Raw genomic sequence first — 72,089 nt, 5'->3', positions numbered from 1 at the left:
TTGTGAAAATTGGAAAAGATATCCCCTCTGGGCAGATGTAGCACATAGCTTAGCAAGGGTTGGAGACGCTGGGTTGTTCAGCTCTGACTGGGCCAGTGCCCTTGGGAAAGCACAACGTCCATGGCAGTATGCAGTGACCCTGACAATGGCTGCCATGGACAGCTGCCTTCCCACTGTTGGAAGAGTGGCCTTGGACTGCTGCATAGAGTTGGCCTTGGACTGGTCACTCTTGCCAGGGTCCTTCTCCTGCAATGCCTAGGGGAGAACCTGGAGTCAGACGGGTTTTGTCTGATTACCGATTGGATTAGGGCTCTTTGATCAGAAATCTGCCCCTCTTTTCCAGCCAAAAGAAGTCTCCAATTCCCTGCTCTTTCCATTTCTTAATTCTCCCTGGGATTAGTCACCCGGTCAGTGTTAAAGGAAGCCGAGAATCTGGCCATCTCTCCCAGCACCCTCCCCATTTACAGGAAGCTAAATGGCAGCAACTGTCCAGTCCTTACTGGCTGTTTCCTTTGAGACAGTGGCCAGAGGGAGGGGTGCAGCCGAGGCAGGAAGGAAGAATAATGTTGTTGTTTAACACTGCCTGGCTCAGCAGATGAAAGCCTCCAGGCCTTTGGCTGGAGATAGCACAGAAAGGCATGGGCAGAGCCAAACTTCAATCCTTCCTCATCAGTGTTTACACCAGGGAGTCCAGGGCACTGCCCTGCTGGCAGCCTGGGTGCTAGCAGCTTTTTGCTCATGGCCTGATTTGAGAGAGATTCCACATTCTGGAATGGGTGGAGGGAAGAAAGAACATGTCCTGTTCACTTGGAGGGAATGGAGGCCTCTAGAGTGACCAGATGTGCAGGTCACTTGGCTTCAGGGTGATGCACCCTCCTACACTCAGGACCACATGTGCCAGGAGAATCTCAAAGATGGAGCTAGAGGAGGTCTTACATTGGGATCTGGTTCATCTTTCTGACTTGAGCTAGGAAGAATAGAATCAGCTCATTTTACAGATAAAACAACCAAAGCCTGGCCTTACCTTAGGTTATATAGCTACAAAGTAAGAGACTGGAGGAGGAAAGAGGATAGGGTAGAAACATAGTCTCTGGTCCCCTTCTGGGGACACGGTGCTGGCCAACTCAGACCAGCATAAGCAACACCGTAGAATTAGTGTTCGTCCGTTTGCCCTCTCCCTGCTCCACCAACCCACACACATAGCATCACCTCTTTTTCAGGCGTTGCCTATCATCCAAAACTTAACTGTGTGGTGTTGACTATTTAAGGGATGCCATTCCCGCAGGAACGGCAGGGAGACTTTATGGAGGAGAACTTGATTCAGGCTTTAAGTCTCAGTAAGTTAAAATCTCAGGACTTGAAGAATTGGAGAGGAGACAATTGGATATTCCAGGAAGCAACTTTTTAGAAAGCATTTCTTATATGCTAGTCATTGGCGAAGCACGCTGCATACATTATCTCATTTAATCTTTACAGCAACCCTATGGGGTAGGAATTAATTGTTCTAGGCTCATGGATGAGGCTTGGGAGGTGAAATACCTTGTTCAACATCACTAGCTGATTGATCAAGTATAATTGGATTCGAACCAGCAGTTGTCTCCTGTTTTTAACCTCTGCACTTCTTTCTTATGGTAGAAAAGGAGAGACAAAAGGGTATTCTGAGAAGAAATGGGGAATGGAGTTGGGTTGGCAGAATGTGTGCAATGTATATACATTTTCCATGGTCAGACACGGCTTAGGTGCTCAGTACACCCTTGGCCATCTGCTGATCCAATTCTTAGCCATTATATTGGTGATAAGGAAAACCTGCTGTATCACTGTATGTGGTATCACCAGAATTCAATTTCGTAGGATACAGGATAAGATCATTGTTAGGCTAATGAGATGACATGGAGGAGCCCAATCATCACCAGTCCTGTTAGAACCCAATTCCTGTCATTATAGGTGAAGCAGTTTCACTGTTATTGTTTACTTGACCATGTATTTTGTTAATCTATGTGCTCCCTCAGGGTGGGAATCACTAGTGCTTAGCTCAGGTAAGCCAAGCTTTTTCCAATTATATCTGTCCTCTCCACTGACTCTCAATGAAGCTAATTAAATCAAATTTATTTTGACTTAATACATTTAATATTTATGATACATATTATCTTGGATAGAGTAATAAAGAAGGTAGACAGATTCAAGGCCTCCATTGCCTTGTTCCCAAATGCTTGAACTCTTTTTAAGAATCTAAAAGCAATAATTTAAATTTATATTCTGGGACCAAAATAAGAACTTTACAGGGACTTTTTTTTTTTTTTAATTCAATAGGTTCAGAAACACTATTTTTATGCAATGCACAAATAGGAGAACTTCAACCTCTGAAATGCCCTGAGACTTCTTGTAAAGTTTGCTTTAAACCATATACTTAAAGTCTTGTGATTTTTAAATGTGAAAAAAGAGACATTAAGCAATTATTTAAAGATAAATGATGAAAAGTTCAGGAATCCAAGCTGGATGGACCTGTTTTTCAGAGCCACCTTTTCCACTAATTGTGTGACTTTGGGTGAGCTGGCCAACCTTTCAAAGCCTTGGTTTCATCGTCTGTAAAAAGGAAGAAAAATAGAACTCACCACAGGTGGCTGCATTGTGAAACTTAATTAAGAATATACATGTAAAATTCCTGACACTAGTAAGTGTTCCATAAATGCTGAGTGAGGAGGAAATAATGCCTCAATTATTTCCATCCAAAGTCTATTTGTGTCTCCAAGGAAGGAGTAGGTGCAAAGAGGGATGGGTGCAGGAAGTGTTGTGGTGTTTGCTGTGAGACAACAGCATGAAGAGGCGGCTTCAGCAGGTCCCATGAGTCAGTGGGAAAATTGCCCAGGTATTGCTATGCCTGGAGGAAATTCACTGCCCCACAGCCCCCAACATAGAGAAAGGTGGATCCTCAAATTTTCTTTGAAGGGCAGTTTGCTTCATTTCTTAGTGCAGAAATCTGTTCTGTGAAACATTACACCACCTTTCTAAAAACTCCAAAAATAGTGGTCAGTAAAAAGCATCTTTTTCTTTCCCTTGGATTTTATTTTCATACCTCTTATGCAAGCCAAATCTGTAAAGTGTCCTGATGCCTGGAAGAGCTGATATTAGTAACTCTCTGCATATTCCCTGTTCCTAAGTGGTAACTCTGAAAAGACATTGCCCTTGGAGACAATCATGGGATATTGGGCCACGGTACAACAGTAACGATGCATGTTGATTGAGTGTGAAGGGTCCAGCGATTGCTATAGCTAGTCAGGGTTGTTGGGGACAGCTGGACTTAGCATTGGCTCTTCACGTGTTACATATCATGTTGTGGGAGATATCAGGGGGATCTGGGTGGCCAAGGTGACCCAGATGAAGTGCTAGAAATTTTCCACACAATAGACAAGGGATGGCAGGCTCTTAGCCCACCAGTGTCTTCTGTATGATACTCATTCACCTCACTGATTTTTCTTTATTCCTGGTTGGTGAAATAGATATGTCTCAATAATATAGTACAATTTTACAATTTTCAAAGAACATGGTAAAACTTAATCATGTAGAATCTCAGAAGAGCAACATCAAAAATCTAGAGCCATGGATTGGAAACCTCTGGGCTGGACAGTTTGTAGTTAGTTAACTTGGGCACAATGGCCAATTTAATATGTCCATTTGACTAGGCCATGAAGTGCCCAGATATTTGGTTAGACATTCTTCTATGAGGGTGAGATTAACATTTGAATTGGTAGACTGAGTAAAGCAGGCTGCCCTCCCTGGGTGGGTAGCCTTCATTAGTTGAAGGTCTGAATATAACACACAGTCTGACTCTCCTGAATAAGAGGGAACATTATCCATCTGACTGCTTGAGCTAAAGCATGGAGCTACCGCCACTGGTTCTCCTGGTTCTCAGGCCTGCAGACTCAGACTGGAAGTTACGCATCATCTCTGGGTCTCCAGCTTGCTGAGTGCAGATCTTGGGACTTCTCAGCCTCCATAATCACATGAGCCAGTTTCCTATAATAAATCTTTTTTATCTATCTATCTATCTATCTATCTATCTATCTATCTGTCTATCTATCTATGTGTCCAACCAACCATCCATCTATCCATCTCTCTCTTTCTCTTTTACCTATTGATTCTCTTTCTCTGAAGAACCATGACTAATACACTCAGTAAATTAAACATGCTTTTATCTGGCCATGTTGCTATGCTCAGGCATTTGACAGGCATTTAAGTTTGCTTTCCCACAGTTAAGTATCTGTACTGTTATCCCTGGCCTCCTGCCTAACTATGAGTAGGTGTGTAAGGGAATCAGGAAAAAGAATGTGGATTTATCATGACAAATTTGTATCCTCTCCAAAATTCTCTAAATTTATGTGGATTTGTTTAAAAGTTTTCATTAAAAAGTTTTATATGTGACAAATTACAAATGAGGTTTCCAGCTTATAAAGTAAAAGTATGAGCATGTGATCAAACCCTGTGAATAAGAGCTAACGGAATGTAGGAAAGTTGCACTAAGCTTGAGAATAATCGACATTCTGCTTTTAGGTCTAAAAATTAAAACTAAGTTAAATAAAATAAAATCTTTTACAAGAAGTTAAAATAACTTACATGAGGTGCTGTTATATGCTGGAGACAGAATAAATTTAGCAAAAGATACAAATTTTAATGTATGATAGCACCATGATGGTTTATCAAGAGAAGCAGGAAAAACAAAAGTAGAACCCTGATCTCTGAAAAGTGACATAATGGGTACATTGGCTTTCCCACCACATGTTCTTTTGTGCCAATTATGAGAACAGAAGACCAGCAGATGTAGCATATTGTAAAGTTTTAATTAACTTCTTAAGTTATTATGGTTTGTCTCTTCTTTGTTGTTTTTATTGAACATAGGCAGGCAACAGGCATTGGAAATGTTTATTGTAAGGTCTAATACTATTCTCAAATTTTTTTGCATTTGTACTGTTTACTATACAAAATTGTCAGCTCCCTATATCCTGGGACTTGGTATACTTCTTTACTGTGTCTGACACAGTACTTACCTTAGTTCTGGGATCATCTACTAAAACAGGCACTGAGGCACTATAAAGAATTAGCTGGCATCTTCAGTAAGTGTAATCCAAAGTAGACCATGAGTGATAGCGATCCTGAAGGAAGAGTATAGATTAAAACCAAGGAAAGTAATATCTCGCATTTGTACAACATGGTTTTTCCATAGAGTGCAAAGTCCTTATTATCGCTTACTTTTCCAGGTGTCTTGCTAAGAATACTGTATTGCTTCCTTGGTAGTATCCCATTGTATGGTTATATCTGAATTTGTTTGTTCCTTCACCTGTTCATGAACATTGGATTGCTTTTAGATTTTGTTACAAATAAATCTATGAATATTACATGCAACTCTTTTTTTTTTTTTTTTGAGACAGGGTCTCACTCTGTTACCCAGGCTGGAGTGCAGTGGTATGATCATGGATCACTGCAACCTTGACCTCCTGGGCTCAAGCAATCCTTCTGCCTCAGCCTCCTAAACAGATAGGACTACAGGCATGTGCCACCACATTTGGCTAATGTTTAATTTTTTAGGAGATGGGATATAATCATGTTGCTCAGGCTGGTCTCAGATTCCTGGCCTCAAGTTATCCTCCCATCTCAGCCTCCCAAAGTGCTGGGATTACAGGTTTCAGCCACCATGTCTGGCCCATACAACAATTTTTGTTGGTCTATTACCTTCATTTCCCTTGGGTAAATATCTATAAGTGGGATTGCTGGGTCAAATTGTAAGTGCATATTTAATCTTATAACTAAAAGTAACAATTGTCATTAACAATGAACAATTGTTAAATTAATGATTGTCCAACTATTTTCTAAAGTGATTGTACAATTTTACATATCTACAGTTTTATGAGTGTTATAGTTGTTCAGCGCCCTTGCCAATACTTTATATGTTGGAAAGCAGGAGACTATGCCACATGATCAATCATCTATTAAATTAAGTATACCTACGCATACATATATGTATGTATACATATAAATGGTGATCTAAGAAAATTTTTGACAGTTGATGACACAAGGATAGCGTTATACTTTAGAGAAGTTAGACTCTAAATTTATTAGTCGCTAGTGCATGTTGCTTCTGAGAAAAATATTCTCTAATTTTGTTCATCTCATTTTCCTCCCTTATTAATAATCAGTATCAATGCTTACTCAAGCATTGAACACATATTTCACAGGAAAGGTTTGGGCCTTATTCCTCATCATTCACAGTACCCTGCCCCCACCATGCTGTTGCAGGCAGAAGGGCTGCCAAGGTGAGGAAGGGGAGAAAAAGAAAGGGGTTACCGGAGATAGATTGACAACTGTGCATGGCCTGACCCTACTTGCATTTCATCTGTGTGCAGGGAAATAGAAACGGCCTACAAATAGACATTATACCCCAGTACCATAAAGAAGGAGCAGAAACAATAATAAGTAACCAGGACAGAAAAATCATTGCAAAAATGAGCGTACTTTATGTGTCTCTCTGCATTCTCCCTTTTTATTCCTCTCTTTCTTTATGAAATAAATATATTTCTTTTTAAAGATATATCTTTCATCCATTTGCCCTTTCATGGTAAACTTGCAATAGAATCTTATCCTGGGTGAAAATATTTTCTAACATCAGGTTCAATTTCATTTTATATTTTAATGATACGTGAAGGCATACAATCACACCTCACAAGCCTTGGGATATAACTGAGGAATCTTCTTCTGTGTTTTTTAATACATTTAAAAATATTTTAATATTACTCCTGCCTAGTTGTTAGATTCATTCCTTGATAATGGGCTTAGTCATAATCCCGAAAGACACAGCCCTGAACACCATATTTCTGAAGGTTGAAATCCTGAAGGATCAAAATCCTAAAAATGTAATTCTGGGAAAAATGATTTAAAAGATATTTTATTTTCATTTTTAAAAGGTGGTTCATTTGAGAAACATTATAAAAACACAACAGAACACTTCATAGCCCACTTTCCACAATAAAATAGACAATAAAACACACATGTTTTTCACCTAAAGCAATGGCAACAAAAGCCAAAATTGACATATGGGATCTAATTAAACTAAAGACCTTCTGCACAACAAAAGAAACTATCATCAGAGTGAACAGGCAACTTACAGAATAGGTGAAAATTTTTGCAACCTATCTGTCTGACAAAGGACTAATATCCAGCATCTACAAAGAACTTAAACAAATTTACAAGAAAAAACAACCCCATCAAAAAGTGGGTGAAGGATATGAACAGACACTTCTCAAAAGAAGACATTTATGTGGCCAACAAACATATGAAAAAAAGCTCATCATCACTGGTCATTAGAGAAATGCAAATCAAAACCACAATGAGATACCATCTCACTCCAGTTAGAATGGCGATCATTAAAAAGCCAGGAAACAACAAATGCTGGAGAGGATGTGGAGAAATAGGAACACTTTTACGCTGTTGGTGGGAACGTAAATTAGTTCAACCATTGTGGAAGACAGTCCGGCGATTCCTCAAGGATCTAGAACCAGAAATACCATTTGACCCAGCAATCTCATTACTGGGTATATACCCAAAGGATTATAAATCATTCTACAATAAAGACACATGCACATGTGTGTTTATTGCAGCACTGTTCACAATAGCAAAGACTTGGAACCAACCCAAATGCCCATCAATGATAGACTAGATTAAGAAAATGTGGCACATATACACCATGGAATACTATGCAGCCATAAAAAAGAATGAATTCATGTCCTTTCCAGGGACATGGAAGAAGCTGGAAACCATCATTCTCAGCAAACTAACACAGGAACAGAAAACCAAACGCCGCATGTTCTCACTCATAAGTGGGATCTGAACAATGAGAACATATGGACACAGGGAGGGGGACATCACACACTGGGGCCTGTCAGGAGGTGTGGGGTTAGCGGAGGGATAGCATTAGGAGAAATACCTAATGTAGATGACGGGTTGATGGGTGCAGCAAACCACCATGGCATGTGTATACCTATGTAACAAACCTGCACATTCTGCACATGTATCCCAGAACTTATATTATAATAAAAAACTGTTTTTGCAAGTCCACTTAGGCATACTAGGAACAATTGCATGGGTATAAGTTATGAGCAGACGACTGTATTCATAAATAGGTCAAAAAGTGAAATGTAGAAATCATGTATCACTATGGCTGGTAATTGTGTACACTCAGCTTTATAACTGCAATAATCTGAAATGCTGTGATGGACAACCCACGTCTTTTGAGAAGAACAATAGAAACCTGTGATCACTCGTCACCACATATGCAGTCACTCAAAGAGCCGAACCCTTGAGCAGTTTTCTCTTTTACAAAAGCAGATGCACTAAAAGGACATTTCTTCATTTACTAAGGGAGTTTCAATATTTTTACATATACACACAATGCTTACACATGAAGTCAAATGTACTTTCATGGAGTCAAGTTTATAAAAAACGCATAGAATGAATTAGAACTCTCTAAAAGTCTTTACACAATTTATACCTCCAGTATTGGAAATGAGGCAAAGATGAAATACATAGCACAGCAAATTGTGAAAAATAATGCTGTCAATTTAAAATAGTTGGGAATCAAAAATTTAAAAAGAAAAAAGAAAAGAAAACTCAAAAGAAAATTTACCATATAAAAAAGCAATTACAGGGATAGACTATGCACAATTGCGCATAGGCAGTTCATAAGAGCTGGCCAGCTTTCACTATCATTAGCTCTATTTTCAAGTCTTGCATCGAGATGAATAGCAGCTTTTTCTTCCTTTTAGGGTATGATTCTCCTTGGAGAATATGTTCACTTTCATTTTCTATATGGTGCTTGCTCTTTTTGAAATAATTCTGTGATTCAACATACAACAACATAAGCATTCCCTATTGTTTTCCCGTCTTCTGTACCACACTTCTACGTTGCTTTGCGCATGCAAAGTCCATTCCACATGCACTTTACAGACTACAAATATGGTGGGAACTATACTGCTGATCGAACCCCAACACTGTTGTATAAGTGTCTTCCTATACTACCAGGCACATAATTATTTTTAAACTAGTCAGTAACTTTGCTGGCTTCTTCAGGGAAATGCGACTTTAATTCATTAAAAGCTCCTGGAATTTCATCAGCTGAAAGGAATGCCAGTGCAGACAAATAATGCATTATGTTTTTGAGATGAGTATCGCTCTGTCGCCCAGGCTGGAGTGCAGTTGTGCAATCTCAGCTCACTGCAACCTCTGCCTCCTGGGTTCAAGTGATTCTCCTGCCTCAGTCTCCCGAGTAGCTGGGATTACAGGCGCATGCCACCACGCCCAGCTAATTTTTGTATTTTTAGTAGAGATGGAGTTTCACCATGTTGGCCAGGCTGGTCTCAAACTCCTGACCTCAGGTGATCACCCACCTCAGCCTCCCAAAGTGCTGGGATTACAGGCGTGAGCCACCGCACCCAGCCAAAATAATGCATTTTTAAAAGGAAGCTTTCACCATTGCCTTATCACATGGCCAATCCAGTCATCTGAATTGCCCTCCAAATGCAAATAAAGACAAAAACAAGGTAATAATAGTTCTGCCTGACATAATGCAACTAACATGATGCAACAACCCTGCTTACAGCTGAAAACTCCTTCATACCTTCCCCAGAATTCAGCTTTCAGGGTTTCAACATTTGGGATTTATTGTGATTTTCAAGATTTTAGACTAGAGATTTTGATCTTTTGGTATTTCAACCCAAATTATGGTTGAAATTACAGATTATCATGTTCAAAATTGTGTCTTTCAGAATTACGATCAGCACTGCTTAATTATTTTATTTTATTTGATCATGTAGAAAATCAAGCCATATTCTTCTTTAGAGGAACTCAAAAGACATTAATTATCCCCAAATTTACCTATACACTTAACATAATCTCAATAAATATATCAATAGGTTTTTGTGGTGTGTGGGGAGGGGGAAAGTCAAGCTTATTCTAAAGTTTATGTGAACAAATTAACAAGCAGAAATAGAAAAATTCTGAAAAGGAAGAATAATGAGGAATACTTAGTATATTAGATATAAATATATGATGAAGTCACAATAAAGAGTATTAAGCTGTTCTTGAGTAGACACAGACAAATGAAATGAATACAAAATCTATGAATTGACCCAAAGTCACATAGGAATTTAGTATTTAATAAAGGTAGCATCTCAAATCAATGAGGAAAAGATATGTTATTCAGTCCATGGTGTGAAACAAATCGGTAGGTCAATGCAAAACAATGTTACCAGCACAAGTTAATTGCTACAGATTGTTTAGACTGTGTATTTCAAGAAAAAGATAGCTACTTTGCAAATGGAAGTAAAATTAAAAAACAAAAGTCCATAAATTCTGGGACTTATTAGAGAGAAGATGTAACTAATTCCTATCTCTAACTAATAAAATATAAAACTGAGATGATCTTGGTTTGGATATAAAACCAATTATATCCAAGCCTAATAACAAGAAGTGAGTCACGGATATGGCCGTCAAATCTTTTTCCTTCAACATTAGGAATGAGTAAGGTGGCTCTAAGTCTTTCAGGTGGATAAAATTACTCCAGAAAAGAAACCAAAGGTGTGGCTCTGCCACTGACGCCTGATAGACTCAAGGTACTGCCTGGAAAAGAATGTGAGGCGTATATGATGGCACATGCAGCTGATTGGAATGAAACAAATGAAGCGACAACTATGTTTTAAGAGCACTGTACTGACAAGAGAGCCACTAGCTGTAGTAAAAGGGATTGTAAATTTCTTGCTTGAAGCCCGAAACTCATTCAGCATATTAACTGCCATTCACATTTATCACACGTTTCTCTTTTTTAAATTTTTATTTGTTTATTTTTGAGACGAAGTCTCACTCTGTTGCCCAGGCTGTAGTGCAGTGTTGCAATCTCGACTCATTGCAACCTCCGCCTCCCAGGTTCAGGCGATTCTCCTGCCTCAGCCTCCTGAGTAGCTAGCATTACAGGCATGCACTACCATGCCTGGCTAATTTTTGTATTTGTAGTGAAGATGGGGTTTCGCCATGTTGGCAAGGCTGGTCTCCAACTCCAGACCTCAAGTGATCTACCTACCTTGTCCTCCCAAAGTTTTGGGATTACAGGCGTGAGCCACCATGCCCAGCACAAATGTTTCTTATATAGGTCATGCCCATATGGTTTCCAAGAACAATTTCTTTGCTGCTCATTGGCCAGACAAGAAGCAAATGTCATATATTGTCAAATTACTCTTATGGCAGCTTTACCCCACTCTTAGTACCAATTTCTGTATTAGTCTGCTTAAGCTAGATTACAATATAGTAACAACCTCAAAATTTCAATTTCTCAAAACAAAAAAGTTCATGTCTTGCATATATAACATATTTTGAACAAATACAATTCACTGCACCTATTGATGGACTTTTAGATTACTTCAATCTTAACATATTAGAAATAATTCTGCATTGTATACATATCATTTTGCACATACGAAAGTACGTGTGTAGGTTGTATTTCTAGAAATAGAATTGCTAAGTCAAGTGATATGTAAATGTAAACATTTGGTACAGATTTACTGACTTATATTCCCGCTAGCTGTATATGACACTGCCTATTTCCTCCTACCTGCAGCAATATTGTCATTAACGCTTTTGATCTTTTACCTGAGAGGTAAAAATAATATCCCATCATTGCTTTGGTCTTCATTTTTCAAGTTATCCTAGATGTTTCCTTGCTTTTTATAGACTTTAGAACTATTTGTATGCTTTTTTTGGTGGATTTATTTATATCCTTTTGTCTATTTATCTGGTTGATTGTCTTTTTTCATTGATTCCAAAGAACTATTTGCATATTAGGAAAAATTTATTAAATAAATTGAAAATACCTGTTTTTTTCCAGATCATTATTTCTATTTGGATGCTGTTTATTGTATTGCTGACCATGCAGAATCTTTTCTCCTTTTTATGTAAAGACACCAAAACAATAACATTTTTTTTCTTTTTGCGATATCTGGGTTTTGTTCTTACTTTAGGAATACCTTTGCCATTAAACCAACACATTATTTAAAGAATGTATCAGCAACAACTGTTTTCTCCTACTATCTTTATAGTTTCATATTTTGTGTTTATATTTTAAATCCAGATAAAATTAACTTTGGTGTAAACTGTGAGAGAAGGATATGCATTTATACAATTTCTAACTGGTAAAGTGGATGCTTTTGTAGGTGAAGATTGGTTAGTTGTGGAACAAGGGTAGTTTACTGAATATGCTTTTGTAATTTTGAGTTTTCCACCTTGTTCATGTAAAATTTACCAACATTTTATTAAAAGAAGCTGTTATGCGGAGACATTATTGACTGTTATGTAAAAACATTAAGAAAGCAGCTCCAATTGAATGTGACCCTGCAGGAATACAAACCAATGTTGTCAGATCTTCTCATTTTCCAAAAGAACCTGAAATTTGGATTTTCATGTGAAATCCCCTGATGTTTAAATGTCGGCAACTAATTCAGAGTTACAAAAACAAAGCATGGTCCAAACAAAACACATCTGCTGGCCAGATGGGGCCCACAGGGTGCCAGTTTGAGACCTGTGTTTTAAACACTTTTTCTTATCCTCAAATATTCATGTAAGTGCCTCTCCTATAGCCTTCTGTGGCACAGTGTGTTCAGCCCCTATCGTAACATATTTTAACTGATTGTTGCTGGCCTACCTTCTCCATTATAGATGCTTGAAGAGTGTATTTAAAGATTTTGAAGTCCGGGGGCTTAACACAGTGTCTTGCACCTAGTAGACATTTAATATAAATGCTTGTCAAATGAATAAATAGATGAATGAATGAATGAACTCTGCTCCAAGCAGAATCTATGTCCTGAAAAACTGGACAAGGCAACTCAGGTCACAGAGGTTACCTGGTTTGGACTGCTTCTTCTCCTGCCCCCTCCGTTAAGTCCCTCAGTCACCTTCATGGTAAATTAAGTGATTGTACCCCATAGTGATTTTGTAAACAGGTGGCCTCTACAACATTGTGAATCTTGGCCACTAGATGTCTCTCTTTGCCTAAAGGACATTTGGAAGTGCTGGAGTCAATGTGGGGTTTGCTGAAACAACAAGTAAGTGAAAAAGAATGTCCTAATCTCAGGTCACATTTTCAGACGTTTGTCCTCATGAGGAAGTTGAGCATGGCCACGACACCAGAGAAAAAGTGCCCAGGGACAGAATCAGCTTAATTTTGTTCTAGAAGAGTTTCTCATCCACAGGAAGGACTCTTTGCACTCTGAGTCTGCTGGGTGTGAGCCTCTAATCCAGCAGACTCATGAGTGTTCTCCAGAAGCCTTGCTTGTGTTATTTTTCTCTGATGCTGTAGGCTGGTGGAGAAATGCATCTTACTGTAAAGGGTCTGGAACTCTAGAATCTGCATGGTAAAAAGGAGGATTCTTGTAAGATATAGCAGGTTCTCCATTGAGGCTGTCCTGACCCTGTAGAATTCCTGCACATCCTGTGATTGCAGGGGGGATGTGTTCTGGTGCCTGCAGCTGTACCTTTCCTGTGGCCTCATGAGGATCTTTTGAGCCTGGAGAGGTGGGTTTCTTGGTGCTGTATAACTCTTATTTTAAACACAGACAGAGTGAGGGGGGAAAAAGGATTATCACTTATTTTATAGGTTATAGCTTTCTCTTCTCAGTGTTCTCTCTGTACATTCTGTACAGAGAATAATAATTCTGTATCAATACTGTACATTCTGAACTGATTAAAGGCCACAGATACTGTCCTGACCAACTGCCAGATTTACACAGGACCTTGAATTTAGTGACACTTGAAGCTTTCTTCTTGAATAAAATGAAGTGTGGACTCTATAGGATTTTGATGGCTCTCCAATTTATTATGGAAGGTTCAGATGATAAGAATGTTCTACCTCATTAGTACCTGTGTTTGCCTTTGCTTTTTCTTTGGTTATTTAGCAAGGATCAGGCACTTCTATTTGTATTTTCCATCTGTCTTTAGGAAGCAGTAGAAAATAGTGTAACAGAACAGACTTTGAAGTCAGGTTGTGTTGATTTTCTGGCTCACCATTCACTTAACTGCTCGATGCCTTGACTCCATTGTCTGTAAAATAGGGTTGCAGAAAGTATAAAAACACAAGAAAAATGATCACAACAGTACTTGGCACATAGGAAGTACTCAGTAAATGTTGGCTGATCCACCACAAAAAAAAAAAAAAAAAAAAAAAAAAAAGAAACCCACAACAACAACAAAAAGAATGAGATCCTGTCATTTGCAACAACGTGGATGGAACTGGAGGACATTTAGTGAAATATGCCAGGTAAAGAAAGACAAACTTCACATATTCTCACTGATTTGTGGGAGCTAAAACTAAAACAATTAAACTGATGGAAGTAGACAAAAGAATGATGATTTCCAGAGGCTGAGTAGAGTAGTGGGCAGTGGGGGAGTGGGGATGGTTAATGGGTACAAAAATATCGTTAGGTAGAATAAATAAGATCTAGTATTTGATAGCACAACAGGGTGACTATATTCAACAGCAATTTATTAAACATTTAAAAATACCTAAAAGTGTATAATTGGAATGTTTGTAACACAAAGAAATGATGCTGCATAACCTCAAAAGTTTGAGGTGATGATTACACATTGTATGCCTGTATCAAAATATCTCATGTACCCCATAAAAATATATACCTACTATGTGCCCATACAAATTAAAAACCAAAAAATTAAAAAAAAAATATTTGCTATGCCAGGAACTGTGACTTACACCTGTAATTACAACACTCTGGGAGACTGAAGCAGGAGGATTGCTTTGAGCTCAGGAGTTCGAGACCAGCCTGGGCAACATGGCAAAACCCTGTCTCTACAAAAAATGCAAAAATTAGAATTGGTGGCTCACGCCTGTGGTCCAAGCTACTTGGGAGGCTGAGGCTGGAGAATCGCTTGAGCCCGGGAAGCGGAGGTTGCAGTGAGATGAGATAATGCCACTACACTCCAGCCTGGGCGACAGAGTGAGACCCTGTCTCAGCAACAACAACAAAATGTTGGCTGATACTAAGTGCTTGATAGTTCTTCTCTTCCTCTAATTAGCTGTCCAGGTCTCAATTATAACACAATGCCACCCTATCCCTCTGATAAAAGCAATTTCTCATAGGTCACATTGTTCAACACTTGTCCTTAGGTAGCTTCATAATTTCAAACCCACCTCTCCTTATCTTAAGCCCTTGTTTTGAGTATGAAAAGCCTGTATCAGCTTTGATAAGACTTTTATCACAGTAGTCAGAAAAATTGTCTCACTGAAATTTACAGTTTATACTCATCTCTTCTCTTTTTTACTCCTCCTTTCAGTTAAAAAATTTATACTTGCAATATATACATGTACATATATATAGTGCTTTCAAACATTTTGCAACTATGGAATAAAACTACCTGAAACAGTCCAGGGCCTTTCACACTCTTGCATCATCACATCACTCAAGTCTGCCATTTGTGTTTGCAGCCCCTGGGGTAAAACTTCTCTATGACCAAAATCAAAGAATGCCCAGCACTTCTGATGGATGGACATGGGCAGCAGGGTCCTTCTCTAATTGGGTTCCTGTCCTTTTCTGGTTCACCTGCTGATCTGTCTAATTTAGATATTGTCTCACACCGAGTACTCACTCAGGGACAGTTTGTTGACATATGAATTTAGATAACTAGTTTCAATAACATGATTCTGTTTGCATTTTCTTTCTCCCAGGACTCAGGCTTATTGCTGTTTATTCGTGGGACTCTGCTCTTCTGCTTGGAAACCAAGCAACCAGACTCTTCACTAAACCAACACCAACAGATGAAGTTAGAAGGCTTGAAGCTCTTCTTCAGCCCCAGGACTTTTCTTCTTCTTCTTTTTTTTCCCCCAGCATTTGTGGAATGTAAAGTTGACAGGATGAACCAAAATACATTTGTTTACCTGGCTTCTTATGCTCAAGTGAACATCTTGTTCATGCCTGTGAAATATTACAATCAAACTAGAGGGGCAACAAAGCTCCACAGCTCTAAACTCAGAAGGTTGGCTTTGTCCTGAGCTCTTAAGGTAACAAGATGTCCGAATGCTGCCACAGTGCATAAACCCATGCTGCTTCCTTTTGCACTGTGTCCTTTGCAAGGACCAGAGAGCTCCTCAAACTCACCAGGAAGTATTGAGGAATTTAGTGTTGCGTGTACTAACAGATTCTTAGCAGGAAATTAGAAGGGGTGAGTCAACTGCTTTTTGGTGAGTCATCAGTTTCAAAAACACACCTTATTTATGAAGCAATCTGAATATTGGACATACTGTGACTTCCTTCTATTAAACACGGAATTAAAAGACTATTAAATGCATTCATCTGTTTGGATTCAGATTTTCTCCAAAATCAATGTGCTCATGGAATCATTGATGTCTACTGGTTGCCTCACCTACTCATGTCTGCTAAAGTGTTTTTGGTCTAATGAGACAACGTAGGGTTTCCTTTGGTTCTGAGGGCCATACCTTGGCCCTAGGAAGTTGTTGGGCTGCAATGACACAATGAGCCAAAGGTGGGTAACAGAGCTTCCATCTCAGCTTCAAGCCCTCACCACTTTAAACTCCACACTAGTTGGTCATTTTAACTGTTTCCACCCAGTTCCATGGCCACTTTCTTGCCCTAATGATTAGCAGATTGTTAATTCCATTTTATAAACACATTCCTACTAGGATGTCAGTGAATTACTTAAAACACTTGCAATTTAATATAGACGATAGGAAAGGGGTGGCACTGAACTGAGAAGATGGCATCTCTCATCTTAAAACTTTAGACATTGGACCTACTGAGTAAGAGTATGTATTTCTGGAAATCTTTATCCTTTTGGAATCGAAATTTGGTCTACAGTTATAATTGGTGGACTGTGAAACAGGCAAAACCCTGCAGAAAACAAGCAGAAGGAGAACGGAATTAACTCAACCAGATTATGAGATTAGCTTTTTTCCACCCAGGCTGATGGGGGACAAAGGAACAATGGTTGAAGCTTGAGTCTACCTGACAATTGGGGTTGGTCAGGTAAGCCCCATTCTCTTGATAACTTTTTCAGTGGGCTAGACCCAGACCCAATCATGATGAGTATGATAGGGATCAGTGGCCCAGCTGGTGTGGAAGACAAGTGGGTCATACTGGGTTTAGGCCCACATAGCACTAAAGGTCTTCAACATGCAATTAGAAGCTCAAATGTTGACGGGAATATTGTTCACTCTAAAAAAGATGTTTCTATTAGAATTTACTTACTCTTTCATGAAAATATAGATGCTTCCTCTTTTCTGATTGTGAGAACAATGTACCTGACTAGCTTCCCCTTTTCTTTAACTGTTAGGAAGTTCTGTCCCTAGAGATAAGTTTCAAATTTATGAAACAATAATTTCAGGGATTATTATTTGCATCACTTTTCTTAATTGACTCTTTAGTTTTATAGTTTCCTTTTTTATAGTTTATATAGAGCTTTTATAATGATTTAAAAATTTTTATTCTCACACTGTTTTATTTTATGCATTAACATTGTAAGCCAGCTCAAGTCATTTGTGGAGTGCTTAAAGGAAACAAAAGAAAATTAATAAATTAATTGAATTCAGAGACATCCTTTGCTTTCTTTTCGGTGGCATTTTTGAGAATTAACATATTATTATCCCCTTCGTTATTCTATAACAGAATGACAAATTGCTAATTTAGACATGGTTGTTAGTAGCTCATTACCTTGACCAAAAGTAACTTATGAGCCAATGTGGCTAAAGATACAGCACATAACAATCTTGACCTTTCATAGTTTTCAAACTGGATGACTCCTTGGAAAGAAAACAAATCTTTACTAAAGAAGTTAATCAGGTTTCACTCTAGGTTTTCTAAGGACAAAAAACACACCAAAAGCATCCACCCCAGCATCCACCCTGTTGCTGTCTTTTGCCACAGCTCCTTCGGTACTACCCCACCCAGAAGTCTGAGGTTGTTTTATCTGGGCAAGTAGCTAGTTGATTCTTTAGTCTTAAATGAAAAAGTTGGAAAAGGAAAAACAGTATCTACCCTTATTTCTACCCCGCAGGAATTACCCACCTCTCCTCATTGGAATTATGCATGAACGATTGCATTCCTCCAGCTTTATAGGGTATGACCCAGTGTGTTTAGAGGTTGGACAGGAAGATTTGATGGAGTAGCATTTTGTAGTAAACCGATCTAGGGCAAATGTGTTCCACATTCCCCTAGAGCTTTTCTCTCCCATTTCCCTTCTGTGATTTCAGACACCCATCTATGTCTGCTGGGAGAATCATTAAGTCTTGAGCTCTGTGCTCCTTCCTCTTACCAGACCTGATAGTGACTTTAAGGGGGAGGCGGAGTTAGCAGAAAAGTATTTTGTTTCCTTCTTGAAGGGGGTGTGTCCCAGGCTTGTCTACCTGCACAGGCAGTAATGTGTGCCAGGAATTGCTGATGGATCAGTGAGCCTGTGTTCATGCCAGTGAGCTGCTGTGGCTCAGATACTAATACTTTCTTCCCAAACAGCATAAGAAGTGATTGAGCCACAAGTATACTGAAGGAAGGGCTCCCTCGAGTTGTGGTGTGAAGAGATAAATCAACAGGTAAGCCCAATAACTGTACTTTGATTACTAAGAACGTGTATTACGATGACCAATACTACCTGTTAATCTGAGATTATTTTTTCTCTCCTTGAAGAAAAAATTCTGATTTCAATATCTCATTTCCTGAAAATGGTTAAATAAGGGAACAGAGTTGAAAAAGCAATGAGCAGAAACAACAGATTTCAACCGGCTTACTAACTATAATGAGGTGATTGGCTGAGGCTCAAGCTCCAGATTTTCTGACTGAAAGCACACTCTTCCCTCTGTGATAACACAGGACCCCCATTGTTCTGATGTGCCAGGGAGGTAGATTGCCTAGAATAAAAAGGGCTCCACCAAAGATACTTGTTAAAGTATCAGTCTTATGGTTTTCACTAATTCATAATACGTTAACCCTTGCAATCTCTTAAAATAAAATTATGCTTGAGAGAATTAAGCTTATTTTTCCTTAGGGTGAATTAGTTTAAGCTTTGCCTGAATCCATATATAACCAGGAAGTACTTCTCAATTTAACTTCTTCCCAGGACTCCAAAAAACCCTAGAATTGACTAATCATTTCTCCTGCTACTTCCCCAAATAAATATAAAATGACACACTGTATTTTCTTAGTAGAGGCCTTGAAAATATATAATTTTTCTTTTCTCTTTTCTTTGTTTTCATGAAAAATCCATTTATGTAAACCTGGTGGCCTATGTAATGTACCATGCCAGAGACTACATGAAGGAAAGATACTGAAGGAGGTATAGAAAGAAGGTCAAGGTGGGAGAGGCGTGGAGAAGTGATGACCTTGGCTTTTCCATGTTGAGATCCATTAAGCTCAACTTGATAATAGCATTCATGGGCTGGAGATTACAAACAGAGGAGAGAATAACAAAAAATAAATAAAGGTACATTCTTTAATATGTTAGAATATTAACACAAGCCTTTTTTTTTCACTCCTTTATTGATTTATTTATTCAATCTTTTTGCAAACTTTTGTATTGAAAGCTTCCAGCCCTACGTAGGATGCCAAGGATACAAATGAATAAGCAAGATCCATCTCTCAAGAAACTTACTGTAGAAGGAGACAAACACGCTATATGGATTTTAGGAAGGAGTGCCCTAGGCTTACATTCTTCCACCAGACTCAGCTTTTTCACATGGCCCTGGGTCTCTACCTGACAGTGGGGACTCTCTTTTATTCACTCCACTTGTGTACGGGTCTGTGCTTGTACATGTGTGTGCATGGATATGAATGTGACCAGAGGTAGGAGTGGGGATGCAACATACACTGGTGCTTTCAGTAAGTGCACTCTCCTAGATGTTCCACCTTCATTCGTACTCATTCCCTTAGTCTTGTGGAGTTTCGTGATCCTTTCTCTAGGATGTTGGTAATATTCCCTCATGTCTACAGCTACCAATATAAGGAAATTTACACATGCCCAGATGATTCCTGAGAGATAAATTCATCCGCTGAACAAATGTATGCACTTCAGATGCGCTCTGTGTGAAGCAACACAAGCCTTTTTTAATGCTCTGTTTTCATTAAGAAAGCACCACTCATTATCTAACCATAACCCAAATTGACAACAGTGTTCTAATAATGGTCCCATAATACTTTATTCAACCACTGACAAGTAGTAAAACATTGAGCAAATTATTTAGTTGTCTTGTCCTGGTTATTTCATTTGTAAAATAGTGCCAATAAGCATTAAGATTGGAAATAGGAGTGTATGCCTGTGGAGTCTGACAAGCTCAACTTGCAAACTCACCTTTTGTGCACAACCCCAAGCTGATGTGAATTATTGTTGGATGCCTCGTATGTCTTTCTTCTCCAAAAGGAGAGTAAATTTCTTTAAAAAAACACGGACAGTGTCCCCATAACAGGGTCTGTCTGTTGCTGGGCTGAGGGCAAGGAAAGCACCATACTTTCACAACAATGTGCCTTCTGGTGTCTTTCATTACACAACTAAAGGAATGCAAACATCTCTTTAAAAAAGTAAATGAACACATTCATTCAAATTTGGATATAAATAAATGATTTTAGTGCTTTGGCTGAGAGTAAGTAAAGTAAAAACTGGCAGAAGCAAGAGGGTACTGGGTATCTGAGGGCATTAGCAGTGGTAGGGGTGTGCGTCACAAGGGTGCACAAGTCACAAAGTGGGGGGTGGCATCCCCAGGACAAGTATCACTGAATTCACAATTTTGCTTAAGGACACCCTTAGGAAGCTGTGTTATGTAACCTACCTAATCTAAATGTTTATATTTGTAACTTTCAAAATATTTTGCCTGGTTATTTTTTTATTTTATTTTATTTTATTTTATTTTATTTTTTGAGATGGAGTCTCGCTCTGTCACCCAGGCTGGAGTGCAGTGGCGTGATCTCGGCTCACTGCAAGCTCCGCCTCCTGGGTTCACGCCATTCTCCTGCCTCAGCCTCCCGAGTAACTGGGACTACAGGCACCCACCACCATGCCTGACTAATTTTTTGTATTTTTATTAGAGACAGGGTTTCACCGTGTTAGCCAGGATGGTCTCGATTTCCTGATCTCCTGACCTCGTGATCCTCCTGCCTCAGCCTCCCAAAGTGCTGGGATTACAGGCGTGAGCCACCACGCCCAGCCGCCTGGTTCTCTTTGTAATGTTCTTTGGCAGGGAACACCCATAGCTTGTAGAGAAGGGGAAACGCTGTTGCCAAATACATACGTCTTGGGATTTTCCTAAATTGTGTTTGTCTTAGCAGAGTAGTGCTCGCAAGACTTCAAGGCCTTCAGATTTCTTGACTGGATAGATACATGGTTTTATTTTATTTTATTTATCTATTTATTTATCTATTTATTTATTTATTTTTGAGACAGAGTCTCTCACTCTGTCGCTCAAGCTGGAGTGCAGCGGCACAATCCTGGCTCACCGCAACCTCCACATCCCAGGTTCTAGCGATTCTCCTGTCTCAGCCTCCTGAGTAGCTGGGATTACAGGCACCTGCCACTACGCCTGGCTAATTTTTGTATTTTTAGCAGAGACAGAGTTTCACTATATTGGCCGGGCTCTTCTCAAACTCCTGACCTCAAGTAATCCACCGGCCTTGGCCTCCCAAAGTGCTGGGATTACAGGCGTGAGTCACCACGCCCAGAGATACATGGTTTTAATAGATGTGAAAACAATTTAGGATCTTGGAGGGATAGTACTAAAGGTCTATAGCATCGTGGTCTGAAACATACCCTCTTCCATTCACAGCTGGGTTCAAGCCTTGATAAACTCAACCCATAGTACACAAAACCACTAAGGAAGGGAAGCCTTCTTATCACTTCCCCTCCCCAATAAGCCACAGATAATCTCATAGAGGCTCCTGGTCAGTGGCTGATGGAAACTGGGATCTGGCATGTTGAGAATGAAAAGTCATAGGAATTAATAATAGAAGTGGAATATGCCCTAGCATTTCATAGAGTTAAAATGAATTTCCTACGTGTAGTCAGTTGAATAAATAAAATGCAGAGATGAACAGCAATGAGGTATGCAGTCCTAAAACTGCAAACTCCAGTTACGTTTTGTTGATGAGCATTATCAGATCCTCATGGTGTCTTCTTGGTCTTAGTGCAAATGTCAGTTTTTAATCTCCAGAGGTCCACAAATCTAAAGACTTTAAAGTCCTTAAGAAAATTTTCTTATTCTTTTCTTCTTTCTTGGAAGACAAAACTTTAAAACCTGATAAGAGTTTCTTTACTGTTTTGGGATAAGCAGATATTTATTATACATTTGTGAAGTTGGGACAGCCTGTCATAGTACAACAGATTCACACCTGCAAAGTTTTGGGTAAAGAGAATTTGTGTTAAGCAGGTTATATTTTCCATGAACACCTTTTACACTTGTGTTTGTACGGCATGCAGCCTGACTCTACTTGGAGACTTCCCTATGCTTCATCTCTTAGAGAATCAAGCTAATTATTTCTGATAAGACACTTAATGATATATTTCTTAGGCATATCATACTCTTTTATGTTGTTGACCAAGGTATCAATTAAGCAAGTAATTGGTAAAAGATGTAGATAGGTGTAGAATTTTATAAATATATTTAGGTCAGAATTGTATAGAAAAAGGTGGGTCTCATTAAACAAGCTTACAGCTAGATAGGGGAATAAATTATAGTGTCCTATACCACTGTACAATGATTATAGTTAACAATATATATAGTTTCAGATAGCTAGAAGGAGAATATTCAATGTTCCCAACACAAAGAAATGATAAACGTTTGAGATGAGGGATATGCTAATTACCCTGATCTGATCACTGTATATCACATATATCAAAACATCACTAGGTACTCTATAAATGTGTACAATTATTATTTGTCAATTAAAAATAAAATTTAAAATAAATAGATAAAATTGATAAAGAATTATCAAGGTAGTCTAAATAAAAAATTGTTTCATTGGGAAATATAGTTGGCAAACTTGGCTATTCACTTGGAGGAAATGAAAGGAAATCTGAAAACCTAAATAAATTCCAGCAGGATTGAATATTTACTTATTTTGTCCCAAAACCTAAATTAACTTAAGAAAGATTGAAGATTTAAGTGTATTAAAAATAATTTAAAGAACTAAGTAAGTGTTAGACTAAAATGTAGAAGAATGTTTTCCAATCTTTTTATAGAAAACACATTCTTCGGCTGGACATGGTGCCTCATGCCTGTAATCCCAGCACTTCTGGAGGCTGAGGCGGGCAGATCACCTGTGGTCAGGAGTTCGAGACCAACCTGGCCAACATGGTGAAACCCCATCTCTACTAAAAATACAAAAATCAGCCGGGCATGGTGGCGTGCACCTGTAGTCCCAGCTACTCGGGAGGCTGAGGCAGGAGAATCGCTTGAACCCAGGAGGAAGAGGGTGCAGTAAGCAGAGATTGCACCACTGCACTTCAGCCTGGGCGACAGGGCGTGACTCCGCCTCAAAACACAAACAAGCAAACAAAACCACACATTCTTCACACAACCCTAAGTTTAAAATTCATAATGGGGCTGGGTGTGGTGGCTCATACCTGAAATCTCAGCACTTTGAGAGGCTGAGGAAGAAGGATCACTTGAGCCCAGGAGTTCAAGACCAGTGTGAGCAATATGTCAAGACCATGTCTCTGCAAAAAAATAAATTAAAAAAGAATTAGCTGGATGGACTATAGGTGTGTGCCTATAGTCCCAGCCACTCAGGAGGCTGAGACAAGAGGATCATTTGAGCCCAGGATGGGGCTACAGTGAGCTATTATCATGGCATGGCACTCCAGCCTGGGCAGCAGAATGAGACCCTGTCACTAAATACAACTAAAAGTAAAAATGAATAAGTAAAATCCATAATGGAAAAGATTAACAGATGTGATTTCATGAACATTTTAATCTTCTGTGCAGAAGAAAATAATGCAAAAGGTTTAAAGATGAAGTACAAATCATGAGCAAATACCTATAACAGGAGCGACGAAGACAAAATGAGTTCCTAACACACAATTTTTAAGAAAAAGATGAACATTCCAACAGAAAACTTAGGAAAATGACTTAAATAGTCAAGCTGGAAAAAAATACAAATGGTCAGTAAATCCCTGAAAAATGCTTAAACTTACTGATAGTCAAACACAGGAAAATTAAAACAATACGGCAAAAATTTTGCCTATCTGTTTGGGAACATTAAAAAGATACTGTAGATGGAGTGATGAAACAGGCATTTCTGCACCTTACCAGTGAGTATAAATGAGTACAGGTTAGGAGGGTAATTTGGCCATGTCTATAAAAACTCAAAATATATAAACCTTTTGAAGCAGCACTTTCCTTTTAACTTAGAAAAGTTAAAAGTTAAATCCTGGTTTGCCTGGAATTCAGGTGCATGAAAGGAAGCTTAACAGAAGGGAAGTTTGAGGGCAAATTGTGGGAGTTCAAAACTGCCATGATCTTGAGTTTGCTTTTCATTCTGTATGGTGTAGCATCTTGATGGTTTCTGAGGATGAATTGATGTGATATTTTCAGGATAGGCGGAATGCCAGTCAACTGGTTCTATTTCTAGAAGAAGCATCTGGGGAATATGATTTTAAAACTTATTTTTACTTGTTAAGAAAATTATGATGAAAATACTACTCATATGTAAAGGGAAACGTAAAGAATTAGTGGGTTTTGGTAGGTTTGAAACAGTGAAGATTTATCAGTGTAAGCACTGAATGAGAAGTCGGAGAAGTATGTTTTACTCCTATTTAAAATAGATCACCCAAGAAGAGTTTGTGATATCTTTAATCTGACCATTCACATATAAAGGTCCCACAGAGCCTGTTCTGCAGGGGTTTTCCAGCAGGCCTGATCATTTGTGTTTCCAGCCTTAGGCTCCTGACTCTCCTTCGACACTGGGGACAATCATATTTGTCAGGAAGATAGCTTGTTTTTTCTTGTGTAATTTCAACTTTTATTTTAGCATCGGGGGTACCTGTGCAGTTTTGTAATATGGGTATATTGTGTAATGTTGAGGTTTGGGGTACAAATGATCCTGTCACCAGGTAGTGAGCATAGTACCCAATAGGTAGCTGTTTTTTGTTTGTTTGTTTGTTTTGTTTTGTTTTTGAGACAGGGTCTCCCTCTGTCTCCCAGGCTGGAGTGCAGTGGCACGATCTTGGCTCACTGCAACCTCCGCCTCCAGGGCTCAGGTGACTTTCCCACCTCAGCCTCCCAAGTAGCTGGGACCACAGGTGCATACCACCATGCCCAGCTAATTTTTGTATTTTTGGTAGAGACGGGGTTTCACCATGTTGCCCAGGCTGGTCTCGAACTCCTGAGCTCAAGCAATGCACCAGCCTCCGCTTCCCAAATTGCTCGGATTACAGACTTGAGCCATTGCGCCTGGCCCAATAGGTAGCTCTTCAGCCCTTTCCCCGTCTCCCTCTCTCTCTGCACTAGGAGTCCCCAGTGTTGATTGTTTCCATCTTTATGTTCATGTGTACCCAGTGCTTAGCTGCCACTGTAAGTGAGAACATGCAACTTAATGCAGGAACAGGAAGATAGCTTTGAAATATATGTTCTTCCTTTTTCTGAAAAAAGAATTGTTTGTAAGGAACTCAGGTGGAGATCAAATTAACAATCATGATTTTATTAAAATCATGCCCCAAGCAACAAAAACTAACTGGCTTATGGTCTAAGGGAAATACTTGATTCTTTGGGCTGAGAAACTTAGGGAAATAGTTAAGAAATTCTTTGTATTTAGAATTGAAATGTTACCTTTTCATTTTCTGCAATTGTGAAATGAAAATAAATTCCACTTACACAATTGCCAAAATAATCAAATCAAAACTTATTAAAAACACTTTGTAAATTAGAAGGAATTATTGTATTTCTTTTTATTAGGTAGCTATCACCTCTCTGGAGTTCTGCTCAGGTACTTTTTTATTTTTAAAAGCAAACAATTCAAGAAGCTCAAATTATCTGGACTTCACCTACTTTAAATGAAGTCGAGTAGAGGAGATGAGAAATGAGCCCTACCTAGGAATTACAGGAAGACTGGGTCCTGTTTCTAAGCTGAAATCTTGGCTAGAAGAAAGAGCTTGGCACCTTTTGTAGAATGCCGTTAATCATCTTTTAAGGGTTTCATGGTCACTCCTGCTATACCGAACCAGAAGCGGCTGGTGAGCATCTTCAGTTACAAGGGTTTGGAATAGAGCCAACCCATGAGGCTTGCAGCTAAGCCTTTTACAGTGTAAATAAGCTGGACTGGTCTTCTGTGGGAAATGAACCCTACTAGAATGCCAGAAGGCATACTGAGCAATGAGCTAAAAACACCAAATCATCCTGAGTGAAACTCTTCTCAGATGCAAAGCGCAGACTAAATAGAAAAACAGAATCCTCGTTAGGAAGGAGCAGACAGCTGTGCTAGGCTGAAGGCACCAGCAGCAGGAGAAATACTCTTGAGCTGAATGAAATTCTAATGAGTGGCAAAGGAAACACAAACTTAGAAGCACATATCTCAATTCTGGGATGGAAACGGATCAGATTCGGAGGCAGGGTCACAAACTGGACTCTGAAGGCACAACCAGTCAATGAAACATAGGAGAGTTAAAATAGGGATCCCGGAACAGAGATTCTCGGTAACCAGAAGTTCCCAAAAGTGGGTCTGGATTGTGGCTTTTGGAGTTTCTCTTGAGGTGTGGACCTACCATGCGTGATAATCCTGCATGACGATATTGTTAACAGCCAGTGCATAGCACAATGCCTGGGAAATTGGAGGCTCTCAGTATACGGTAGTTGAACAAATGCAAGTTTAGCAGATTGCTCCTGTTTGACTGAGCCAAGTAATTCTTTTTGTCGCTTCCAGACTTATAAGTCCAGAATTCTTAAAAATTATACCTCTGTTCTGAACCCAATAATTAAATTCTTAGTAGGTTCTTAGCTCATCTCAAAAGATGTTAAAGAATTTAATAACCAGTCTGAGGAGAAAACAAAAATAAAAATGAGTAGAAATCGGTAATCTTTCCAGGCTTAGGTTTGGTGACTGCCAGACGTTGATAAAAGAACAATTAAATAAGTAATCTACAAATAGAATGTGGGGAATGGGCATGTAATAATGAAACCTGAATGTGAATAGATCTGAGCTCACTTTATTTTTCCCTTTACTGTATGAAGGAGGAAACCGAGCCCACAGAGTTAATCCTCACAGAAGAGGTACAAACATGAGGTTACCGTGTAATTCATCCAGACCTCTTCCTGCTGTGTTTATAAACATGAATGTGTTAAACATGTTAAAATATAAAACGTGTTTACAATTTTACTGTGCACACATGTATATAGACCTTCCCTGAGATTTTAAATGACTTTAAATTACTGTCCTTCCAGAGGAAGTTTGTCTCGCTCATATAACTTACCAAACTTCCAACCACTTTTCCAAAGATGGAAGTGGCTATCTTTTTCTGTCCTCCCACCTGTTTTCTCAGCTGTCTTCTCCTCTGTCTCTGTCCAGTTACAGAAACACACAGAAGCTTTTCTCAAAGGCAAGTGGCCCAACAGTTCCTAGAAAAGATAGATGCCAATGAAAATGTTATCAAAAACTGATAAAATGAGAGGTAAAACAAAACTAAGGTTTTACAGGTCACCTGCCTAATTCTTTTTGAGTCATGATTTCTTTTAGATCCTATGTGGAGACCTGCTCTTTTCATCAATGTGTGTGTGCACATGGGCGCATGTGAGGCCAAGATGGACAGGAAAGAGACAGCTCTACTGGGAATTCTATTTATAGAGAAAGAAACATAATCCCATAAATATTGATGCCAGAGAAACAGCGCAGAGTTCAACTGTGCCTAAGATTAGATTGCTGCCAAGAATGCTGGAAAGTATAGGTGTAAGCAATTTCAGCTAAGCCTGCTGTTGATAAGGAGACAGCTGTTGGCATAAATAAATGATATTTGGAGTCCATAAGTATATAACTGAAAGAACAGGGAGACAACAGCCAGCCTTCTCCAGAGGCATAATAGCAAGTTCTAATGATTGTTTCCTGTAAACTGAAGGACAGGGAATGAATTCACTGAATGAATTCAAGGAAGTGCGGCCGGGGTGCGGGGGGGGGTCCCACCATGGCCAAGTCTTCCCAAGGAAGCTGGTGCCCACACAGCTGCAGGTCAGGCATCACTGGCCCCAGCAGCCACAGCACAAGGTGTGATGGAAACATGTCATGCTCTAATGACAACAACAGCTCCTCATCTGTGGCAAGGACACAAGGATTCTGAGAATTTCTAAATAATCAGGACCATTCTGGCTTGGAATGGAAGCAATGAAAATACCATAGGGTTTATGTTTACTAAAGGCGAAGTTCAGAGGGATTTATGATGACCCTGCACACAAGGAAAGCAATCCCTGACATCCTTGCTGCTGTGGACCCTCCTTTGAGTCAGATAATTCAATTACTTTAAAAATGTACTTTATTGCTTCAAAGCTGGGATCCCTCCATTTCCAGAGCGATTGCCATCAGTTAACCCAAGTGCACTCAGAGAAGTCAAATTCTGACACAATCCAGCAAGTAACTATAAAAACTGATGTTAAGGTTGAAATACTAGGCACTGCTCTGGGTATTTTACTTGCAAAGTACTCATTCAATTCTCCTAAGGGCCTGTGAATTAAATACTATTTTCCCCGTATTCTTGATGGGTAAACCAAGTATAGAAAACCTGAGACAATTCCAAAGGGCATCCAGTTGATAAATGTCAAAGCTGGGAACAGGACCCTGGCTAGTACAGCTACAGAGCCCATTTTGACCATGTGCCTTGAGATTTCATTTTTTCCCACCTTTGACTAGTTGTCAAATACAGGATGTCCAGTTAAATTTGAATTTCAGATAAGAAACAAATAATTTTAGACAACAAATAATGTTGCGAATATTGCACAGGGCATACTTAACTAAAAAAAAAAATTGTTTATTTGAAATTCAAAATTTTGAGGGTACGTTGTATTTTTACTTCCTAAATCTTCCAACTGTATCCCAGAGGGAGCTATATGCACCAAGGAAGCAAAGAAAACAATTTTGATTCGCTTGAGCTTTGGTTTCAAATCCCAGAGTAGAACTCCTATCACAGGACTAGGCTAGGTGGAGAAATCTTTATTTTTTATTTTATTTTTATTTTTTTAAGGAGGAGGGGGTGCAGTGGAGGCCACAGGTGCCACAACCTCTCCCTCAGCCGCTTTCCCCTGGAGAAATCGTTTTTCTTATACTTAAAAGAGTCTAGAATAACAGCTCGCAAACCTGCCTGGATGTGAGCATTGCTCGTGTAGCTTTAATAATACACATGGGCTGCCCTGGCATGGTGGCTCATGCCTGCAGTCCCACTTTGGAGGCTGAGGTGGGAGAATTGCTTAAGCCCAGGAGTTTAAGACCAGCTTGGACAATATAGTGAAACCTTGTCTCTACAAAAAAAATTAATAGAATTAGCCTGTAGTCTCAGCTACTCAGGAGGCTGAGGTGGGAGGATCACTTGTACCCAGGAGGTCAAGGCTGCAGTGAACCATGACTACACCACTGCACCTCCAGCCTGGGTGACAGAGCAAGAACATGTCTCGATAATAATAATTATAATTATAATATACATAGCTGGGTCTGACCTGTCCAAGATTTAGTAGGTTTACGGTGAGATGGGGACACCCACATTTTCTAATGAACTCCTAAATGTTTTCTCCTTTCCTTCTCTTCCCTCCCTTCCTCACTTGTCTGAAACTCTGACGCTGTTAGAGTTTACCATCTGTAGCAAGTCCAAGGATGCCAGAATATACCTCTGGGGTGGGAGAAGAGGGAATAAAGAGGTGGAGTCTATGAGAGAAGGCTTTCCCACAACGCCCAGAGCTGTCCTCAGGCCTTCTCAAGCTGGCTTTACAGCCTCAGGCCTGGACTACATGTATGAGAAAGATTTTTCAAAGTGAGAGAGGAGGTAAGAGAGAGAGAGAAACACAGACAGAGCAAGCAGAGAGCCGTATGCAGGCCAGGTCTCCCATTTGGAAGCAGACTCTGGCACAAAGAGGCAGAACGGATCACTCCGCAGGCACCAAGACTGTTATCCCATTTGAAAGCTCCAGCACTATAAACTGTGGTCTAAATAGCTCCCGGGAATTCAAATTTAAAAATCCTTCCCTAGAAGTGAAGAAAAAGTGGCCGGGCATGGTGGCTTACGCCTGTAATCCCAGCATTTTGGGAGGTCGAAGCAGGCGGATCACCTGAGGTCTAGAGTTTGAGACCAGCCTGACCAACATGGTGAAACTCCATCTCGACTAAAAATACAAAAATTAGCCAGGCGTTGTGATGGGCGCCTGTAATCCCAGCTACTCATGAGGCTGAGGCAGGAGAATCGCTTGAACCCGGAAGGTGAAGGTTGCAGTCAGCCGAGATCATGCCACTGCACTCCAGCCTGGGCAACAGAGGGAGACTCCATCTCAAAAAAAAAAAAAAAAAAAAAGTGAAGAAAAAGTGGAAAAGGGGCTGGAAGGGGCACAACCCCCACTCTGCAATGTGACTGTGCTTCATGAGGGTATTGCAAAATCAGTTTAGTAGAATATAACAATTTACTAATAAAAATGAAATAAATAAAAACAAGTAGAAAATATCCAAGGTACACACACACACACACACACAAACATATATTCATGTTATAACATATCTTTCTTTCTATGGGATCCTGTCAAGAAAGTTTGTAAAACACTGCTCTAGAGACAAACATTCATCTCTTTTAGAAAGCAGAAAGCGCAGGCGGGAAGGAATAGAACTCAGAGCAGGTAAGCTGTGGGGAAACAAGACCCTGAAGAATAATCTAGAGCCCAGGCTGCTGCCAAAGAATTTTAAAGCAATAGATTTATAAGGAGTCTTTGGCAAACAGGAAGGTGGGACATAAGAGGATCATTCTTCCAAAAGGAGAAGGTAAATTCAAAAGCTGTACATGTCACATTGCTTATTTTTCATGCTGCCCTAGAAAGCCCTAGAAAAGGTCTCTGCTGAGACATAGGCCACCTCTATGGTAGTTCTTCCTTGTCTCTAATGCCTTTTCTCGGCTTTTCAGATTAGAAGGCAGTGTAGGGTGGCACTGGAGAGATGGCAGCGTTTGTATGAAGTTTAAGCACACCCAGGAAGCAAGGTAAGGGCTGGATGGAGAGCCCTACTCTGTGTACTCTGGACTGCTAAGCAAGGACACTTATTCCACTGGAGGACTCTTGAGTTCTTTCTCATCTTCTCCTGTGAGATGTAAAAGAAACATTGAGAGGTCAGAAGAAGATATTCCTTTAAGTTCTATCAATGCTGTGGAGTAAAACTTAGGAACGATGTAAGCGTTCTGTGTTGAGCTACCCAATATGGTAGCCCCTAGCCACATGTGGCCCCTGAGCACTGGAAATGTGGTCAATGTGACTGAGCAACTGAATTTTAAATTTAATTTAATTTTAACTGTAATTGAAATTTAGATAGCCACACATGGCTAATGGCTACTGTATTAGACAGAACAATTCTAACATTTTGTGATTTTTTTGATACAAAATAACCGGGGTATAAGTGATTAATCTTGTGACCAGGGCTATGTACTGAGTTTTATCTAAATTATTTGAGATAACCATAAACTCAAGGACATCTTTTTGCTAATTATATCTACTATGAAAAAGGAAATTTTCTGCATTGATTCATTATTATTTATATGCTTAAACACTCAAATTATATCCTGGTATTAATGGTTTACAGAGTCTTTGGTTATTTTAATGTTTTTCTTTCCTGAAATGAAAAGGAAACCTCAGTGAAATATAAAAGACTGATGTTAAATGCACCTACTAGTTGCAATGTTAAGCAAGTCACGATTTAAAAAAAAAGCCTGTGTTTAGTCAGATACCATCACCTGGAAGAGAGCTCTAGAGCAGTCTTCTAGTAAGTTTGTAAAGATGGAAATTTACATCTGCAACGGGAGCAGAAGTCATGATGTCACAGATTCCATGGAGTGGAAACATAATCAAACACCCAGGGGTTTGGAGCAGCTCAGTGAGGCCTTACCACTTTGTGCATTTTTACATTTTGGCTTGAATTTCTTGTTTTTGTGCCTCTGCCTTACCTGGTACCGTGCTTGTTTAGTCACAGACTATGCACCTGACTGCTGCTGTTCAGTCCGGGGAAAATGAAAGTTGGAGTGCTGTGGCTCATTTCTTTCTTCATCTTCACTGATGGCCACGGTGGCTTCCTGGGGGTGAGTTGGTGCTATGTCTCGTATCTCTTCTCAACTATCTCTCCTCTCTCGTTCTGGCACTTTTAGAACCCCTCACTCTCTAGGGGACTGCAACTGCATAATTTAACGTACTTGAGATCAGAAGTCCTGAGTTCTCTTTTCAACATTACCAACATTCACTGTGTGGCCTTGGATAAGTAAGTCATTTCATCTCTTCGGAGCTTAGATGATCAAACTGCAAAAGGAGGATCTTTGATTAAACTATCTTAGAGATCTTTTCCAGTTCAACACATGCTCTACTATGGCTTCTTGGATGCAGAAAAATCACATGGATGGACATTAGCAATCCTTAGACACTCTCTTTCCTATCTACACTCGCTTGCGTGTTGCTTTCATCTAGGATCATGGTTTTAATATTCTCTACATGCTGATGACTCCCAGCTGTATAGCTCCATCTCAGACCTCTCCCCTGTCCACACTTACATATCCATTACCTGCATGTTATTTCCAGCTGGGAACCCAGCGGACCTCCGAACTTCATTTGTTCAAAATCGAACCCACTCCTTGTTGCCTATCTCAGCAAGTGGTATTACTACCTTTCCAGCTACTTAGGCAAAAAAACCTGAAGAATTATGCTTGACTCTTCTCACATTCCATATCTAAACCACTGGCATTACTTTTAAAGCTTTACCTTTAAAATATATCCAGAATTCAAAAACTTCTCACTACTTCTGTGGCTGCTACCTTCATCCACATCTTCATTGTCTCTTGCCTGCATGATTTCAACAACCCCGGAAATGCACTCGTTGCTTCTGTGCTTATCTGTTCTCAGCAGGGCTTCAGGATTGAGCCTGCTACAAAGTAAGTTACAGCATGTCTTTCCCCAGTTCAAAGCTCCCCAGCGGTTTCTCATCTCACTCAAGGAAAAGGTAAAACCCTTTTTCCATGGCCTATAAAGGTCTGCACAACCTGCCTCCCCAGAGACCCTCTGACCCCACCTCCTGTGCCTCTCCTCTCACTCTCCTCTCTCAGCAGCTCTGGTGTCCTCATTCTGCCTTCACCTGCCAGGCATATTCTTACCCTTCAGGTGTTTGCTCAAAAGTTACTCCAGTGAGGCCTTCCCCGGCCGCCCCTCCACCATCTCTGGCTTGGATTTTAGATTCATGATTTTAATTCATCTGGGAAACTCAGCAATGCCTTATGAAGCACAACTCTTCAAAGCCTCACCATAACTATTTTTTTTTTCTTTTTAACAGAGAAATGATGGCATCAAAACAAAAAGAGAACTCATTGTGAATAAGAAAAAACATCTGGGTGAGGCTCTGTTAGACAGCATGGTGCAGTGGATTTTGGTGTCAAAGGACCAGGGTTCTAATCCCAGTGGTGCCCCTGACTGGTTGTATGATCCTAGGCACATTATTAAACATCCAAATATGTACAAGGAGAATGACAGTAATTCCTATGAGCAAGACATTTGTGAAGATTAAATAATATCATGAGAGCATAGTGTCTTACATCAGACCTGGCAAGTAGCTGTTCGCGCACGCCCTTTTCTTCTGTGCCTTGATTCTAACAATGTAATTAATGGCCATAGCCCCAGTCCAGAAATGAGTTGTGTTCTGAAATTTAGTCTGTGGATCTGATGTTTCTAGTGCTGAACACATTTCCTCACAGAAACAGTGATGCACATGTGGTTGTTAGGTTCCTGGGTCAGTCCACAATAGTTTTTCTACCATGCAATAAATATGCCATACAGCAATGTGCTAATAGTACCATAGCGGCTATCACATGCAAGGCTACACTTCTTTGGGAAAATGAAATCAAAATTTCAACTCGGAATGACATGAATACAATTTCCCTGACAGTAAAAATAACAATAAAAATATAGCAACTATTATTGGGATGTTACTATGTGGCAGGACTATTTGAAGTGCATTAGATGAATTAAACCCTCACACTGACCCTCTGAGTTAGGTACAGTGGTCATCTTTATTTTACAGATAGTGAAACTAAGGCACAGAACTAGGCACAGGGACCAGGATTCAAATCCAGTCAATTTGGCTCCAGAACCAGTGCCATTAACCCTTGACGATGTGAGCAGGGCCATCCTTTTCCCTGTTCCCCACTGCGCACCTGCGTGGATGAGAAGTGGGACTTGTCTCAGCTCCCACCACTCAGAGGGGACTTCTAATGCCTGGGGAAGAGGCTCCAGTTCGTAAGGAGATGGGGAGAGTAAGAGATGGGAGTGGGGTGCAAAGGTGTGAGATGTCGGGTCTTTCATAGGTGAGCTTCGGGAGACCTTGAAGTCCCTGGGAATTTCATGTCAAGTTTTATGCGAATGGGCTTAAGTGAATTTTGGATGGGAGAAGACTCATAGGATTCCTCTCCTTTCCCTGTCAAAATCAGTTAATGCTCTCTGTGGGGAAAGAAAATGTGCTGTCCAGAAATGATGAGCTGGAGGTGAGGGTGCATCAAGCCTCAAAGGAAGGTTTAGTTTTGTTTTGCTTTTGGATTTCATATAAATACCCAAACGCAGCTAATGAATGGAATATTTTCACAGGAGAAGAAAGGGCTCTTTGTAAGTGTGAGATTGAGGGGTCTTATATTGGAGATACTTCAAGGAGATCAGAGCTCGCAGCCGGGGAGGGAAGGTTGACTTGGGTTTCCTCACCTCTTCCCCCTTCAGTCTTGACACCTGAAGCTTGACTCTGGGTGTGCTCTGAGGAAGTGTATAACATTGAGAGAGTGATTCTGGGGAGGGACAGACAGCACTGGGGCAGCTGGCCTGGCAGAAGTGAGAGGACAGACGTATATTTGGCATGTGTGGGAACCATTTGCTTGTGTTTGCCCTCAGTGTTCATTTTTAGTCCATGTTTGGATGAGAGGAACTCAAGAACAAGCAGCATGGTAGAGTCCTTGACCTCCAGGCTGAATTTGATGATTGTTTCTCAGTCACTTCCTCAGCAATATTTTCCCCACGGACAGAAAAAAAGGTTTCTGACTCTCTTTCTGTCTTTAGGCCCAGTCGAAGAATATCAGCTGCTGCTTCAGGTGACCTATAGAGATTCCAAGGAGAAAAGAGATTTGAGAAATTTTCTGAAGCTCTTGAAGCCTCCATTATTATGGTCACACGGGCTAATTAAGATTATCAGAGCAAAGGCTACCACATGTAAGGTGGCTCTCGGTGACTGGATGTGTAAATGGGGAAGGCGGGTGTATCAGTCAGGCTAGGTTGGGTTATGCTGTGGAAACAATCATCCCTACAATCTCTGTGATTTAAAAGAACAAACGCTTTATATCTTCTTCATGCTACATGTCCATTGCAGATTGGCAGAGGGCTGTATTTGTTGCCACCAGTACCCAGTGATGTATCAGACCCTATCTCATATGTACCCATGCTGAGTAAAAAATAAATGAAACACTGGAGGGTTTTCCATAGGCAATTAAATTCTCTAACTCAGAAGTGACCACAGTAACTCTGCCCACAACTTATTGGCTAGAACTGGCTCCATGGCCCCACTTAACTTCAGGGGACTATGATATGCAATCCTGTGTACCTGGAAGACAGCAAGAAATATTTGGCAAACAGCATTAATAAGCACAAAGGTGAGGTTCAGAGAAGTTAAATTATTGATCTAAAGCAGTGATTCTTAAAGCGTGGTCCCCAGGCCAGCAGCAGCAGCATTAGGGAACTTAGCAAAAATGCAAATTCTTCATTCGTCTTGACTTAGAGGATCAGAAACTCCAGGGTGAGATCTTCCAGGTTATTCTGTGTCGCAATAAAGCTTGAGACCCATTCACTGCACACCATGGTTATTTTCACAAAGGTGTCTGGTGACTTTGCCCTGGTTTTTGATCTACTGAAAAAAAAGACGACTTTGTGGGAATTTCAGGTGTAATAGAAGGGGGCAGGCATACAGGATTGCTACTAGAGAAACTTTTCATCATGACTTCCCCAAAAATGTTTCTCTGCCTTTGTCATCTTGCTTATAAGGCCTACTTGGGAGTGGTGGCAGGTGGATGGGAAGGAGCCTCCAATGAGATGGTGGTCAAATACGCTCTAGAATCCTTTAAACAACTCTCCTGTTACAAGTGTCCTCTTCTGCTTCTCTCTTCCATTGCAGTGGCTATGTATGGGGCATACATCCTTCTTTTGCATGCTAATCCCAGCCATTGTAGCTTTATGTTTGTTAGCTTTCTGATACCAATCTCAGAATTTATTGAGTTGGACATTTTCTTACCTTGAATATATTGCTGTCCTGGTTTCATCCTTCTAGCTTTTGGTGAGAAATATTACCATTATTTTACTTTCAATGGCAAAAATTGCTATTACTTTTGCACCAACCAAATCCTTGGTCCAGATTCCATGTAAGAGCTAAGGATCAGAAATCACTACTCAGGGTCGGGTGCGGTGGCTCACGCCTGTAATCCCAGCACTTTGGGAGGCCAAGGCGGGCAGATCACTTGAGCTCAGGAGTTCAAGACCACCCTGGCCAACATGGCAAAATACTGTCTCTGCTGAAAATACAAAAATTAGCCAGGGTGATGGTGCGTGCCTGTAATCCCAGCTACTCAGGAGGCTGAGGCACAAGAATCACCTGAACCCAGGAGGCAGAGGTTGCAGTGAGCTGAGATCGTGCCACTGTATTCTAGCCTAGGCAACAAAACAAAACAAAACAAAACTCATAGAAGATGTGGGAAGTTAATCTGAAAAATAAACATATATAAAATAAAATCACTGCTCAGCAGTAGTCAGTTTATAAACCAGAATCCATGAGACTGAGTTCTATTTTTTGTGCAGACTGCAACAGCCTGAATGGGGTCCTGCAGTGTACCTGTGAAGACAGCTACACCTGGTTTCCTCCCTCATGCCTGGATCCCCAGAACTGCTACCTTCACACGGCTGGAGCACTACCAAGCTGTGAATGTCATCTCAACAACCTCAGCCAGAGTGTCAATTTCTGTGAGAGAACAAGTAAGAAACTAAGAATGCTCTGGGCTAGGGCTTCTCCCACCCCAACATGCAACAGAGGAGGGACTCTTGCTCATTGTCTAGCTAGTCAATGTTTGTTTACAGGGAGATTGAAGGACAGTGATGATATATCATGTTAGGCCTGGCTGGACCCAGTGAGAGCTTTCATAGTACAGAAGATCCAGAAACACATGATGACATGTGAAGGTCACTTCAACCTTTAGGTCCATCCAGCTCAGCTCTGCAATCATATGATTTTATTGAGATTGAGGAAGAGTTGCTAAAATTCCAAAAAGAGGAACTGCTTGAGTAAGCAACATTTGTCTTCCTACTCTCTTTTCACATCTTTTGCCAACATCAATTTCAAGAAAAGGGGAGTCTAGAGATATGAATGCAGGGAGGAACACATAGTGAATGATTCCATTAAAAGAAGTCTCTCAATTATCAACAAATATGTGTACTGAATGCCTTGTTAAAACAGAACAAAATCTAAAAGTCTAGCTTAGGAAACCAGTGGAAGCTGAGGGAGCTATGGTTAACTTAGGTTTATGTTCAATGAAAGGTGAGATGAGCCAAATGACACGGACTCCAGGGCATAAAGGACTTTACGAAGCTCCTGCAATGATTACTCCAGTTAACTGGAAGCCCCAGATATTGGTGGAACTGAGCAAAGAGTGAGCCTGAAATAGCCCAGCTAAATTGGGAATACTGGATCTCCTTCCTGGGACTACAGCAATTCAGGTTATGGCAACACATTACTTATTAACCACCATCTTTACACCCAGATCACGGGCAAATTCTAGGAGGACACACAGAAGAATTTCTCTTGCTGTCTATGAATTAGGAGACTAGTTGTAGAGGCCAGACTCTAATACAAGAAAGAAAATAATGTAATTTCTTCAATGAATGTTGATGAAAGCCTATGTTTTGAAAGACGGGCACAGCAGCTTACACTTGTAATCCTAGCAATTTGGAAGGCTAAGGCAGGCTGATTGCTTGAGCTCAGGAGGAGTTCCAGACCAGCTTGGGCAACATGGCAAAAATGCATCTCTACAAAAAATATAAAAATTAGCTGGGTGTGGTGGTGTGTGCCTGTAGTACCAGCTACTTGCGGGGCTGAGGGAAGAGGATTGCTTGAACCCAGGAGACTGAGGCTGCAGTGAGCCAAAATCGTGCCACTGCACAGTAGCCTGGGTGACAAAAGTGAGACCCTGACTAAAAAGAAAAGAAAAGAAAAGAAAGAAAGGAAAGAAAAAGATGGTCCATGTCTAATCCATTTTTGAAAGATACAAAGCTGGATCACACAAGGATGACACTTATAAGGAGCTTCCCACAGTACCATGGAGATGTGCATAGATGAGATGTACACAAATCAATGTTTAGGAATATGTAAGAAGATGGGAGGGAGATAGGGATAAAGTACTGTAGGAATTTAGAGGCGAGAAAGACTCTGCATCTGAGGATTAGAGAAGACCTTCTGGAAGAGATGATATTTGACTAGGTCCTGAATGAAGGATAAATAGGATTTGTCCACACAGAGAATTGTCCCATTGCAGAGAAGTACTGGCAATGGGTAAGTAAGGAATGTGTTGGAGTTAGCAAGTAGTGTTGCTGTTACGGTCATCGTTTAATTTTTAATAGGGACAATGCTTAAGCTGATTGCCTAGATGAAGATACATTTCAGAGTTCAGTGAATGCCTTCTTTAGTGACACTTGAGAGGCCACGCATTTACCTGCTTTTAAGGTTGCCTTGATTACCAGCACTTCCCTATTACTATTCCAAATCTGCAATTGAAAACTCTGGTTTTATGTATGCATCCTGTGTTATTTTAGGTGAACATTTCTTATGAAAAAGATTTGAAATATCACTGTTGAATAGATGATAACGAATTGTACTTCTAGAATTGTATGCTACTAATAAAATCAAGTTAGAAATTTATTATGTCTATAAACTTATTTTTATTTCCTACAGAGATTTGGGGCACTTTCAAAATTAATGAAAGGTTTACAAATGACCTTTTGAATTCATCTTCTGCTATATACTCCAAATATGCAAATGGAATTGAAATTCAAGTAAGTACTGTCTACTTATTATATAAGGAATTGTTTGCTACACTCAAGTTCAAACGTTTTCAATTCAGCAGGTATATTTAATACTTATTCTTAATTATTCATTTTCAGTGAGCTATTACAGAACAGTTATTTGCTCTGCCCACAGTTGAAATTCCCTGAGCATCTTCTTTCTAGGAAAGTTTAGCAGCTGACTTCTTTGCACTTCTCTTGTGTTCAGTTTTGCTCACTTATTTTAGCAATATACTAAGGCTTCTTGATTATTTTCTATTTTTATTTTTTATAAAAAATTTTTATAGGTCAGACGCGGTGGCTCACGCCTGTAGTCCCAGTACTTTGGGAGGCTGAGGCAGGCAGATCACTTGAGGTCAGGAGTTCGAGACCAGCCTGGCCAGCATGGTGAAACCGAATCTCTACTAAAAAATACAAAAATTAGCAGGGCATAGTGACATACACCTGTAATCCCAGATACTCAGGTGATGAGGCACGAGAATTGCTTGAACCCGGGAGGTGGAGTTTGTAGTTAGCTGAGACCGTGCCACTGCACGCCAGCCTGGGCGACAGAGTGAGACTCCACATCAAAAAACAAAAAAAAATCATGATCTAAGCTCAATTGTCAGCATTTGGGATTTGTTCTATAAAGAAAACTCTGTTGTTAGAGGCTGAAGAGAGTTACTGAGCAAAATTCTCAACTTTATAATAAAGTCACATAAAAACTAGATCAGTGTCCCTCTGTCTAGAATGCTGGCTCAGGTGTAGCTCTAACTGAAGACCTGAGCAAATACTTAATAGATGGATTCAGTCTAAGTACCTGTAAAAATTAACGGCTTGTTTTTGATAAGGAAAAAATGGATTTTGGGTAAATTTATTCTATGATCTGGCATCAAATTCATCTCCTAAGCAGTTGGTTATTCACAATTTATTAGCAATCTCAAAGATACATTTTATACATGTATATGTATGGATATGTGTGTGTGTATGTATACATTCACAACTGTTATTTTAACTGTATTTGTATGACATGCAATTACTTCCCACTGTATCTCTTTTCTTTGCTCCTTTGCTACTGTTGATTTATTTATTGTCTGTATCAATTTTTTGCTCAAATGTCTTTCTGAAGTATGGGAAGAAGAATTAACACATTGCTCTTTGTTCTCTTTCTAAGCTTAAAAAAGCATACGAAAGAATTGAAGGTTTTGAGTCGGTTCAGGTCACCCAATTTCGGTAAGTAACACAATGGTCTTAGAAGGGCATCCCCAGAATTGGGCGCCAGTTCTGCAAAAGGCAGAGCGCTGTTTTTAGGTGACCCTGACAGAAAACAGGACAGAATTCATCTTTATAGTAGGATTTTTACTAAGTGAAAAAGGATCTGTGATGCTTTAAAAAGTCTGAAGAGTAAAGCCTAGATTCTCACTTAAATGAGTTTAGGACCTTAATTTTTTTTTTTTTTTTTTTTTGACAGAGTGTCACTCTTGTCACCCAGGTTGGAGTGCAATGGCACAATCTAGGCTCACTGCAACCCTGCAACCTCTGCCTACCGGGTTCAAGAAATTCTCCTGCCTCAGCCTCCCAAGTAGCTGGAATTACAGGCACCTGCCACCACATCCAGCTAACTTTTTTTGTATTTTTAGTAGAGACAGGGTTTCACCATGTTGGCCACACTGGTCTCGAACTCCTGACCTCAGGTGATCCGCCTGCCTCGGCCCCCAGAGTGCTGGGATTACAGGCATGAGCCACCACATCTGGCCTAGGACCTTAAATATTGGAAAGCATTCTCAAAACTGTGGGTCAGTGAGTAGAACTACAAAACAATAGCAGTAGGGCAGAAACTTGAAAGAAGGCAGGAGACCATGGTAACAGTGCGTGGGAAAAAGTGAGGGTTGGGGGTAAGGGCTGCGGGTTGTCGAAGGGTGGATTTTCTCCTTCAGCAACCATAGGAGATATGATGCCTCAAAATTTGGAGCCAGAAGTGGGGCTTTGGGTGAGATATCTTTGCACAGATATCATGTATACATCATAGTTCAAAACCTGGTAGTCATTGTTTACAGCAAATAAAGAAATATTTAGTAAATTATCCTTTTGTTTATGCCTTAATTCCAAAAGTTGTTTAGTTAGCCATGTTTACATTAATTACCAACTATTAATAGTCTGTCTGCTTGTTAGAGAAAGTGGCTTAGAGGTCAGAGAACTTGACTTGTGATATTTTTTTCACAGTTAACTTAAAAACACCCATAGGAAATGTTCTCTTTTCTTCTTTTCTTTTCTTTTTTTTTGAGATGGAGTCTTGCTCTGTCGCCTAGGCTGGAGTGCAGTGGCACAATCTCGGCTCACTGCAACCTCCACCTCCTGGGTTCACGCCATCCTCCTTCCTCAGCCTTCCGAGTAGCTGGGACTACAGGCGTGTGCCACCACGCCCGGCTAATTTTTTTGTATTTTTAGTAGAGATGGGGTTTCACTGTGTTAGCCAGGATGGTCTCGATCTCCTGACCTCTTGATCCACCTGCCTTGGCTTCCCAAACTGCTGGGATTACAGGTGTGAGCCTCTGCATCCAGCCAACCCATAGGAAATTTTCAATAGCATTTGCTATAAACATATTGTCCTGGGCACTATCCTTTAAGTCATACATGAATAGTTTTCTTTAAAATTCAATACTAGCAAAAACACTGCTTTTTTTTATATTGAGGTTTATACAGTTGATCATACTTTCAATATTCATATTTTTCTTTTCTGTGATCCTTGTTTTCTATTTATACTTGTAATTTATATTCTATCATGTATATCTTATAAGCTGTCTCCAATAATTTGCAGACCAAATCACAGTAAAAGTAGGCACAAATCTATAAACTACAACTTTTTACTTTTGTTTTGTTTCATTTTGTTTTGATATGGGGTCTCACTCTGTTGCCCATGCTGGAGTGGAGTGGCGCGATCTCAGTTCACTGCAGCCTTGACCACCTGGGTTCAAGCAATCCCACCTATGCCACCCTAGTAGCTAGGATCACAGGCACTTGCCATCATGCTTGTCTAATTGGTTGAGGTCTTGCTATGTTGCTCAGGCTGGTCTTAAACTCCTGGGCTCTAGCGATCTTCCTACCTCGGCCTCCCATAATGCTGGCATTACAGGCATGAGACACGAAGCCCAGCCTAAAGTTTTACTTTTTGCATATATGATTTAAAATAAATCTCTTTTCAAAAAATTATTTTAGAAAATAAAGAAGGGTTTCACCATGTTGACCAGTCTGGTCTCGAACTCCTGGCCTCAAGTTACTCACACACCTCGGCCTCCCAAAGTGCTGGGATTACAAGCACGAGTCACCATGCCCAGATTAAAATAAATCTTAATCTCTCACTGTATTTACTTATCTGTCAAACGGGACAGTTACACACCTGTGGAACCTGGTTTAACTTCATTAAATCAAATCAATAACAAGCAGGAAAATACTTTGTAATCAATAGAAGGGACATATCAATGCAAAGGTATTGTGACCATCAGTGCACAAAAGGGTGTCTGCACTTATTTATACATCGTGAGCAGAAGTTCAATGTAGTAAGAATTTAAGCTGCAGAACTTCCGATCAATTAGTAATTAATAATTTTTTCACCCAACTTCTCATTGGGCCTCAATTCTTCTGTCTATAAAATGGGAATGATACACTGCTTATCTCATGAGTTATTGCAGGATTGACTTAATGTATGTGATCTCATGTGCTTTCATGTCTTCAAACACATCTGTATGCTGATGGATTCTAAATTTATTACTTGAGCTCGGGCACTCCCCTGAACTCCAGACTCAAATAACCAACTGCCTACTTTACAGTATCCACTTGGTTTTCCAGCTGGCATGTCAAATGTCACATGTCCAGACGGAATCCTCTGACTCTCCCCTTCCTAACCTATAACTTATTTTTCCCACTGTCTTCCCTATTTCCATTACAGCAATGCTGTCCTTCCACTTGCAGAGACCCAATCCTTGGAGCCATCCTGTGCTATAATTTCTTTTATTGAGGTATAACTTGCACACAGTTATGTGCTCAAACTGTGTACGACTCTATCAGCTTTGAAAAACGCTTGTGCAAGTCCCTTCCTATCAAGATGGAACATTCCCATAATCCCAAAAGTTCTCTTGTGTTGCTTTCCAGCCTCTTTCCATGCTATCCCCTCACACCAGAAGCAACCACTTGTATGATTTCTATCATCACAGGTTAGTTTAGTCTATTCCAGAACTTCACATAAGTAGAATAATCCAGTTTTTTTTTTTTTTTTTGCATGTTCAACGTCTTTCACTCAGCATAATGTCATTGAGATTCATCCTCATTTTTCTTCCTTTTTGTAGTCCAGTAGTACTCCATGGTAAGAATATACAAAAACTTGCTTTTCCGTTCCTTGGAGTTATTATTGACTGATTTCTTTCTTTCACATCCCAAATCTTCTCCATTAGTAAGTTCTATGGCTCTGGTTCCAAATAAAACCTGAATTTGACCACATGCATGGCTACCCAACTAGTTCAAGCCACCACCAGCTCTTTCCTAACTGGGTTCTCTGTACCTTGCTTGCTTCCCTTCCATCTGTTTTCTACACAGCAGCCTTTATGGTCTTAAAAAGATAAATCTTATGATGTCACTACCTTTTAATAAAGAAGAAAACTTTTTAATAAAGAATGAAATCCCAACTCTAATGTCCTATGAGATCTGACTCCTGGTACCACTCCAATATCATCTCCTGCTATTGCTCCCTAGCTGTTGAATTTCAATCATCCTAGTATTTAAGCTTGTCAAACTTACAGGCATTTTCCTGCCTTAGGACCTTTACTTGTGCTGACATTCCACACCAATGTTCTTTGCATAGCTGGCCTTTTCTTCTTTGCATAGCTGGCCTCAGGCCTCAGCTTCAAAGACCCACAGCACAAAAAAGCCTTCCATAACCAGCTTTATTTAATGTGGGGCCCCATAATTATATCTGTATATATACAGATGTATTTATGTATATATATCATATATATATGTATTTTTGGTGTATACTTGTTTTTTTATTTGCCTTGCCTTATCCACTAGAATGTAAGCTCTGTTTGCTTTATTCCTATGGACCTAATGCCATGTACACACAGCGTAGGCCCTGAGTGAATGAATGAATAAGTAGTGAATCTCATTTCTCTTTCCCCATAATCACTGCAGAAATGGAAGCATCATTGCTTGGTATGAAGTTGTTGGTTCCAGCAGTGCATCTGAACTGCTGTCAGCCATTGAACAGGTTGCCGAGAAGGCTAAGACAGCCCTTCACAAGCTGTTTCCATTAGAAGACAGCTCTTTCAGAGTGTTCGGAAAAGGTAATGCTGGATTCCCATCCTCTGCTTAGGTTAAGAGAGTCCTTGAATTAGTAGTTCATTTGTGTCCTCAGGAAGTAGATTTGAGACGTTTGAATAAAGAATTGTTCTCTAACTGCCTTTCAGCACAAATAGGCAGCTGTTTCCCCCAGCACCACGATGAAACTTTTTTTTTTTTTTTTCTAATTCAGGTAATTTTCTTTTTTCTTTTTTTTTCTTTTATTATTATTATTATTATTATACTTTAGGTTTTATGGTACATGTGCGCAATGTGCAGGTAAGTTACATATGTATACATGTGCCATGCTGGTGCGCTGCACCCACTAACTCGTCATCTAGCATTAGGTATATCTCCCAATGCTATCCCTCCCCCCTCCCCCCACCCCACAACAGTCCCCGCTGTGTGATGCTCCCCTTCCTGTGTCCATGTGTTCTCATTGTTCAATTCCCACCTATGAGTGAGAATATGCAGTGTTTGGTTTTTTGTTCTTGCGATAGTTTACTGAGAATGATGATTTCCAATTTCATCCATGTCCCTACAGAGGACATGAACTCATCATTTTTTATGGCTGCATAGTATTCCATGGTGTATATGTGCCACATTTTCTTAATCCAGTCTATCATTGTTGGACATTTGGGTTGGTTCCAAGTCTTTGCTATTGTGAATATTGCCGCAATAAACATACGTGTGCATGTGTCTTTATAGCAGCATGATTTATAGTCCTTTGGGTATATACCCAGTAATGGGATGGCTCAGTCAAATAGTATTTCTAGTCCTAGATCCCTGAGGAATCGCCACACTGATTTCCACAAGGGGTGAACTAGTTTACAGTCCCACCAACAGTGTAAAAGTGTTCCTATTTCTCCACATCCTCTCCAACACCTGTTGTTTCCTGACTTTTTAATGATTGCCATTCTAACTGGTGTGAGATGGTATCTCATTGTGGTTTTGATTTGCATTTCTCTGATGGCCAGTGATGGTGAGCATTTTTTCATGTGTTTTTTGGCTGCATAAATGTCTTCTTTTGAGAAGTGTCTGTTCATATCCCTCACCCACTTTTTGATGGGGTTGTTTGTTTTTTTCTTGTAAATTTGTTGGAGTTCATTGTAGATTCTGGATATTAGCCCTTTGTCAGATGAGTAGGTTGCGAAAATTTTCTCCCATTTTGTAGGTTGCCTGTTCACTCTGATGGTAGTTTCTTTTGCTGTGCAGAAGCTCTTGAGTTTAATTAGATCCCATTTGTCAATTTTGGCTTTTGTTGCCATTGCTTTTGGTGTTTTAGACATGAAGTCCTTGCCCATGCCTATGTCCTGAATGGTAATACCTAGGTTTTCTTCTAGGGTTTTTATGGTTTTAGGTCTAACGTTTAAGTCTTTAATCCACCTTGAATTGATTTTTGTATAAGGTGTAAGGAAGGGATCCAGTTTCAGCTTTCTACATATGGCTAGCCAGTTTTCCCAGCACCATTTATTAAATAGGGAATCCTTTCCCCATTTCTTGTTTTTGTCAGGTTTGTCAAAGATCAGATACTTGTAGGTATGTGGCATTATTTCTGACGGCTCTGTTCTGTTCCATTGATCTATATCTCTGTTTTGGTACCAGTACCATGCTGTTTTGGTTACTGTAGCCTTGTAGTATAGTTTGAAGTCAGGTAGTATGATGCCTCCAGCTTTGTTCTTTTGGCTTAGGATTGACTTGGCGATGCGGGCTCTTTTTTGGTTCCATATGAACTTTAAAGTAGTTTTTTCCAATTCTGTGAAGAAAGTCATTGGTAGCTTGATGGGGATGGCATTGAATCTATAAATTACCTTGGGAAGGATGGCCATTTTCACGATATTGATTCTTCCTACCCATGAGCATGGAATGTTCTTCCATTTGTTTGTATCCTCTTTTATTTCCTTGAGCAGTGGTTTGTAGTTCTCCTTGAAGAGGTCCTTCACATCCCTTGTAAGTTGGATTCCTAGGTATTTTATTCTCTTTGAAGCAATTGTGAATGGGAGTTCACTCATGATTTGGCTCTCTGTTTGTCTGTTATTGATGTATAAGAATGCTTGTGATTTTTGTACATTGATTTTGTATCCTGAGACTTTGCTGAAGTTGCTTATCAGCTTAAGGAGATTTTGGGCTGAGAAAATGGGGTTTTCTAGATATACAATCATATCATCTGCAAACAGGGACAATTTGACTTCCTCTTTTCCTAATTGAATACCCTTTATTTCCTTCTCCTGCCTAATTGCCCTGGCCAGAACTTCCAACACTATGTTGAATAGAAGTGGTGAGAGAGGGCATCCCTGTCTTGTGCCAGTTTTCAAAGGGAATGCTTCCAGTTTTTGCCTATTCAGTATGATATTGGCTGTGGGTTTGTCATAGATAGCTCTTATGATTTTGAGATACGTCCCATCAATACCTAATTTATTGAGAGTTTTTAGCATGAAGGGTTGTTGAATTTTGTCAAAGGCCTTTTCTGCATCTATTGAGATAATCATGTGGTTTTTGTCTTTGGTTCTGTTTATATGCTGGATTACATTTATTGATTTGCGTATATTGAACCAGCCTTGCATCCCAGGGATGAAGCCCACTTGATCATGGTGGATAAGCTTTTTGATGTGCTGCTGGATTCTGTTTGCCAGTATTTTATTGAGGATTTTTGCATCAATGTTCATCAGGGATATTGGTCTAAAATTCTCTTTTTTTGTTGTGTCTCTGCCAGGCTTTGGTATCAGGATGATGCTGGCCTCATAAAATGAGTTAGGAAGGATTCCCTCTTTTTCTATTGATTGGAATAGTTTCAGAAAGAATGGTACCAGTTCCTCCTTGTACCTCTGGTAGAATTTGGCTGTGAACCCATCTGGTCCTGGACTTTTTTTGGTTGGTAAGCTATTGATTATTGCCACAATTTCAGCTCCTGTTATTGGTCTATTCAGAGATTCAACTTCTTCCTGGTTTAGTCTTGGGAGGGTGTATATGTTGAGGAATTTATCCATTTCTTCTAGATTTTCTAGTTTATTTGCGTAGAGGTGTTTGTAGTATTCTCTGATGGTAGTTTGTATTTCTGTGGGATCGGTGGTGATATCCCCTTTATCATTTTTTATTGCATCTATTTGATTCTTCTCTCTTTTTTTCTTTATTAATCTTGCTAGCGGTCTATCAATTTTGTTGATCCTTTCAAAAAACCAGCTCCTGGATTCATTAATTTTTGGAAGGGTTTTTTGTGTCTCTATTTCCTTCAGTTCTGCTCTGATTTTAGTTCTTGCCTTCTGCTAGCTTTTGAATGTGTTTGCTCTTGCTTTTCTAGTTCTTTTAATTGTGATGTTAGGGTGTCAATTTTGGATCTTTCCTGCTTTCTCTTGTTGGCATTTAGTGCTATAAATTTCCCTCTACACACTGCTTTGAATGCATCCCAGAGATTCTGGTATGTTGTGTCTTGGTTCTCGTTGGTTTCAAAGAACATCTTTATTTCTGCCTTCATTTCATTATGTACCCAGTAGTCACTCAGGAGCAGGTTGTTCAGTTTCCATGTAGTTGAGCGGTTTTGAGTGAGATTCTTAATCCTGAGTTCTAGCTTGATTGCATTGTGATCTGAGAGATAGTTTGTTATAATTTCTGTTCTTTTACATTTATTGAGGAGAGCTTTACTTCCAAGTATGTGGTCAATTTTGGAATAGGTGTGGTGTGGTGCTGAAAAAAATGTATATTCTGTTGATTTGGGGTGGAGAGTTCTGTAGATGTCTATTAGGTCCGCTTGGTGCAGAGCTGAGTTCAATTCCTGGGTATCCTTGTTAACTTTCTGTCTTGTTGATCTGTCTAATGTTGACAGTGGGGTGTTAAAGTCTCCCATTATTAATGTGTGGTAGTCTAAGTCTCTTTGTAGGTCACTCAGGACTTGCTTTATGAATCTGGGTGCTCCTGTATTGGGTGCATATATATTTAGGATAGTTAGCTCTTCTTGTTGAATTAATCCCTTTACCATTATGTAATGGCCTTCTTTGTCTCTTTTGATCTTTGTTGGTTTAAAGTCTATTTTATCAGAGACTAGGATTGCAACCCCTGCCTTTTTTTGTTTTCCATTTGCTTGGTAGATCTTCCTCCATCCTTTTATTTTCAGCCTATGTGTGTCTCTGCACGTGAGATGGGTTTCCTGAATACAGCACACTGATGGGTCTTGAGTCTTTATCCAATTTGCCAGTCTGTGTCTTTTAATTGGAGCATTTAGTCCATTTACATTTAAAGTTAGTATTGTTATGTGTGAATTTGATCCTGTCATTATGATGTTAGCTGGTTATTTTGCTCGTTAGTTGACGCAGTCTCTTCCTAGTCTCGATGGTCTTTACATTTTGGCATGATTTTGCAGTGGCTGGTACCGGTTGTGCCTTTCCATGTTTAGTGCTTCCTTCAGGAGCTCTTTTAGGGCAGGCCTGGTGGTGACAAAATCTCTCAGCATTTGCTTGTCTGTAAAGTATTTTATTTCTCCTTCACTTATGAAGCTTAGTTTGGCTGGACATGAAATTCTGGGTTGAAAATTCTTTTCTTTAAGAATGTTGAATATTGGCCCCCACTCTCTTCTGGCTTGTAGGGTTTCTGCCGAGAGATCCGCTGTTAGTCTGATGGGCTTCCCTTTGATGGTAACCCGACCTTTCTCTTTGGCTGCTCTTAACATTTTTTCCTTCATTTCAACTTTGGTGAATCTGACAATTATGTGTCTTGGAGTTGGTCTTCTCGAGGAGTATCTTTGTGGCGTTCTCTGTATTTCCTGAATCTGAATGTTGGCCTGCCTTGCTAGATTGGGGAAGTTCTCCTGGATAATATCCTGCAGAGTGTTTTCCAACTTGGTTCCATTCTCCCTGTCACTTTCAGGTACACCAATCAGATGTAGATTTGGTCTTTTCACATAGTCCCACATTTCTTGGAGGCTTTGCTCGTTTCTTTTTATTCTTTTTTCTCTAAACTTCCCTTCTCGCTTCATTTCATTCATTTCATCTTCCAGGGCTGATACCCTTTCTTCCATTTGATCGCATTGGCTTCTGAGGCTTCTGCATTCTTCACGTAGTTCTTGAGCCTTGGTTTTCAGCTCCATCAGATCCTTTAAGCACTTCTCTGTATTGGTTATTCTAGTTATACATTCTTCTAAATTTTTTTCAAAGTTTTCAACTTCTTTGCCTTTCGTTTTAATATCCTCCAGTAGCTCGGAGTAATTTGATCATCTGAAGCCTTCTTCTCTCAGCTCGTCAAAGTCATTCTCCGTCCAGCTTTGTTCCGTTGCTGGTGAGGAACTGCATTCCTTTGGAGGAGGAGAGGTACTCTGCTTTTTAGAGTTTCCAGTTTTTCTGCTCTGTTTTTTCCCCATCTTTGTGGTTTTATCTACTTTTGGTCTTTGATGATGGTGATGTACAGATGGGTTTTTGGTGTGGATGTCCTTTCTGTTAGTTTTCCTTCTAACAGACAGGACCCTCAGCTGCAGGTCTGTTGGAGTACCTGGCCAGCCGTGTGAGGTGTCAGTCTGCCCCTGCTGGGGGGTGCCTCCCAGTTAGGCTGCTCAGGGGTCGGGGTCAGGGACCCACTTGAGGAGGCAGTCTGCCCGTTCTCAGATCTCCAGCTGCGTGCTGGGAGAACCACTGCTCTCCTCAAAGCTGTCAGACAGGGACATTTAGGTCTGCAGAGGTTACTGCTGTCTTTTTGTTTGTCTGGGCCCTGCCTCCAGAGGTGGAGCCTACAGAGGCAGGCAGGCCTCCTTGAGCTGTGGTGGGCTCCACCCAGTTCAAGCTTCCTGGCTGCTTTGTTTACCTAAGCGAACCTGGGCAATGGCGGGCGCCCCTCCCCCAGCCTGGCTGCCGACTTGCTGTTTGATCTCAGACTGCAGTGCTAGCAATCAGCGAGACTCCGTGGGCGTAGGACCCTCTGAGCCAGTGCGGGCTATAATCTCCTGGGGCACCGTTTCCTAAGCCCGTCGGAAAAGCACAGTATTCGGGTGGGAGTGGCCCGATTTTCCAGGTGCCGTCTGTCACCCCTGGAAAGGGAACTCCCTGACCCCTTGCGCTTCCCGAGTGAGACAATGCCTCGCCCCTGCTTCGGCTGGTGCACGGTGCACTCACCCACTGACCTGCGCCCACTGTCTGGCACTCCCTAGTGAGATGAGCATGGTACCTCAGATGGAAATGCAGAAATCACCCGTCTTCTGCGTCGCTCACGCTGGGAGCTGTAGACCGGAGCTGTTCCTATTTGGCCATCTTGGCTCCTCCTCTCACCACGATGAAACTTAACTTCAACCGACTATTTCAAATTCTTGCTAATTGGAAATCTGATCTGTACCTCTTAGTGTAAACAGTGTGGAGAACTGACTTCACTGCAGGCTGTGATGGAAAGGGCTCACCAATAGTTGACTGGCATACATGTTGAAAGAGCTCTGAGGCTGACAATATTTCTAAGTCACAATCCAAGAAATCATGTCTTTAACACATATGAAGACAGACAGACAGACACACACACACATACACAAACTGTTTTTCTTCAGATATTTTTATCTTTTCCTTTTACATTCAATTTTACGCCTTTCCTACCAAAATTTGTATCACTCTCTTTCAACAACATTTATTCTATAAATATTTACTGAGAGTCCAAAGTGTCTAGACACTTAAAATGCAGCAATGGTGAAAACAAAAATCTTAGCTCTGGCTGGGTGCGGTGGCTCAAGTCTGTAATCCTAGCATTTTGGGAGGCCAGAGTGGGCAGATCACTTCAGGTCAGGAGTTCAAGATCAGCCTAGCCAACATGGTGAAACCCCGACTCTACTAAAAATACAAAAATTAGCCAGGCCCAGCACAGTGGCTAAAGCCTATAATCCCAAAACTTTGGGAGGCCAAGGAGGGCAGATTGCCTGAGATCAGAAGTTCGAGACCAGCCTGGCCAACATAGTGAAATCCTGCCTCTACTAAAAATACAAGAAAAAAATTAGCCAGGCATGGTGGCACGCACCTGTAATCCCAGCTACTTGAGAAGCCAAGGCAGGGGAATCGCTTGAACCCAGGAGGTGGAGGTTGCAGTGAGCCGAGATCGCTCCACTTAACTCCAGCCTGGGTGACAGAGCAACAATCGGTCACAAAAATAAATAAATAAATAAATAAATAGCCAGGCATGGTGGTGTGCACCTGTAATCCCAGGTACTAGGGAGGCTGAGGCAGGAGAATCACTTGAACCTGGGAGGTAGAGGTTGCAGTGAGCAGAGATCACACCACTGCACTCCAGCCTGGGCAACAAGAGCGAAACTCCATCTCAAAAAACAAAAAAAAAAAATCATAGCCCTTGTGGATCTTCCAGTTAATGTCTCCATCTCCTAGTTCTAATCATGGTAAGAATGCATTACTAAAGGCCAGCAGCAAGAGTAGCAACTGGTTGCAATGTGAGAAATGCTTAAAGGGGTACAGGTAGGAAGTGCTACCCACAAATAGCAACTGCCCATCTTTTAACCATAACATTACTGCTTTATTCTATAGTGTCTGGAAAATTGTCTGGCTTTCTAATGTTCCTTTAAAGAGTAAAAATATTTCCTGAGAGTAATCACATCTTTCCTTATTATCACCTAATACTTACTAGTTGATAGCCCATTAAAAGTGATATTGTTGGCATAGATCAGACACCTGGAAGGAGGAGTCAGCCTCAGGGAGGGTAAGGCATCAGGAATGAGTAAGGAATGTTGAGACAGATGAAGCTGGACATCAAAGACAAACTTCTCTTACTTCTGAATTTTGCCTGGATTTCGTCTTCAAAAATGAGTTCTAAAACGTTTAAACATGACAACATGGTTTATATAGAGTGCCAGGATATTCTAGGATCATTTTTCTTCGTTGTTTTCTTTTGTTTCCAGCCCAGTGTAACAACATTGTCTTTGGATTTGGGTCCAAGGATGATGAATATACCCTGCCTTGCAGCAGTGGCTACAGGGGAAACATCACAGCCAGGTGTGAGTCCTCTGGGTGGCAGGTCATCAGGGAGACTTGTGTGCTCTCTCAGCTTGAAGAACTGAAGAAGGTGAGGCATTTTCACTTTGTAGACTTGCCCTGGTCTTGAGTTTCAGAGTGGCAATATCCCAGTGAGCATGGCTAGGTGGAGGGTAAGTATACCTATATGCATCATTGGCCAGTATGCAAAGAGCAAGGATGACATCAGACCCTGGTGAACCCGTGGAGTCGTGCATGAGTGGTAGCGTCTGGGCAGCAGAGTCTAGGTTGCAGCTCAAAAGACAGATTTGATAGTTTTGTCAGGCAGAGGTATTGTGGAGGAGTGTATCAATGCTGAGGAGGTCTATGATGGATGGTATAGCAGCACCTAAGCTGGCCTCAGAAGTCCAGAGACCTGGGAATTAAAGAGAAGAGTGAAGGTGTGAGTCATAAGCCAGCAGGCTTAGTACAAGTAAGGATATATCTATACCAGAAATTAGGGCAAGGAGTGGGTCAGACAAAGGTGAACCATATAAAATGACTGAACTGCAATGGACCTTAAGGGGCATCTGGTTTACCAACCTCATTTTACAGATCAGAAAACAAAAGACCAAGAGGCCAATAGTTCCTCTGGTAGCAATAGTTTTGAATTAGAATCATGGTCACTTGATTCCTAGTCCAGTGCTGTATTAGTCTGTTCTCACATTGTTATAAAGAACTGAGACTGGGTAGTTTACAAAGAAAAGAGGTTTGACTCACAGTTATGCAGGATGTACAGAAGGCATATCGGGGAAGGCCTCAGGAAACTTACAGTCATGGTGGGAGGTGAAAGGGAAGTAAGCACATCCTCATATGGTGACAGGAGAGAGAGAGAGAGAGAATGGGGGAGATGCTACACACTTTTAAACAACCAGATCTTGTGAGAACTGTATCATGAGACAGCACTTGGGGGATGGTGCTAAACCGTTAGAAACCACCCCCATGATCCAATCATCTCCCACCAGGCCCCACCTCCAACGCTGGGAATTATAACTCGACATAAGATTTGGGTGGGGATACAGAGCCAAACCATATCAGGTGCTATGCCCTCCACATGATGCTGTCTTAGGAAGGTTCAAGTATTAAGACAAGGAATATAGAAAGAAGGAAATAAATATCTAGGAATCAGAAGAACTCAAGTCACAGAAAAGAAGGACCCCAAGACCAGTTCACAGATACTGTTCAGCAAGTAGATTTCCATATTGAGCAGTACTTCTATTCCAGCCAGAGACCTTGCTGCTGCTGCTGTAGTAGAAAACCCCAGAATAGTATTCATCAGAGGACTGTGGAATGTTTACTTCTCCTTTTCTGGATCTCAGTTTCCTCATCTGTAAATTGGGGAAGGGGATTAGATTAGCTGGATTCTGGGGTCTCTTCTTGCTCTTGCCTTCGTTGCCTCAATTCTGGACATGAGCAACAGTTGAGACTAGTTCGCTCCAGGCAGATCCCAGGTGGCTTGAACAGAAAACAGCATTGTCAGTTGAGAAGAACAAGAAGGAAAATGGCAGGCATTTGGGCTCCTGAGTGGACTTATGTTGAGTGGAAGGGGACTGCCCTCCTTTGCTGCTTTCCAAGTTAGCCTGGTGTAGTAAAAGTAGATGGGAGCCTCAAGAAAGAAGTAAAATTCCAAATCTAGGGCCGGGCATGGTGGCTCATGCCTGTAATCCTAGCACTTTGGGAGGCCGAGGTGGGCGGATCACGAGGTCAAGAGTTCAAGACCAGCCTGGCCAACATGGTGAAACCCCGTTTCTACTAAGAATACAAAAAAAATTAGCTGGGCATGGTGGTGCATGCCTGTAATCCCAGCTACTTGGGAGGCTGAGGCAGGAGAATCTCTTGAACCCGGGAGGCAGAGGTTGTAGTGAGCTGAGATCACACCACTGCACTCCAGCCTGGCTGACAGAGCAAGACTCCATCTCGAAAAAAATAAAAAACCCAAATCTTGTGACAAAACGGGGGCTAGCACAAGCCCAGTAGTCAAATCTCCACGTATGTGTCTCTCTTCCCATCTTACAACGCATTCTCAGTGTAGCGTGGTGAACATAACAGGATTAGTACCGGTAGACCTACCCTAATATTTCCAGCTGAGTGCTCTTTGGAAGGTCATTAAATCTCATTGAACATGAGTTTCTGTATAATTAAGATAATAATTTATATGAAAATGATTTTTAGTAAATCTTTGCAAGTTTCAGTTTACTTAGCTATAAAATGAAAATAATAATGGTACCTCCCTCAAAGGATATTGAAAGAATTCAATGAATGAAAATAATAATGGTACCTCTCTTAAAGGATGTTGAAAGAATTCAATGAATCCCTGGTAAAGCATCTAGTGCAATGTCTAAAATATAGAAATCACTGAATAACAGCCTTTGTTACTATTGTTATGTAATTATCCTACGTTAGAACACACCATACAAATGTTAGTTCTATATGGCCAAGACATCTGATTTAAATTTGATGAAACATAGCATGTAATTGTTTTCTAGAACTTAACCATTTTTGCTTCTAGAATTTCAGTATGATTGTAGGCAGTGCCACTGAGGCAGCTGTGTCATCCTTGGTGCAAAATCTTTCGGTCATCATTCGGCAAAACCCATCAACCACAGTGGGGAATCTGGCTTCGGTGGTGTCGATTCTGAGCACTATTTCATCTCTGTCACTGGCCAACCATTTCAGGGTGTCCAATTCAACAATGAAGGTATGGTCTGCCTATGCTTGAAGGGCTCACTTTAAATGCTTGATCCTGTAGGAGGAATGACAAAGCCTTAAAGATGGGGAACTATTGGAAAAGACAGAAAGTCATGTAAGCGTCTTTATGTGAACTTTACCGCTTCCTCTGAGGTATACAAGGAACTCAGGATCAATAGTGTGAGTTCAAAGGAAGACAGAGCTGCTCTTATGCAGGTTACCTGGGCAGCACCTGGCTTAGAGGAGGGGGTGAGCTTTTGCACTATGTGACATAGGCACTGCCTTTTCAACATGTTTGCAATCTATAATTTTTCTTTCCTGTGGCCGCAAGCTCAGACTTGAACTGTGTATATTTTAAGAACTCCCTTCATAACACCTTCTATCAACTGAATATTGTTTAGTTTGGATATTTAAAGATTAACTTACAAATTGCATAAATGATATTTGGTCACTATAGGAAGTGCAAATAAGCAAAAAGAAAAATAAATTATCTGTAGTCTGGTCACTTTAAAATAGACACTGCTTACATTTTAGGTATCACCTCAGTACCTAGAAGAATGACAAGTGATATATAGCATGTGCTCAATAAATATTTGTTCAATAAATATCGTTCTAAACATTTTGGGTGTATACATTTTATATGTTAAAGGGTATAATGTTTTACAAAACTGGATTATATAATATACGTTAAATAATCACACAATAATACTTAACTATATATGATTAAAATTGTTTCAGAAGTGACACTAAATATCAGTAAGTTAAACCCCCTGAGTTAAAGAAAAGATACTCCAATTTGTTTTTTGAAAAACCTGACCACATGTTGTTTACAAGAGACCAACTGAAACAAAATGACACAAAAATGCTAAAAATAAAATGAAGAGTGAAAACAAAGCAGGCAAACACAAAGCAAAAGAAAACAGTTTCTAGGGGCAGTAGAAGTAGAACATCATGGGATTCTGGACTAGAAGGCAGAGAGGGCTGGGTCAGGGTAAGACTCAGGTGGAGTGACAGATGCTTGCAGCAGAGCGTCTGGGAGCCAGACCCATAAGCAAGAGAAGGGGTTCTGTGGGAAGAAGTAACAACTTCCAAGGAGTTGCTTGGAAAATGAATCTCAAACTAAGACTGACTCTTAAAACCCATGACAATTCAATGCTTGGGTCCAGGCTTTAAAAATTGTTTTGCTTTATGTAGTAGGAAACAAGAAACAAAAACTGTAGTAAACAAGAAACCTAAAAATTTGAGCATCTCTTATGTGAGTTTTGAACTTCTGGTGTTAGCAAAACAAACATAATATGGGAAAGCAGTACAAAGTAGTGTCTGCATCTTTGAGCCTCAGCCTGAATAGCAGTGTAGTCATTTTTAACATCTTAGAGAGGAGGAAATGCACATCATATGTGCAGCTGAAATTGCAGGATGCTTTCTCATTTGTCCTGAAGCCCCAGTGCATTTACAGATGCTCTGGGGTGATCACCCTGGGATTTACATGATTCTGCTGACCCAAGATTTTGCCCAAAGCTTCTACTGTACAGAGGAACTGAGCTAAATTTGATTGATGAGTTTTAATGTGGTTCGTGACTGAGCCAATTCTCTGGGCATTTTTCCTATTCTTAATGCTAATGACCATCCACTGCTGGTCCTCTTATCTGTTTACTCAAAAACACAAACTGACTCTCATCCTTGTGTTTCAGGATGTCATCAGTATAGCTGACAATATCCTTAATTCAGCCTCAGTAACCAACTGGACAGTCTTACTGCGGGAAGAAAAGTATGCCAGCTCAAGGTTTCTAGAGACATTGGAAAACATCAGCACTCTGGTGCCTCCGACAGCTCTTCCTCTGAATTTTTCTCGGAAATTCATTAACTGGAAAGGGATTCCAGTGACCAAAAGCCAACCCAAAAGAGGTTACAGCTATCAGATTGAAATGTGTCCCCAAAATACATCTATTCCCATCAGAGGCCATGTGTTAATTGGGTCAGACCAATTCCAGAGATCCCTTCCAGAAACTATTATCAGCATGGCCTCGTTGACTCTGGGGAACATTCTACCCATTTCCAAAAATGGAAATGCTCAGGTCAATGGACCTGTGATATCCACGGTTATTCAAAACTATTCCATAAATGAAGTTTTCCTAATTTTTTCCAAGATAGAGTCAAACCTGAGCCAGCCTCATTGTGTGTTTTGGGATTTCAGTCATTTGCAGTGGAACGATGCAGGCTGCCACCTAGTGAATGAAACTCCAGACATCGTGATGTGCCGATGTACTCACTTGACCTCCTTCTCCATGTTGATGTCACCTTTTGTCCCCCCTACAATCTTCCCCGTTGTAAAATGGATCACCTATGTGGGACTGGGTATCTCCATTGGAAGTCTCATTTTATGCCTGATCATCGAGGCTCTGTTTTGGAAGCAGATGAAAAGAAGCCAAACCTCTCACACACGTCATATTTGCATGGTGAACATAGCCCTGTCCCTCTTGATTGCTGATGTCTGGTTTATTGTTGGTGCCACAGTGGACACCACGGTGAACCCTTCTGGAGTCTGCACAGCTGCTGTGTTCTTTATACACTTCTTCTACCTCTCTTTGTTCTTCTGGATGCTCATGCTTGGCATCCTGCTGGCTTACCGGATCATCCTCGTGTTCCATCACATGGCCCAACATTTGATGACGGCTGTTGGATTTTGCCTGGGTTATGGGTGCCCTCTCATTATATCTGTCATTACCATTGCTGTCACGCAACCTAGCAATACCTACAAAAGGAAAGATGTGTGTTGGCTTAACTGGTCCAATGGAAGCAAACCACTCCTGGCTTTTGTTGTCCCTGCACTGGCTATTGTGGCTGTGAACTTTGTTGTGGTGCTTCTAGTTCTCACAAAGCTCAGGAGGCCGACTGTTGGGGAAAGACTGAGTCGGGATGACAAGGCCACCATCGTCCGCATGGGGAAGAGCCTTCTCATTCTGACCCCTCTGCTAGGGCTCACCTGGGGCTTTGGAATAGGAACAATAGTGGACAGCCAGAATCCGGCTTGGCATGTTATTTTTGCTTTACTCAATGCATTCCAGGTGAGAACAATAACAATAACCTATTGTATTGTCAAGTGATTGGAATAAGTAGAGAACTCAGGCAGGTAAAACCACTCTGGAGATTATCTCATCTCCCTGCCTCCAGCAAGACCATCAGAAAAACTGCATGGAAACAATAAATAGAAAAAAATATTTTTCTTACTTAGTTACTATCATACTGAAGCAGAATATTGGATTTCTTCAGTAACCCATTACAAGGCTTTAAATCTATTAGGTTCTTCTGGCAAACTATCTCGCTTGCTGCTGACTCAGTTCTCTTTCTCTTATGCAGAACTCTGGGAAAAAATTAAACAGAGAAAGGGAAATACATCATAAGTACTTGTTGACTCTGAATGGTGCAAAGGAATTTCCTAGGGTGCAATAGAGAAGGGGCTAGCAAAATGCAACCAGTAGGCTGTTTTTGTAAATAAAGTTTTATTGGAATACGGCCATGCCTATTTATGTACATATGGTCTATGGCTGCTTTCACTGCAATGGCAGGGTTGAGTAGTTGCAAAAGAAACCGTATAGCCCGCAAAGCCTAAAGTACTTACCACCTGGCTCATCACAGAAAAAGTTTGCTAATCTCTGCTACAAAGAATGGGTTTTTACTTGGCACAGTCAGAGAGTGTTCAGAGAGGAAGTGGACAAAGCAATCATTAGGTTTTGATGAATCTGGACGAGAGCCTTCAATCCCAGTTCAGTGAAGGTTTTGCTGGACCACCTCAGATAATGACTCAGGGAAGTGGTGGTTAAACATTTGAACTCTAGAGTTAAATAGGTCTGGGCTCAAACACATCACTTTACAAACTGTGTGACCTCTAGCACATTGCTTAATCTCTCTGTCTCTCAATTCTCTCATCTTTTAAATAGAGATAATGATACTTACATCATCAAATAAATGTGAGGGTTAAATGAGCTAATTTAGCACTTATCGCATTGTCTGGCACATAACAAATGCTCAATAGGTGTTTCCTAAAAGTTGGTTCTCCATCTATTCAGCAACCAGTGAACAGTCAGGTGCTAGTATGGATGGCAATCATAGAGCATGCCCCTAGCAGTGACAAGTTTAGGGTGCTCCTGTTGGGGAGCAGGAGTACAGTCTTATGGTGATACACTGTCTGAACAAGCACCAACTGAAGGAGCTATGCCTGAGAGAAGGAATTCAAGATCCACCAAAACAGTTACCAAGGGTTCCCCAAGACCTGCACTGGAAGGAAAGGGTGCTGATATAGGTCAAATCCCTCCACTTGGCCATAGGATTGGATCTCTGTGCCTGCTGCCATCATAGATGCTTAGACATCAAATTCCTGGTCTAAAGAAAGACTAAGATACAGACAAAAAAGGATGCTATTTGTTTTGGATTGGGATGGTACGATGGGGAGAATGAAGCTCCACATGCAAAACTTCATTCGATTGGTCATTTGCTTATTTAGACATCAACAAAAATTTTTTTTGAGTACTTTGCATAGTGCCATGCACTTGTGGAGGCCACATGGTGTTCTTGCTTTCAAGGAGACTATAGTCTCTTAGGGAGACAGACAAGAAGACAGTTTCAATGTGGGGTGATTGAATAGTGTTACATATAAATGCTTTCTTTTTTGGAAAAGAAAAATACAATACATGTGATTTATTCTTTTTTTTTAAAGGGATTTTTTATCTTATGCTTTGGAATACTCTTGGACAGTAAGGTATGTGCACTTATTTCTCTCATTAACCCCTAGCCCAGACATCTTAGGCTCCCTCCCCTTTGTTCTGAGGCCTTTATTCATATAATAAGAGGTTGGACTATTGGTACTTTTGTAATAAAATTCTGTGCTTTTAGAGAAGTCAGGCTCAGTCAGAAAACAAAGGAACTAAACAGTCACTGCTGATAAAGCTTGCAGAACTAATCAAACATGTAATGTAAACGTTTTTGGAAAAAAGGGGAATTCTTTTTACCTTTAACTTTTCTAATTTAAATTATGGTATGGCAGTAATTCCATAGCAAAATTGCTTTGCTAAGAGGTGAATTCTCTTTTATTCTTTCAATTAGTCTACCCATTTATTTAGAATATGCTGAAATATATATCTACTTCTATACTTGTAGAGTTTTAAACAGTAAGTGTTAATAGGCTCTCACAGACTATTATTCTAAGTGAAGTAACTCAGGAATGGAAAACCAAGCATTGTATAGTTTCACTCGTAAGTGGGTGATAAGCTTTGAGGATGCAAAGACATAAGAATGACACAATGGACTTTGGGGACTCAGGGGAAAAGGGTGGGAAGGGGGTGAGGGATAAAAGACTACAAATTGGGTGCAGTATATACTGCTCAGGTGATGGGTGCACCAGAATCTGACAAATCACCACTAAAGAACTTACTCATGTAACCAAACACCACTTGTTCCTCAATAACCAATGGAAATAAAAATATTTTAAAACGCAAAGTATACTGTTGAAGAAAAATAAATAAATAAATAGCCTCTCACATTAAATAAAATTCCCAGTGAAGAACAGTGAGTTTAAATGAAAGATAATAGAAAAAAAATTTTAAATATACTTGTTTCATAAACCCAAGCATTAAACAATTCTGTTGGGAGAGGTGAAGGCCGTAAGCTAATAGATGTACAGTCTTTGTTTTAATAAGAAAATAAAAAATTTTTATAATTAGCAAAATTGTTGCTAATTATAGGAACAATTTTGCACATGAACAAACTGCTATCTACAAAGAAGCAATTTGCTGTTCTTAATTGTACTAAATAATTGCCTTGTCTTACCATTCATGTGGTTAGGAAACTCTTCCCTTCAATTTAGCAATTATTGCCAACTACTAATGTCTAAAATCAGAATGAGTATGGCATTTGGTACTGTTGTTCTTTGTTGAATTCTAGTTTTGTTTATAGGTAAAGAGATGAAGAAAATAATCTTTCTACCAGATATCCATTCATGGTCTACTAACTGCTTCTAGGAAATAATACTATTAACCATTTCAACTTGCAGTTGTTCTTGATTTGTCTGTGTATGATTGTATGTGTATCTGCTCAATATTTCTTTGTTGCCCTTGTAGCTGCGACAACTTCTGTTCAACAATTTGTCTGCCTTAAGTTCTTGGAAGCAAACAGAAAAGGTAATTATCTCCTACTGCCGTGAATCCAATACATGAAGTTCCGGTTTTGCATTCTTCTCTTTATACAGTCTTGCTGCAAGCCAACTTCTGTGTAAAACCCTTTCTTTCACCGTTATATTCCTGGTATCTGACATGGAGCCTGGCACATGAGTGATAGTAAAGAGTTGTTGAGTGAATGAGTGATTAAATGAATGACTGTGAAGTCATGGAAACTTACAAGGATGCTCAAGTATGGAAGTCTGTGGGTGCTTGTGAGTGAATACTTTTGAACAATGGCATTTACTTTAGTCTGACTTGCTTGTCAATATTTAGAACTAGCAAGGCCCTTTTCTTCATCTGACTTTCCGAACCTTCTGTAAACCATTTTTCCTTCTCTAGACAGATAAAAGGGGAGATCTTGGTTAAATTCTTGTCTTTAAATTTGGTTAACTTCTAATATATAAAAGTATTATGTATTAATAATTTTCTTTTTTTAGGCTGGTATCACTGATTCTGTTACTTGCAATCTTAGCTCTTAAGTCTACAAACTCACAAGTTTTTAAGGAAATGGAGGATTCCTGTTTCATTCTTTGCCATAAAAGTATAATCCATATGAGGATAGTATATTTAGAAACAAAAGTGCTTGAACACATATTTTGTGTTTTCAATGTTATTTAGACTTTTGTTTTTCAGCAAGGCACTGAGGGCCTTTCAGTTCTAAAGCAGAGAATTTCTGTATTTTATAAAAGTCAACTGACTTAACTGCATCCAAACCTATATGGGTATTTAGAGATTTTTACAAGAGACAATATAACTTTTTAAAATAAAAATCAATAAGGAAATTTTCCTCTGGCATTAAAAAATCTTCCTTGATCTGCATTTTTCAGTAGACAGCACTGCTATAAATTACGGAGCACTGGCCCATGAGCAGGTGGACCAGTCCTGCCCTTGTATTTCTGACTCTGTAACCAATTGGCTTTGTGATCTTAGGAAAGTCACTTAGTCTCTAAGTTTCAATTTTCTCAACTGTAGAAAATAAATGTTGGACTAGTTATTCAAAGCAGAAGTTCTCACATTCTGGAATTTAGATTTTATGTCTGGAAGAACTAAAAATCACTCAAACCAGAAGTTGTGAAACTAATGAGTCATTATCTACACTTAAGAAAAGGAGAAAATTACAGCACATGTGACTACATCAAAGATAAAACCTTTAGTGAATATAATGAGACAGGACACTCCCCACCCTGCAAAGCAGAAAGTCAAAATTTTTCTCTTTTGAAAACCAAAGAAGGAAAAATGCTCCCAAGTAAAATAAAACAAAAGCAAAAGCAAGAATGCCTAACGGTTTCTCTCTGTTTCTAACATCAAGCACTGACACTTCTGAGAAGGCAGTGTCTGTATTTGTACCTTCTCCCCAATTTCATTTCCAAATTAGGTGACAAAAATGAGAGTTTGTTGCTGGCTAGGTGGCTCATTTGTTTTGAAATAAATATACATTATTTTCAAGAAGAAAATATGTGCATTTATAATTTTCTTAGAGAGTTTGAATGAAAAAGCAGGACCCCAAGGACCCCAAATGACAGATGATGAGAAGGTGAGAAAGAGATCACACTTGATGAATATTCCTGCCAAGAAACTCGCTGGTGAGCAAAATCAGCGAGAGTGGTAACCAGACGTAGACCCAGCACAGCAGTGACAGGCTAGAGTTGCCAGGATGTGACAAGTTCATATGTTGGGAGGGGTGAGCCAGTGAAGAGACTCTGAAAACAAATGAGAGAGAGAAAGAAAGAGAGGATAATGGGCAGAAGAGGACTCCTGGGAAGACAGAGGGATTGGCCGGACTGAAGATGGAGGGATTAGCTCCTTAGCTTGACACAGGAAGTACCGTACTGATGCAGGAGGAGCAACATGTATAAATTGGGATTCTAAGTGAAAAAGTATCTGAGACAGGTCTCAATCAATTTAGAAGTTTACTTGCTACGGTTAAGGATCATGAGCCATGACACAGCCTCAGGAGGTTCTGAGAATGTGTGCCAAAGATGGTTGAATTACAGCTTGATTTTATACATTTTAGGGAGACATAAACATCAGTCAGTACATGCGAGGTATATCTTGGTTCATTCTGGAAAGATGGGACAACGCGAAGTAGGGGCAGGAGGGCTTCCACGTCATAGATGGATTCAAAGATTTTCTCATTGGCAATTGGTTGAAAGAGTTACGTTATTATCTAAAGACCTGGAATCAATAGAAAGGAGTTTCTGGGTTAAGCTAAGGGGTTGTGTAGACCAAGGTTCTTTTTATGTACATGAAGCCCTTTGTTGCAAGAGATGCAAATGTGTTCTATTCAGACCTTTTAAAGGATATAGACTCTCAGCTAATCTCTTCAGGATCAGAAAAAGATCTGGAAAGGGAAGGGAATTTTCTACAGAATATAAATTTCTTCCACAAGAGACAGCTTTGCAGGGCCATTTCAAAATATGTCAAAGAAATACATTTTGTGGTAAAATGCTTTGATTTCTTTCAGGACCTATCTGTCGTATGATGCTATGCTAGAGTTTGGTTGGAATTTGGTATCTTATTGCTACAAAGGATTTGTTCTATCAGTCTTAAGATCTCAGTTTTGTGTCTGAGCTCCAAAGGGAGAAGAGTACAATGAAGCATGTCTGACCCCCACTTCCCATCATAACCTCAACTAGTTTTTCAGGTTTCTTTGAAATCTCCTTGTCTGAGAGGGGGATCCATTCAGTTGGTTGGAGGGGCTTAGAGTTTTATTTTTGTTTATAGTGTCATGATGTTGAGAGTTCGAACCTTGATACTTTTTTCGTTTGTTTGTTTTTCTTAAGTAGTGGACAAGGCCATCCTCTGAGAGATAGCTAAAGGAGGAGTAAAGTAGCGATCCTGAACAGAGCAGTGAGACTATGATAGTTGACTGAAGGGAATGAAAGAAGAGCCAGCAATAATCTCAGCAAGGACCATCCTTCAAGCCACAGCACACTGTATGGACCCCAAATCTTCTCCATGCTCAGGCCCCTGTCTTGACCCTCCATTGTCCCTAGGCATGTTCTCTGTAACTCTTCGCCAAGACACAGACTCTGGTGGCCTCAATGGACCCCCCTCCACAAAGAATAGATTTACAGACCTACATCTGAGTTCCAGTAACTCACGGCCTGTTATTTGGCCAAGTGCTTCGACCCATATAACTTCACACACCTGAAGAGGCTACTTCTTCCCAGACCACAAGGAAGTATGTTGAGTATGTTACAACCTAAAATTCCTATCTCCAAATGGTACAGGATGCAATTTTAAGTGCCATGATCCCTGACCTTATGATTTTTTTTAAAGGGTTATAACATTAAATGTTTGCTGAGCCCTGAATTCTAGAAAATTAATTATTTTGCTTTGAAAGTTTCAAATCTTTTTAATTCTTATTTTTGTAGCTTTTTTTTTTTTCAGAGCTCAATGTGCTTTAATACCAGTGAAAATGGAAAAACTATCACTGGTCTATCTACTGAATATAATAAGAACATGTTTTTCCCACCTTGGTTTGGTTTCCTAGTGGCATAGACTGTAGCAAGGAATGAAACTTTTTCCTTCCAATATTCCCAGTGCCAGAACAGCATCTGGCACACAAGGCATTCAATATGAGATGGTAAATTAATGGACAAATGAAAGATGAACTAATGAGTAGAAAAATATATAATGTATGTAAACACTTTTATCTTTCCCGATAAGTCCATGCTTTTTGTTTCAATATTTTATTTAATTTTATAATTCAGCTGTTAAATTATTGAAGTCTATATAGCCTCTGTAGCAATGACCAGAGCATCATTCAAAAGTAGGTTTGAGAGCTAAGATGAGCAAGAGTAAAGCAAAGCTTTATTGGGAATCAGTTTTAGTCGGAGCACTGTTTTTCCTCCATTTTCCTCCATGGGTTTGTCTTCCAGTAACAAATGTGATCCAAAGAAATGTAAGCATAGACATGAAAAGGGATAATGCTGCCTTTAAAACTGTTTTCTAGTTTGTTGTTAGAAGTTATAAAAATATACAGGAACACAGCATTCACTTGAAAATAAATTTTTAGGCATTTTAAATAGATTAAAGCAGAAGAAAGAGTGAGAAAGTAACCATTCTAAATTCTTAAAAAGAGAATAGCACCTATGAAAATGGAATAAAGAATCACGAATGACATCAGGAAGTCAGGAAATGCAGACCAACAGTAAAAGAATCCTATTAATGTCCAAATGACTTATTTTTATTTTGTGCAGCAAAACTCATCAGATTTATCTGCCAAACCCAAATTCTCAAAGCCTTTCAACCCACTGCAAAACAAAGGTGAGTTACAATAAAACCAAAGGTTACAAAAGGTGTGAAAAGAATATATGAGTATATCATATGAATAAAATTCAATGGCAACATGTAAGAAACTCATGTGAGAAGTGTGGGATTATCAGCCAACCATGTTTTCAGAGTTCATCCAGACCGTGCTCAGGGCTGACAGAACAATGTAGGCGACCTGTTGCTTACAGAGAACCAGAAAGTGTCTTTATGTAATGTCATCACAAATTATCTCTATTTCCCCAGTTTGACATTACATAAATCTGTGGCATGGATCATTGAGGCCTTGAGGGGAAGGAGTGTGGTTAGACTAACACCATGTATGTCCTTACTGGAGAATCACCCCTTTGTGCCAGCTGCCGAGCAGTGGGCACGCGGCCAGGTGCTTGTGCCCTGATGTTGCACATGTCCTCCTCCCTAAAATGCCCCTGGGCAGGAAGGGGCCACACCTGCTAAGAGTGAAAGATCACTGTCTCCTCCACCTGTGACATGCATTGGCCTTATGTTCATTGATTGGCGGTTACTAAAGTCTGTGCTGTTGAGCAACTGCAAGACCAGTGTTTAAACGTTGCAAGTAGTCACAGCATTGTTGGAGGAGAGAGAAGGTTGGAACATGGAAATGGAGGAGGAGACATTGCCTTACAAGCTAAGTTGAAATCATACTTAAGAGTTCAAGTCCCATTTCGCATTCAGTTATGTTAATGTCATCATTAATGTAGGAAACTCATTTTATATTCCCATTGAAATTATTCAAATTCCAGATAAAGTTCAAGTGTCTGGAGAATGTGCTTGTCCCGGACCCTTGGGTTCTGTTGTTATTGCCACCAGTCAGCTTGAGCGCTTTTTACAAGTCTCTACCTTTTGGGGGCATTTGTTCCTCATCTATAAAATAAAAAGCTAAGAGATTACTAAGATTCTTCCAGCAATAACATATTGTGATCTCAGTCTACTTTATGTCATTTCCCAGCAATATTTGAAAAACATGATATTTCTCAAATAAGTGATACTTGACAAATGCAAGCCTCTGTGGTGTCGGTGAAATGCTATTTCTCTCCACCAACCACAGTTTTTTTGTCTTTACCTAGAATCTTTTTAAAACTGTTCCTAGTTGTAAAATAATCTACAGGCTAATTTCCACTTTGGTCTCATGTTTGATTTCAACAGAGTAAAAATAATTATTTCCTTTTTTTTCCCCTTCAGGCCATTATGCATTTTCTCATACTGGAGATTCCTCCGACGACATCATGCTAACTCAGTTTGTCTCAAATGAATAAGGCAAGGAATCATAAAATCAAGAAAAAATTTCCAAAACAACTTGACATTTAGAGACAAATGTCAATGAAGAAATTATGCTCAGTATTCGATCCGGTTTTCTGATTTAGGAGTCTGGGAATAAAACAAGAATGTCTCAGTGGCTTCATTACTGTTCCCTTTTGTCTTCAATTAAATGAAAAGAAGATTTATTTCCATGTGATTTGATTCAAAGAAAGTGCTCCATAAATGCAGAAGAGTAGGTTTTGTTGGAAATTGTGTCAGTGGTACCTTGACTATAAAATATGGTTTCTATTTTCATAAAACAGCATTATTCACATGGCATTTCCAATAATCTGGATTGAAGGAAGAAAATTTTGTGAAATAGCTTTAGATAAATTAATAGGCCACGTTCATTTTCTTGTCAAAAAGTTACTGGTGGGGGAAGGGTGGGAAAAAGTTATTAGTGCAAATTTCCTAGAGAAAAAACCATTTCTCTTTCAAATTTTCCAGTTGAATTTTATGTTTGCTTTTGCTTTTTAGGTTCTATCACTTAACGTTGAAAGTTAGTCAGAAATAAAATGTAAACTTCCATTTCAGATAGCTTTGTAACCATTTATCAGAAAGTATAATAGTGTGATATGATATGTAATGTGGTATTTTTCAGTTTACAAGGCACTTTCATCTGGTCCTAAACCCTGCAAACCAAAGTGTCAAGGCAGACCTAGTGCAGAGATGAGGGCATGGGGGCTCAGAGAGGTAAAGTGACTTGCCAAAGATTGTGAAGCCAGTTAAGGGGAATTGGGGATTTTTAGGACTTTTGTCTCCCAGACCATTTCTACAGCCAATAAAAGCCTTGAAAATTACCTACAGCTCTAGTAAATCTTTATGAGGTCAGTTACACAGTACCCCACTCCCAGAATTCTATGTAAGAGAGAAATTAAGGGAGAATTTGGTTGTCAGCTTCCAGGGAGGTACCTTAAAACATCCTTATTTTCTTTCATAATACACCATAGGCACTTTCTGGAAGTTATTTTCTTGTACAGCCAGTGCCACTTTTGGATGACATACAAAGCAGCAGGAGTTGATGCTATGTGAAGCAACACTTCTCTTCCATACTTCCATCACATTTGGCTCACCTACCTGAGTTTCAACCGTGACCATAGTGCCCAGAGGAACCCAAGCCTTTGATTCACCCTTGCTGTTTTGAGAGGCTTAGGGAGTGTCTCTTAGCCTCCTGACATGGAAAGCCTTCATTCTATGCAAATAAAGACAGCTGGGGGAACTTCTAGTTAGTGGTGGTAGATTAAATAAGCATACCTAAGAGAAATTCAAAGTTAGATTTCCACAAGGCACCAAGGTGCAGCACACATGAAATATGAAAGTGAGAGGTTCAAAGGAAATGACTGAGGACCTGTTAGATGGTTCTATACCCCACAAATATATATGACAGTCAACAGAATTTTATGAGAAAGATTTCCTTGCAGAAAACTGCTGTATGAGCCTTCTCACTCTACCTACCCACAAAAGTGAGGAAAGGAGGAATGTCTGCTCCTTGACCTCAAATTTAGTGAGAGAAGATTTCTCAGATAGCTTTCTATGGAACCACAACAATTAGGGTGCATGGCTGATGGAATTCTAGGACAATTCTGTGCCTAGAATTGTGGCCACAGCTCCGGTAGTAGAGCCCTGAATGAGTTTTTTGTTGAGAATAGCCTGTATGTCTAGTGTTTGTCAGGGCAATGGATGTATGTGTTTCCCATGAACCATGGTGAGACATGCAAGAGTGAAGGTCAGCATGGGGCTCTTTTAGGTCCTCTCTGATAGGGTTGTCCAAAGAGGTGGAGGGAACCCAGCATCAAGAAATGGGAGGTGAAGCCAGATTGTGGGATGAGGAAGGAGTCACAAATGACCACCTGGAATACAAAAGAATCTACACAGGCTAAAGATGAGAAGTCAGGGCTATGAGAATTTCTCTGGGAGTTCTTGAATGCTCCCTCTCTTATTATACATAATTACTATCCAGAGAACCCTGACACCATGTGAATGCAGCCCTATCTCATAAGACAAATTTCTTTTTTTTGGTACCTTGGGGAAGGGGAGGCCAGAAACCTCAGTGTCCAAGGTGGGGTTGAAGGAAAGGGAGAAATCTTAGCAAAAATGTCAACTAGCAAGGGAAGATGTGCTAGTGCAAGTAGGCAACTCAACACAAGACTCAGTTGGGGAGGGAAGAAAAACTTAGTACTAAATTATTGTAGTTTCTTATTGTAGGCAACTGGAAGTCATAATTACCAAACTATTTAAAATGACCAAAATGTTGCTCTTACCTGAGTATGTTGGCATATAACTGGAATGTATCTGATGGAAGAAAAAGCTTCTCCCACTGAATAAATTTTATGAGGATGATGAGAGACAAAAAAATGTTTGATCAGATATCATCTATGTGCATGCTTGTCTAATTCACTGATTACGCATACGTAATCTACTAAATGCTACTAAATGCTACTAAAACAACAATAAAATAATTAAAAAGTGAATAGCATTGTAATAATTTTCTATTGCTGTGTTTTCTATTATAATAGTTTATTCCATTTTTATTATGATAGTTTATTGCTGCATATAAAATTGCTGCAAACTCAGCAGCTTAAAGCAACACACATTTATTATCTCAAAGTGGTCATGGGTGGATTCCATGCACAGCTAAGCTTGTACTTTGCTCAGGGTTACACAGGGCTGTCATCAAGGTACTGGATAGACTGTCGTGTCATCTGGAGGTGCAGGTGGGGAAGAATTCACTTCTGACTCATTCAGGTTGTTGGCAGAATTTGTCCCCTTGTGGTTGTAGGAATGAGAATGGTGGCTTTTTGCTGACTATTGGCTAGAATTCATCCTCAGACCCTAGAGGCCACCCCTATTTTTTTTGCCACATGGGCTTTTCCAACTTGGCCACTTACAATATTAAGCCTGCAAGGACAGTCTCTAACTCCAGTCTGCTTTTAACAGAGAGTCTTGTTTAATGTAAGATAATTAGGAGAGTGACAACCCATAACTTTTGCCATATTTCACAGGTTAGAACCAAGTCACAGGCCCTGGCCACAATCGAGGGGAGGGCATTTCAAAAGGTGTGAACGCCAGGAGGGAGGGATCACTGGAGGTCACAGACATGAAATTCCAAAGATAGAGAACAAGAGAGGCAAAAACAGCAACACAACTTTGGAAAGCAGGTGGGGTGGTGTGAACTGACTTAGAAGACCTGAGAAAGTTAAATATTAAGCCAGCGGTGGGGAAAAACAAGAAGCAACCTACTTTACACTGCAGAATCCCCCAAGAGACTTAAGACTTTGCAGCACCAGGTACCTTAAGAATTTGGATGAACATGGGACTGAATAGTAGAGTTGGTTGGTTCAAGTTCAATTTAGGAAGCATCTGGTACCCCAGGTACCTCTCTAATCCCAAGTAGCCAAGCAAATGTCCTTTCCTTCACTGTACTAATAGATTATATGGAGATGTGGAAAAAGATGGGATACTGGGACTGAGAGACACCAGAATCAGTTGGGAGAGGTTTTCCCATCCTGAAAACAAAAGGTTTAGTGAAAGTTAACATATAACAATGGCAGCAAGTCTTACATTTTTAAGGCAAGAGTCTTGTATTAGTCCATTCTCATGCTGCTGATAAACACATACCTAAGACTGGGTAATTTATTTTAAAAAAAAGGTTTGATGGGCCCACAGTTCCACATGGCTGGGGAAGCCTCACAATCATGGTGGAAGACAAAGGAGGAGTAAAGGGACTTCTTACATGGCAGTGGGCAAGAGAGGGAGTGAAAAACAATATGAAAGGGGTTTCCCCTTGTAAAACCACCAAATCTTGTGAGACTTATTTACTACCATGAGAACAGAATGGGGAAAACTGTCTCCATCATTCAATTATCTCCCACTGGTTTCCTCCCACAACACGTGAGAATTATGGGAGCTACAATTTAAGATGAGATTTGGGTGGGGACACAGCCGACCCAAGTCAAGTCTGAACAGGCATCTCTGGAGAATCTGATTATAACAGGAGGAAACATTGAAGATACTGACTTTGAACATTTACTAAGGAATTATTTTTCCAGATAATCTCCCTACAGGAAGGCCAAGAGTCCTCATACACAGACAATCCAACCATCAAATCAGCTTTTTAGTGTCTCAGTCTGAAATATAAGCAAACAGTCTAGGATCATTAAGTACTTTACAAAAGCTTCCAGTATTAAATGCAGAGGCCAAAAAGAAAAAATAAAAGGCAGGGAGAGGCAATGCAGTCTCACCTTTAGCCCTGTGGTATAAGCTCACCTAGAACAATGAAGAAACAAACATAGAAATACACATTAGGAGGGAAAACCATACTAGAAGGCAGGAGACCTAAGAGACAATCAGTTTTATCCTCAAGTAGGATATTGCCTCTATAAAGTGAGTGCTATAACAAGGAATACACAGACAACAAAAAGATATCTTTGAAATTTAAAACATCATTAATAAAATGCTTCAATAGAAGGATTGGAAGATAAAGTTGAGGAAATGATCTAGAAAGTAGAATTAAAGAAAAATAGAGGTAAATTAGAAAAGAGGATTAGAGGACAAAACCAAGAATTTCAAAACTTGAGTACAGTTTTCAGAAAAAAGAGGAAAGAAGCAGAAGGAAGGGCATTAAACAAATAAATGGAGAAAAAATGTCATCACTAAGAAACATGAGATTCTCATTGAAATTGCCCATCAAATTCTCAGTAGGATGGATGAAAGTAAAACCATAGTTAGAAACATCATTGCAAAATTTCAGATCACAGGAGACAAAAAGAAGATCTAAACACTTTCAGAAAGGAAAAAAAAAAACAGATTTTATACAAAGGGTCAAAAACCAGAATATTATCAGAACTCTCCACAGTAATATTATAGGCTAGAAAACGATGAAGAATACTGTCAAAATGTTGAGGAGAAATGATTGCAACCTAGAAGCAACTAAATGTGAAGAAGAATAAAGATATTTTTATGTAT

General features: G+C 40.0%; 1 protein-coding gene across 2 annotated transcripts; it reads left to right on the top strand.

The window, feature by feature from the left end:
- The first annotated feature begins 18,498 nt into the window (after positions 1-18,498).
- ADGRF1 (adhesion G protein-coupled receptor F1) lies at positions 18,499-69,595 on the top strand. Of its 2 annotated transcripts, XM_002816963.6 has the most exons (15): positions 18,499-18,640; positions 32,208-32,319; positions 33,555-33,612; positions 35,318-35,467; positions 37,100-37,273; positions 39,243-39,343; positions 40,506-40,564; positions 44,513-44,664; positions 52,521-52,684; positions 55,142-55,330; positions 57,012-58,385; positions 60,035-60,076; positions 61,434-61,493; positions 65,738-65,804; positions 67,008-69,595. In XM_002816963.6, the coding sequence occupies exons 2-15, from the start codon at positions 32,251-32,253 to the stop codon at positions 67,079-67,081; spliced, it is 2,733 nt and encodes a 910-aa protein (XP_002817009.3). In that variant the 5' UTR covers positions 18,499-18,640; positions 32,208-32,250; the 3' UTR covers positions 67,082-69,595. The 2 variants fall into 2 exon arrangements, with proteins under 2 accessions (XP_002817009.3, XP_054413586.1); XM_054557611.2 differs by lacking the exons at positions 44,513-44,664; positions 52,521-52,684; positions 55,142-55,330; ... (3 more) ...; positions 65,738-65,804; positions 67,008-69,595 and adding an exon at positions 40,803-41,414.
- Positions 69,596-72,089: the final 2,494 nt, after the last annotated feature.

The sequence above is a fragment of the Pongo abelii genome, chromosome 5, assembly GCF_028885655.2.
Source record: "Pongo abelii isolate AG06213 chromosome 5, NHGRI_mPonAbe1-v2.0_pri, whole genome shotgun sequence".
Taxonomy (NCBI): Eukaryota; Metazoa; Chordata; class Mammalia; order Primates; family Hominidae; genus Pongo; species Pongo abelii.
Note: the sequence above shows the minus strand (reverse complement) of the source record. Positions and strands in the feature narration are given on the sequence as shown.

What these genes read in the sequence shown, in the direction of transcription:
- ADGRF1 (XM_002816963.6), top strand. Translation starts at nt 32,251, where the DNA reads ATGAAAGTTGGAGTGCTGTGGCTCATTTCTTTCTTCATCTTCACTGAT. An exon ending in GCCACGGTGGCTTCCTGGGG is followed by an intron (nt 32,320 to 33,554) that starts GTGAGTTGGTGC and finishes TCTTTTTAACAG; the next exon opens with AGAAATGATGGCATCAAAAC. An exon ending in CAAATGGAATTGAAATTCAA is followed by an intron (nt 39,344 to 40,505) that starts GTAAGTACTGTC and finishes TCTCTTTCTAAG; the next exon opens with CTTAAAAAAGCATACGAAAG.